This window comes from Phoenix dactylifera, chromosome 6 (assembly GCF_009389715.1).
Source record: "Phoenix dactylifera cultivar Barhee BC4 chromosome 6, palm_55x_up_171113_PBpolish2nd_filt_p, whole genome shotgun sequence".
Lineage (NCBI taxonomy): Eukaryota > Viridiplantae > Streptophyta > Magnoliopsida > Arecales > Arecaceae > Phoenix > Phoenix dactylifera.
The window spans coordinates 14,191,557-14,254,566 of NC_052397.1; the positions used below are offsets into that span (position 1 = coordinate 14,191,557).

At 38.6% G+C, this 63,010-nt stretch overlaps 6 protein-coding genes and 1 long non-coding RNA gene across 12 annotated transcripts; 5 read left to right on the forward strand and 2 right to left on the reverse strand.

Annotated features, from left to right (window-relative positions):
* Window positions 1-4,159: 4,159 nt before the first annotated feature.
* LOC103705241 (protein FAR1-RELATED SEQUENCE 5-like) lies at window positions 4,160-9,014 on the reverse strand. Of its 4 annotated transcripts, XR_005512224.1 has the most exons (7): window positions 8,756-9,014; window positions 5,624-7,813; window positions 5,384-5,526; window positions 5,210-5,281; window positions 5,036-5,125; window positions 4,544-4,953; window positions 4,160-4,442 (listed from the first exon to the last, which is right to left on the reverse strand). XR_005512224.1 is itself a non-coding variant. In XM_008788888.3 (6 exons), the coding sequence occupies exons 2-6, from the start codon at window positions 7,809-7,811 to the stop codon at window positions 4,828-4,830; spliced, it is 2,619 nt and encodes an 872-aa protein (XP_008787110.2). In that variant the 5' UTR covers window positions 7,812-7,813; window positions 8,756-9,014; the 3' UTR covers window positions 4,160-4,827. The 4 variants fall into 4 exon arrangements, 3 of the variants coding, with proteins under 3 accessions (XP_008787110.2, XP_038983436.1, XP_026659730.2); XM_008788888.3 differs by having other exon boundaries at window positions 4,160-4,953; XM_039127508.1 differs by having other exon boundaries at window positions 4,160-4,953; window positions 8,837-9,008.
* Window positions 9,015-10,905: 1,891 nt separating this feature from the next.
* LOC103705240 (protein UXT homolog) lies at window positions 10,906-19,592 on the forward strand. Of its 2 annotated transcripts, none has more exons than XM_039127509.1 (7): window positions 10,906-11,047; window positions 11,304-11,462; window positions 11,550-11,579; window positions 11,706-11,807; window positions 15,986-16,093; window positions 17,269-17,323; window positions 19,163-19,592. In XM_039127509.1, the coding sequence occupies exons 2-7, from the start codon at window positions 11,365-11,367 to the stop codon at window positions 19,301-19,303; spliced, it is 534 nt and encodes a 177-aa protein (XP_038983437.1). In that variant the 5' UTR covers window positions 10,906-11,047; window positions 11,304-11,364; the 3' UTR covers window positions 19,304-19,592. The 2 variants fall into 2 exon arrangements, with proteins under 2 accessions (XP_038983437.1, XP_008787108.2); XM_008788886.4 differs by having other exon boundaries at window positions 19,174-19,592.
* A 1,475-nt stretch (window positions 19,593-21,067) lies between these two features.
* Window positions 21,068-31,549, forward strand: LOC103705239 (transmembrane protein 230-like). Of its 2 annotated transcripts, none has more exons than XM_008788881.4 (3): window positions 21,068-21,263; window positions 27,965-28,315; window positions 31,257-31,549. In XM_008788881.4, exons 2-3 carry the CDS (start codon window positions 28,030-28,032, stop codon window positions 31,334-31,336), a joined length of 366 nt encoding a protein of 121 aa, XP_008787103.1. In that variant the 5' UTR covers window positions 21,068-21,263; window positions 27,965-28,029; the 3' UTR covers window positions 31,337-31,549. The 2 variants fall into 2 exon arrangements, with proteins under 2 accessions (XP_008787103.1, XP_008787102.1); XM_008788880.4 differs by having other exon boundaries at window positions 21,070-21,263; window positions 27,979-28,315.
* Window positions 31,550-31,810: 261 nt separating this feature from the next.
* On the forward strand, window positions 31,811-34,415 carry LOC103705238. The gene has a single exon (XM_008788879.4). It carries the CDS (start codon window positions 32,875-32,877, stop codon window positions 33,913-33,915), a length of 1,041 nt encoding a protein of 346 aa, XP_008787101.2. The 5' UTR covers window positions 31,811-32,874; the 3' UTR covers window positions 33,916-34,415.
* Window positions 34,416-37,815: 3,400 nt separating this feature from the next.
* Window positions 37,816-43,535, forward strand: LOC120111087. Its single transcript, XR_005512225.1, has 2 exons — window positions 37,816-40,239; window positions 42,893-43,535. It is a non-coding gene; the product is annotated as an uncharacterized LOC120111087 (long non-coding RNA).
* A 1,886-nt stretch (window positions 43,536-45,421) lies between these two features.
* On the forward strand, window positions 45,422-46,739 carry LOC103705324. The gene has a single exon (XM_008788989.4). It carries the CDS (start codon window positions 45,581-45,583, stop codon window positions 46,538-46,540), a length of 960 nt encoding a protein of 319 aa, XP_008787211.3. The 5' UTR covers window positions 45,422-45,580; the 3' UTR covers window positions 46,541-46,739.
* Window positions 46,740-47,116: 377 nt separating this feature from the next.
* On the reverse strand, window positions 47,117-58,620 carry LOC103705236 (probable protein S-acyltransferase 22). The gene is made up of 9 exons (XM_008788878.4): window positions 58,230-58,620; window positions 58,017-58,130; window positions 56,074-56,460; window positions 54,539-54,607; window positions 54,380-54,451; window positions 54,000-54,128; window positions 53,667-53,747; window positions 49,979-50,170; window positions 47,117-48,146 (listed from the first exon to the last, which is right to left on the reverse strand). The coding sequence occupies exons 1-9, from the start codon at window positions 58,269-58,271 to the stop codon at window positions 47,355-47,357; spliced, it is 1,878 nt and encodes a 625-aa protein (XP_008787100.3). The 5' UTR covers window positions 58,272-58,620; the 3' UTR covers window positions 47,117-47,354.
* Window positions 58,621-63,010: the final 4,390 nt, after the last annotated feature.

A 63,010-nucleotide genomic window follows, 5' to 3' on the forward strand; every position in this document is an offset into this window, starting at 1 on the left:
TATAACTTATTCCCATGAAAACTTATGTTTTATTCGATTGGTAGTGTAAGTTTTTCTTATTGAGCTATGTACATACCTAGCTATTTACTTTTTTTCTCTTTCCAGACGAATAGGATCACTAGAAATGAAGGATGGTCTGTGTTTGAAATTCGCACTAGCAAGCTTAGCAATTTGTAGCAGAATTTTAGTTCTTTAATTAACTTTGAATTTGTAATTGATGACTTTCTGAATTTTGAGATTATTAGCTTTTGGTATTTATATTTGGATTTAAACATTTTGAACCAGTAGTACTAAGTTTATTACTGAATTGAAAATAGAATTGGATCCTCTTATTATATTTTAGCCATGATGGACTTTTGGGCTAATTACGATTGTTGGTTTCATATGATCGTGAGTTGTACCCTCGGTAGCATGGTCGTGTTATATTCCATATTTAGATCATGACAATTAGAGTTGATTTGACCTATAACCTATGTGGACTTGAAGACACTACAACATGGCTCGTTGAGGTTAACCATAGGCCGATCATGGTATTTTTTATTAGATTTGAATGGATTTCGATCTTTAGGCTGACTAGGACGTCAAAGGTTAAACAGAAGGAATACGTGAAGACCCGAGTAAATATATAAAGATTTTGAATATTCATATAAAATTAAAAAATATTTTTAACTATTTTTTTTGGATGAGCGCCTTAGAATAAAAGGAGCGGCCCAGTCTCTAAGGCAAAGAAGGGCATCAACAAAACCGAGAGCAAGTTCTACATGCAAGAATATTGGATCATCATACAAAGGAACCTCATTTCACATTTTTGGTTCACATTTCGGTCTCCAGGCCAACTTCACTTGCGAGGGGAAAATACTGTCATGTGGTTACCTCACTTCCTCACCTCGAGTAGAACAATCAACTTTGCTTTCACATTTGATATTGTAAATAATTTCTCTATAAATAAAACCTAGGTGGGTTTTCATACCCTCCCTTTACATCAAAAAAAAAAATATATTGGATCATCATACTGGCAATTAAAACGTACACGGTACACCACAAATATATTATTTATTGATTTAAAGATAATGAATATAAATATGTACTTTTTAATCCTCCCATGAGCCCATATCATTTAGTCCGAGGATAGCCAGAGGCCGCTTCTCTCCAAAAAGTCACACCAGTAGAAACCCTAGCGGCTAACAGATTTTAATCACTTTCAACCTGTTTTTTGTAAATAATACGAAATATGCCATCAATGGCAACCCGCATTCTTTTATTAAAAAATCTTGCACCACAACCCCAAGAAGAGGTACGTCGAACAGTGCCTTACCTTCTTCCTCCCGCATCCTTGCATTTTTTTTTTAAAATATGGTAAATGCGGCATTTTATATAGCTCTAACTTAAGTACATCTTGCCAAATTATGAGAAAGTAAAGTATACAAAGAAGAGGGAAGGTCTCCTATACGGTCCCCTTAGGCTCCGGCCCAAAGAAGGCCCACCGCAAAGAAAGTCTCAAAAACAAAACAGAAAAAAAAACAAGACACTTTTAGCGAGTTCATCTTAGGCCAGTCCACTATAGAAAAGACTTTAAAGACAAAAAAGAAAGAAAAAAAAAAGATCCTTCTTAGTGAATTCGCCTTAGGCCCTCAAATGTATTGAGCCGCTCCTGCCTCGTTGGCACTGTTCTCTGCAACCTCGCCCTCACCGACATCGACCTCCAGGTCTAGGTCGCCGGTGTCGAGGTGGGGTGGTCAGAGGAGGGGCAAGACGACGACGGGCAGTTCTACTGCGCCCATGAGATCAAGAGGGCTAGGGCTCAGAGCTTGATCTCTCAGTCATTTAGCTCCAAAAAGCTATACACCCACTCTGTAAGCGCGCCCAACCCAAAATGGAATCGGGACCATGATTTGGCAGATTGATGAAGCGGTTGGATTGGTTGCACCATTTACTGCCGTGATTTTTTTGTCTTCTTTCTTCTTTTTTTTCCAAAAAATGAAGCAGCATACATCGTGGTGGTACGTATCAGTTGGTACCCTTATACTGTTTCAATGTACACTTGTTCTTTAATCCAAATGAAATTTTTTTCCATTCATGTTTCCAAATTGAACAGATGCAATCACTTTCTTATATTTGCACTTCCAGTTTTGTTGTAATGTAACCATTTCCTGTCATTGCTTGGTCATGTGAAAGAAGCCATTACCTTCGTGGGACAGCTGATTCATTTTCTAAAATATATAGATTATTTTTAATATAGAATTTTAGCAAAATTTTCAACAAGGATTTCTTTTCCTCATATTTCTTCTTTCTTGCTTGTTTTTTTTTTTATAATTTCATGAGAAAAAAAACAGGAGGAGTTTTCAGGAGAGATTATCATGGCAGATAGACATTGAGATCACAGAAAATTCTCTATTTTTTGGTTCTCGGAAGAAAAGATATTCCTTACCTTTTACAATTTGAGCTGATATTTTTAGGCTAAAATTCTATCGGATTTATAGATTGGGCCACCCATTTGAGCATAGCTCTGTATCAACCAAATGCCATTCAGCTCAAATCGACTTCCATTTTTTTTCCTCTGTAGCCGAATAGGTAAGATCTGAGTTGAGTTTGGATAGGCTCTTAAGAAAATATAAGCTAGATGGACGAAGAGACCCAATTCTTACATAATACAGTCCAGTTCTTTAGAAATATCCAAACTAGGTCTTTGATCTTTTCGATTCTAGCAAGTGTTTTAGTTCCAAAATGAAAGATAAGAGCATGCTTAGGCACTTAGACAATCTTACCTAAGTGATATCTCTTGCAGGAGATATACACAGCACACCGCAAAAGAAACTTGATATGTAACCGCATGCCCGCCGTTATACATCGAGTTGGAATATCATATACCGCAGGAAACATCCCTCTAGCATAACGGACACCGAAGAGGACAACCTGCTCTTTGGTTTTTCCTTTCCATCTTCTTGAATTTCTTTCTTCGATTTCTATATCCAAGCATGCCTATAATGACATCGATAGAAAAAACTTTTCAAGAAAAACATCACTCAGTTTGCATCAGCAGTGAAACACGAAGAAAGCACCTATTCTTGCTAAGGGTTAGTCTTCTATTTGCTAAGGGTTAGCATTCTTTTCTAATGAGTCAAAAAAAAAAAAACAACAAAACACAAACATGAAAATTAAAAGTAAAAGAAAGAAAGCTATTCTTATAATAAATGAGAGATAAATGGAAATAAAATATCTTGAGGGTTACTTGATTTCCACATTCATCAAATGATTTTTTTTTTTTTTTAATGTCTTCAAGGGTTAGGTAGAAATGCCAACTGCTAAGTTGGCAAAGTCACCTGTCTTGATTTAAAACATTTGAATCTGATCCCACCCTCTTTTCAACTAGGCTTCGCTTTTTTTTTCCAGAACTAGGCTTCCACCCCCTCCATAAATAATCATAAATTTTTAGAATTTAGAGAAGATAAGATTTCTTGACAGAGGCAACAAAAAAATCTACGTTAGAATTTGCGTGATCTAGCAACAACTCAGATTTTATAAAATCTGAATTGTAGGACTCAAATCATAAGATATTGCAAATTAAGGTTGGACCACTGGGAAAGATGAACATTATTAAATTTTAAGACTAGCTTACAATCATATCTTATAGAGAAAAATCTACATATACTGGATTCAGACATATCTTAACCTCAACTCTTTTGTTCTATGCATCATGATGATCGAATCTAGCAATATAGTTTTAGTTCACAATTAAATCTTCAGTCCTACCAAGTTGCAGTGATCTTCCAAAGCCTCCTTAAACTCGGTGATTACAATAATGTAGCCATCAGCAACATCATACATGCTAATATACATGAATATGTTCTTATTTTGACTCAGATTTTTCGCACACAATGCAGGAGGTACATGTACCAGTTATGTTAGGGCATCCAGATCAAGCTGAGAATCCTAGACCTCATGAAATCATATAGGTGGTGACCAGCCCAAATCCGTACCCCAATATTTTAGGTTCCTTCTCGCTCTCTAACCTGCCTTTCTAGGTTCAACTTAAAGCTCCAAGGTTTGCAAAAAAATACCTGAAACTTGACCGTGGGCAATTCTGGCTTTCAGGGAAATTCCTTCTCTGTTTGTATTGATGCACTGTACCTAACCAATCATAGAAACAAATTTGAAGCAGTTGAAAGAAGAAGAGGAAAGGGCTATGTACCGCAGTAACAGGAATATAGTGTCCGAATCACACTCTAAGTCAGTCCCAGTGCTATCTTCAATAAACTAGCGTTATTCTCATTTCTATTCTCTCTACCCAGCACTTATATAAACAGAGAAATGACCCCCACAGTCCTTGAGTCATCTCCAGCCAGCTCTGCCAAGAAAAAGACACCAAAAAACCATGGTCTCTCCTTCTTCCCTGCCGATATTTACAAGAATTGGTATTAAATTGGATCTTTCGAGGCCTGTAACTGCGAAGGAATCCATGTTATGTAAGGAGTGGTACAAGCCACCAAAATAAGAAGCGGTACAAAAATACAGAATCCATGTTATGTAAGAAATGCCAAGGTACCTTGAGAAATCCTTAGAATTTCTCCAAACCTGAAGCATAAAATACAGTTATTCGGCTATCAGAAATAAATCAAAGAAAACTGGAGAAGGTGAACGGAACAAATGCGGACTTCTCTATCACCAAATATGCAGGAGGAAAAGTACTATCCAGACAACACCATTCTTGCTGGAGTGTGCTACATAGAGGTAGTAAAAAATTACATGTCAAAACTACACATGATAAGCACCTACTCATAATTCCACATGATTAGAAACTACTAAAAATCAACTACATGTATTCAGTTTTTATGCCTCTCCAGATGATGTCCTTCTCTGGTGTTCAGAACCCAACTCCTCCCGTGATGCAGCAGACTTTACAGCAGGTGGCTGGCTTATTGCAGACCTATGCCTCCGTGCATGGCTTGACGACTCCTATGAATTAATTTGTTTAAAGTGACAAGTATTCTTTTTGACAAAATCAAGGGGAAAAAGGCATAATGACAGGGCCTCCTACCTGGTTCAGATTATTTGCAAAATTAACACCATGTACCATACTTGTAAATGGAATATTTGACCCATCCATGCCCCAGGTAATTTTAGAACTCTGATAAAGTGCACAAATAATCAGTTTTGGATGCATGCGTAGCTTTCATATTTATTTCAATGGCATTCTAAGTAAAATTATTACCTGTGAGGGCATTGGTAATGTATAACTATGCATGTAAAAAGTACTTGTGGACCCTAAACTTGAAGGCTGCACCTATACATATGACCATTTTTTGTAGAAAACAAGCAAAATTCATTTTCAGGCATCAGAAAAAAAAATTTAAAAACTGGAATTCCTCATTACTAAGAAGCTTACTTGATAAAAGTTTGAAGGTGCAAATGGGTTCGCAAATGGAAAATGGCTTGGCGGGGCAGGGAATAAGCAGCGAAGACGTTGGCTACCATCTTTGGTAGTATTTTCCAAATGTGAGGAGGATCCAGCTGCTTCTTTAACTTTTCCTACATAAAAAATATAATTTTGTCAACATCTCAGATTAATCATAATTATTAGCTTTTACTACATGAAAAAAAATGATACACCAAAAATGATACTTACTCTTCCCTCTTCTTGATGAACATTTCTTCTGCTTTTCAAAATGCTCTTTAAGCTTCTCTGTGGATTCTCCTTCAGGTCTCAAATAAGGAGGGTCTAACACAGGGTATTCATCATCATCATCATCATCATCAACCATTTCAGCCTCCTTATCATAATCATTTGCTTGATCATCTTTGACTGCTGAATGGCCATCCAAGCTTAACTTAGCAAAGAATTTATCAAGTTCTGCATCTGCAAGATCAAAAGTATCCCACAGAATTTTCCTAGCTCCCTCATGTCCTTGGCTTTTCATGACAAGGTTATAAGCATATCGCATTGCTTGATTATGATATATTAACTCAACCTCAGTGCACTTCTTTTTTGATGACCCCTCTTCATTGAAACTATACACTCTTTTTCTTGCATCTTTTGTCCACCGTTTCAAAATATACTTTTCGGGGATTCTTTGCACATTCTTAACGCTAAATGCTTTTAGTGCATGTGAGCAAAGCAGACCCATTGTCTCAAATTTTCTACAACTGCAACTGACCTCCGATGTAGATGTGTCAAACATGACTGTCCAAACTTTTGAACCCCTTCCTTGCATCATCAACTCAAATTTGTATAAAGTACCACCAAGTGAAATTTCTTGGGATGATGATGTCGCACCACAGCCATCAAGATACTCTTTCTCAAATAATTTGTAAATCTTGTGTGTAAACGTTTTGGAAGCATGCTTCAAAATTTCACTGTGCTTAATAATACGGGTAGGAGCACTTTGATTACAACGGAAGTCCTCCTCAGATTCGTTTCTTCTCCAACCATTAACCAATTTCTCAAATGCAACTACAAACTTTGTAAGAGAAGTTGACTTGTCGGCTATTCCATTCAAAAAGTTGTTTGTTGACTCACTCCTTTGAGATGATTTAATCCCACCATCGAAAGTGTCCTTGTTAAGAGCTGTACACCACTTCTCACGGATCTTGTACAGATTATTAAGCCATTCATGGTCTTGAACATTGTACTTAGAAATCATCTTGCCCCATGTTTCTTCAAACTCTTCTTCAGAATCACACCCTTGTAAACATTTGTTAAACAATTTATGAAAATTCTGATCAAAATTGAGATTACCCAAATGAGAGGGAGCATTCTTGTAAATGTGCCACAAGCAGAGGCGGTGTCGTGTATTGGGAAATACCTCTGTAATTGCATTTGTCATAGCTTGATTTTGATCAGTAAAAATTGTTTTGGGAGGTCGATCACCCATTGATTTCAAGAAAGACTTAAAAAGCCATATAAAGGATGCAGTCGTCTCATCTAATAAGAATGCACATCCGAATATCACATTCTGCCAATGATGATTAACTCCAACAAATGGCACACAGATACGATTATATCTATTTGTGCGATAAGTAGTGTTAAACACAACAACATCACCAAAACAGTCATAATCAACTCTTGATCTACCATCCCTCCAAAAAAAATTGCAAGCCCGACCCTCTTGATCAAGTTGCATATCCCAATAAAACATGCCTTCCTGATTAGCTCTACGCTTGAAATGGCTTACCAAGCTTTGAAGATCTCCTGCTAAATTTTCAGCACCATCACTTTCTTCAACCATATAGGAATAGGTATTGATTGTTCGAATTCCAGCATTCATCATTGAATCTAGTACACTAGCTTTTGCACCTGTAGGTGACCGCATGGATCTCAACAGATGCCTTTCTTCAGGCTTGGCCAAGTCATGATTATGCTCATCGACCAACTTCGTCACCTTCCATTGCCCATCCTCATCAACCATAAAGCGGATCATTGCTTTGCAACCAGTTCTTGTATCTAGCTTGCTATAACTTGACTCGTTAGGATACTCATCGTTCTTAAACCCTTCTTTTGAGCAATAATAGTCCTTCGAGCGAATATTTTTGGTCCCCAACCAGTAATACTGCTTTCCTCTTCGCACACTAAAACCCATGCGATGCCCATAGTCACAACACAAGCTATAAGCCTCCTCCTCACTATGTACAACCTGCCCCAATAATACTTTAGACACCTCCCCACATTTAAGAACATCAGATGACTCCCCATGTTTGTCTACTTCTTTTCCATCAGAGTTAGCACATACAGCTTCCCCTTCTCCATCATTGTCCATACAAATAGCTAACCTATGACTGCCCCAACAACTTCTGCCACCATATTCAGAGCTGTCCATAACTGCAATTAGAAAGGTAAGAAGCATGAACAAGGCAGTATAAAACAAGTTTTCTTGAGTCGCCAAAATAGAATCATGAACCTCAGCTGTGGAATAAATTTCATTCTACTTGTTTTGGCCAGCAATATTTAAGGCCCAGGTATCTCTTTTGAATCTCTCTTGTGGCTAAAACAGACAGAAAGTTATTTCATTTGGTATATTAAAGTCATATCTGGACTTCGCACGCATTACTCTTTGGATATCAAGTGCCAGCCTACAGAGAGTAAGGGATTGGAAAAAATGATGGACATGTTGCTGGGGGAGGCAATGGAACAGGCAAGGATGCCATAAATCATTTTTTAATTGGGTTTCATTGCGAAAAAATGGAGGAAACTACAATTTCCTGATCTTCGGATATTTGCTCATCAACTGTGATTTAAGGAGAGATTTCGCTGAATAAGATGGAACAGGCACTCAGGAACATATCACATCCAGATATGGCTTAATGCAGACTAGCACATCACCTTGGGATTGAACCAGTGATTGGCAGATGTGCTTGTTTCTTATTTGTTTCATTTCCTTCTCTGTTTTCCTTTTCTTTTCTCATCTCTCTTCTAATTTTTTGTTTTTCTTTCTTCTTCTGCTTCTTCTCTTGTAATTTTCCCTTCCTCAATAAATTTAGTAGGTAATACACTCCAAAAGACTAGTTAGATTCGCAATTAAAGCCTATTGCTCCAACTAAACCACTTATCAAGGGCTGGGAGAATCAATTACTAAGGATATCAATGGGTGGCTCTTGTTAGTTTTATTCTACAGCCTACAGGGAAACTTAACACGCAATCCCCTTGTTTGACTACCACTGAATGCTTACTCCTTGCATTGGCTGGATGTACTCAAAGTTTTTGTCACGTTTTGCTCAAGGCAAGAAAAGAATTAGAAGATTCGAGGAGACTAATGGAGCGTACCTACAGGAGAGATAGGGGAACAAGAGATGAGAAGAAAGCGTCAGGGAGCGAGAGAAGATCTCCCCGGAGGCGTGCCCTAACCGGATCAATTCGTCGAACGCTTAGAGGGATTCTTCCGAGCGTCCTCGTCCGCGGTCGTCTCCGCCTCCTGGCCGGTAGCAGCTGGCGGCGTCGAGATTGGGCGAGATCCGGCCGAGATATCCCCGGAGGGGGCGGTGGGGGGCTTGGGGGAGGGGGTTTGCGGGGGGTGAAGGGGGGAGAGAGAGTATTTGATGGACCAGGTCCAGTGGACCAGTCCTAAGTCCGGGGCACGTGTACGGTGGATAACATGATGAATTCTCACCCCAGTTTTGAGCTGGTCCACTGGACCTCGACTGGTCCATCTAATAATTTCGAGATCGAGAGAGAGAGAGAGAGAGAAGAATAAAAAGAAGCAGCACCGGCGGTTCAGGAGGTTAACCTGCAGACCCGAACTCAACAGTCACTGCGGCGACTTTTGCGATCGGCCTGGGTTAAAGAAGCATTATATTTAAGAAGAGAGTGCCAAGTTACATCGGAATCAGAATTTTTTTCTGAAACTTGCAAACAAAACAAAGAAAACTTGATTCCCAACTATGAACCAAAGACCACCCACTGCTTTATCACATATGGAATATGACGACGGAGGGGAGGACATTCCAAACCAAGCATATCTTCCGAGAAGCCAATCGGGTTGCAGATTGGATGACTGTTTATGTGGCCAATCACTCCGGAAGCATCCTGTGAGCTGGGAATGGTGAGGTATCCTGAGCACTTTGGAGCATTTTGTTTTCTGATTTTATTGGATGCATTCATCTGCTCTAGCAAAAAAAAAAATTGTAGTCAAGTATGGATCCATCCGCTCTAGAAAAAAAAAAAAATAAAATAAAGAGAAAAAGAAGAAGAAGAAGAAGAAATTTGTCCTGTCCCCAACTTAGTGGCTTATTGCTCTTTATGCTTCATTTGGAGCTTGTAGATGAGAATGTTGATGGAAATTTTCTCAAAATATTTAAACAAAAATTTTGCTCATTCTGCTTTAGTGTTCATGTATTTTTTTAACACTCAATTCCATGTAGATAGCTTAAAAGGTATTGGATTTGATGTTCAGACATATAAATTCTATTGTATCTTTTTTATGTGGATGATGTTATGATTTGTAATTTTAGCTATGCCCCTAGGAGTGCATGAGAACCAAACTAAACCGACATCGTTGGGGATATAAAAAGGATTGAGTTGGTCCCATTCCAACCTCACATTTGAGTTGAATAAGCTGAACCAACCCAATCTAATCCATATAATATTGTATATCATATACATATAGTAAATTTTTAGTAATATATATCATATACATATATAATATATAGTAAATTTTTATTTAATTCAAATATTTGTTTATACTTGTATAAATATTAGGATAATAATTACTCTCTTTTCTCCTTTCTTTACTATATAATCTTGTAAGTTCTCTCTTGATTATATTAGGATAATAATTACTCTCTCTTGCAGATAACTTGATGGATATAGAAATTGTTGTCATTTATAAGTTTGTAATATATTTTTTGATAAATCAGTGCATTATTTGCTTTTTGTAAAATTAGATAATCCGAGAACCAATCCAAATGAATCCAATATTGATCGAGTTGGGTTGGATTGGGATGGTCCAAACATTGACGGGTTTAGTTCTGCTTTCAAAATTTGATAAGTAATTGGGATGGCCGGGTTCTCTTTTTTTTCCGCTAAAATTGAAATATCATACACAACGTGTACGGATACAACTAAGAAAATCAAAAAGCAAAACATCCTGGAGTGCACTAGGTAATTCTACCAAATCCGTAGTCTCATTGGTCTCTCTGAATATATGCTTGGCCTGGATCACCAACGTATCACGGCTCATGACTCTAATATCTCTCAGCAGCGGGTGGTAATCGCCGACCCCCCCTGAAGCCTGCAGGATCTATTCAATAACCGTCGCACCCTCTAGAACGATCTTTCTCTTTCCTGCAAGGCACGTCGTACATAGCACAAGCCAGGTTTAGACCCTGATGTGCGCGGCTCTATATATTCTTGACTTGGGTTCGAAATCGGCCCGGGCCGGCCTGGAGCTCATTGGTTTGGGCCAGCTTTGGGTTGGCTCTGGAGCACTTAAATCTTCACCCACCCACTTACCCCTCGACCGCCCCTAGGCCCGCTGCCATCCGTCTCCTCTTCTCTTCGTCCTCCCGGTGCTGCAGCGGACGGTGGAACCGGCGACGACGGTGAAAGGCGCCGGATCCGGTATCTCTCACTCCCATCCGATCTCCTCTTGCTTCTCCCTCCTCCACTTCCTCGGCGGTCGCCAACCTCCTTGCTTCCTCGCGCCGCCGCCGGCACCCGCCCACGCCCAGGCCTCCGCCTTTTCGATTCCCTTGGCTTCGAGGGACGGCGGCTCTCAGAGGCCAGAGTGGCTTCTAGCGCTTGGGCCATCGCTGATGTGAAGACTTTCTCATGTCAAATACTGACGAATCTTTATCTTTGTTATATCTATGGGCAGGTTAGCTGGCACAGGGGTTGTTTGCAGAGACTCCAAACGAAGGGTTAGCAGACGAGAAGCCATGGATGACGCTCGCCTTCGGCAGGAGAAGGTCCAGAAATTTGAGGAGTTCGTCGACCGCCGCTTGAAGCCCGACCTCGTCAAAGCCATTGCCCAGCGGTACCTACTGCTCCTCGTCCAATCCTCCTCGTTGCCTCCATTGCTGCAATCTAGGAAGAGCTCTAACCTTTCTCTTCTTGATTTCAGGGACAAGGTCTTCCAGCAGCAGAAGGTGTTGTATCCTTTTCCACTCTTTATTCACTCCTCTTTTGGTGGATGGCTGCTGTATTGATGTGTTTATATATGCCGAGCTATTTGTGTTTGTTTGTTTGCTTGACCTAATGTAATGGCATGAGATAATAGCCAAGATCTCAGGAGGAACATTGAGAATTTGGAGAAGAATGGGGTGACGTCCCTCCGGACCATGGTGAATCTTGGGTCTGAAGTCTACATGCAGGCGGATGTGTAAATTTCTGATCTTGACTTCGTCCTTAATGAAAATTTTGCTCTTTTTATTGCTCTCTTCAGTTGTTGTGGAGTTGTCAACGGTTGCTCGGCATCGTAAGTTAGTTGTTTGTCTGTCATTGAGTATGACAGATGCATTTTTCCACTGTTGCATTGGAATTCACACACACTCGTTTGCATTTGTCGTCATTAATGTATTGATTGGCACTAACATTCTGACTTATTACCTTTCCAACAAAGAACTTGTCTTAGTTAATTTGGTGTGGTGAATTTGAAATTTTGCTTGGCTAGGTAGACTTAAGCAAGAAGAGTAGAAGGTAATTGCCATTTCTTTGATGACAACATATGAGTAGTTGAGAAAAGAAGGTTTTAGTTATGGCATTCTTAAAATTAGAAGTTGGTATTATGATGTTCAGGAAACCGAAGAGTGTGAACATTGGTTATCGAAGAATCTTGATAGCTGAACTAAAGCCCAAGGAATAAATAATCCAATTAAAACCTTCAAAGGGATTTTTGCAGTGTTTCAGAACAATGAATTTATGGGGAGAATAAAATGAATTGTGGAATGTAAGCCTTTGTATTGTGCTACTGGATGAATTGGAAATGTAAAATAATGTGTACTTGGAAGGGTTAATTGTTTCTGAGCATTACCTTGGCATGTAGGTGATTTGAGTGCAAAATACATGAATCTTGTATTTAAACTATTATGTTTCAAGTTTGAAGGAGGATAGAGATGCAGACATTTGGGTTTTGAATTCTTTTGGTAAGTCGCTGGTGTTCTTTTAGGGTGTGTCTGGTATTGCTTAAAGAAAGTGCTTTTATGACTTTTAAAGCAAAAAAGCACTTCATGAAAGTGTCTAGTAATACCATCTAAATAATGCTTCTACAAGAAGAAATCAAAAAAGCACTCTTAAGAGAAGCTGCAAAACCTAACTTGTGGCTTTTCTTTCTCCTTTTTTAAAGTAGAAACAACACCAAACATACGCTTAGCTTCTCCATTTAGTTGCCTCATGTTTTGCACAGGCATGTTTGCTGTTGCGTATTCATCATCAAGTGACTGACTTGTCAAAACCATTAAAGAAAAAAACATGAAAGGAGGTGTCAAGGCTTATTGTTCATCTTTTGTGGATGTGGTTTGATGCAAGAGCATCGGACCAGCACATTTTTGAGTAGCCTATTTATTAGTCCAATCAAAAGTCCAGTCAAAATAGCATTTATTAGTTATTAATTGTCGGTGGTTATTGTACCATAATTATGTGTTGTTAATGTTCAACGTGTCCTTTAGTGTTTCTAGGTTTCCCTAAATATAGATAATGTGTGATGTCTTTTAGAGAAAGGTTTCAAATACTGCTGGAAAAGGGCAGTACAATTGGTACTATATTGTTTCGGCACAAAACCAGTATGAGGTCCGTATTGGTATTTGAAACCTTGTTTTAGAGTTCAGCAGATGTAATCAAAGCTTCAGCTCAATCTCTCATCTTTCTTTTATCTCCTCCTCTTCAAGCAGAACTGTGATTTTTGAATCGTGCTTCACACCAATGATGATCATGATGAACTTCTTCAACATCATGAGAAATTACTTCATCTATTTGAACAATACTTGCCTAGAATAGAAGAAAAAATAGACAAAGGATTTAAACAAACAAGCGATTCAGTTTGAAAAACAAGCAAGAAACTTTCAATATTGTTTTAAGAAACTTCAAGCTATGCTATTACCACTCATGATAGCTAATGCTTCCTCAAATGATCAATCATCATCGTTGTGTTTCGTACTATGCAAAGTTAAAATCAGAAAGAGGCCAAAGAACTGATCCATGGGAATGATGGAGTTAAAGCTTCATCTCAAAGGCCTACTTATGTGATAACATCTCTTACTCCTCCTAGGTTCTTGCATCACATTCTCCATATCTTGAAACACGCACAATTGCATGATCTATGTATGCCTATGAATTCACTAATCACGATGTTCCATCACATAGAGGCATTCAAGTCCAAGAAAATATATAGAAGATTGATCACGAGGATTTATGTTTTGACCCCTTAAAATTTTTTACTGAAAGGGAGAGTCGTATTTGAAAAATAGTCTTGCTTGATTTTCACATTTTCAAAGATTATGAAGATCCCCACATGCAAGAGTTTGTTGAACAAAATCATGTGGGGCTACATCAACAATTGTGAACGAAGATGTTTAACAAGGGGAAGAGTTTGTTGAACTATATCCCTCCCTTTCCATTTGCTTCTCCTCTCTCTTGATCTCTTTCCCCTCTTTTGCTTAGTTCTGTGTTTTAAAAGGCACCCCTAGATGCAAGGCACAGGTGAAGTAGGACCCCAGTGTGTTGCTTCTATTGAGGCGAGGCCCCTTTAACCTGGTGCTAGAAAGGTGCTAAAGGCATGCACTTTTATCAAGGTGCAAGTAATCAGGCACATGCTAAGTGCATCTAAGCAAATCTTGAAAGTTTTAGCTATCCAAATTAACATCCAGCTGTTGATTCCATTTGTTGATATGTTAAAAAGGAAGGAAAGGGGAAAAAAGAGAAAACCTGGCGAGAAAGAAAGGAATGGAGAGGTGAGTGTGCATCTGTTTCTCCTTCTCCTCTTTCTCCTCCTCCTCCTTCTCTTTGTTCTTCTTATTCTTCTTCAAGGGCGCCCCTGCCCATGCTTCTTCTTCTTCTTCTTCTTAACATTTTTTTTGTTAGATTGACAGATCTTATAATAGGAATTATTTAAATTTATGTACAATGTTTTTTTATTTTTATGTGTGTTTATAATTTGATAATTCTTTGTTAAATATGTTTAAAAACATGTATTCATTATAATTATCTGTATATTGATATTTTGATGCCTCACTTCGTCAAGGCGTGTCTTGCATTGCCCCTAGGCTCGAAGAGACCTTGGCGCCTTAGTGCGCATCTTATCTAGATACGGCTTAATTATTTCTTGTTTCTGGTGCCAATGGTCAACCAGCTTCTTATCTTGTTTGGACGAAGAAATGAAATCATATCTAGATATGTACACTCCAGTCAAGCAAATGGTTCAAACTTCAAAGAAAGATGTAAACGTCACAGGAAGAAAATAACTCCAATTTCGAAGTTTATGGTAATTTCAGGTTCTTACAAAGTAATTTGCATTTTCTGGGAATGTTGTTAAGGTTGAAGGTAAAGTTTCTGTTATTACTTGGGCTAGGGCAGTGGGAAAAAGCTAATTTTAGAGTTCTGTTCTTATTATTCATTACTTAGAGTGAAGTGAAGATATTATTGATAGGAGAGGTGTTAATTTCTAATGTTTATGGGGTCTCTAATGAATTTGTTTTTTTTTTTTTCGTGGAGGCGGCGGGGGCGGGGGGGGGGGGGGGGTGTGTGGGTGTGTGTGGAGAGGTTGGAAGGTATATCCTCTAAGTAAGAACATGAAAACTGTAGATACCTTTGCCTCATCTTTTCTTTGCATGATCTTCAATCTGTTGTAGTATAATATATCAAACTTTATTAATAAAAAAGAGACTGGTTAACAATCAACTGTAGCTAAATCATAGAGCTTATTAGATTCTCTTTAATATCTTTAGAATACTATTAAATATTAATATTGGGTTAAATCTCATAGTACTTTTACTGATGAACGTATAGGCTTTATCTTTGGATAGTCAAATATAATGGATCCTACCTACATGATGTCTTCTAGATTTCGTTAGGAGACATGTTTTTGTTCTGTTTAATTTGCATAGTGCATTAGAAGGAATCGATGAAGGAAAGTGGGAATCAATATGCCCATGATCTTGGGTAGAGCTATTGCTTCTTTGCTTGGGCCTTACAGTAGAAATCAAAAAAGGTGGTTAGAATACCTTTGCTTTGAGCTAGATATTATGCTATTTGATTCAGTACTGCTAAGCTCGTATGTTCACATTTATTGATTATTTATTGTGACTATTTTCACATTGAGATTTAATTCACCTTAATATTTAACTTTTCAGTGCTTTGGTATGAATTGTTAAAAAGCCTGCAGACTTCATACCATCAAATCAGTTCAATCTCCTTGTATCAGACTTAGCAGTCTTTATCTTAAACATAGTCAATTTCTTATTCGTATGTTTTTTCTATATTTCGTTAGATATTTGTAGTCAGTTAAAGTTTCATATTCATTATTTTGTTTTAGGCGGTATTTTTTCTTTATGTGCATGCCTGCAGGCCTGATACACGCCACATATGTGTTGATATTGGATTGGGTTTTCATGTGGAATTCACTTGGTCGGAAGCATTGGACTTCATTTCAGTGAGGGAAGCAAGGCTAGCAAGGTACTAGCCATCCTTCTTTACTATACACTGCTCATGTTCCCCCTGTATGCACACGCAGGCACATATTTATACCTTAGTAGCAGAAAGCTTCTTTCTGGATTGACCCACCCACTTCGAAGTCTCTCAGGAAACTTGCTCTTTCTAAGTGTTTCCTTTTCAATTTGTATTTTTGAGAGATCTGCTTCCAAACCTTCTCATGCTCCCACTAGGAATATACTAACATTGCACCAGCAGTTAACTAGGAATCGAACAGAGACATAGCTTATCAGTTTAACTAATTTTTTGCGACTTTGCAAGATTTGCATGACATTTGCATGTGTGCATGCATGCCAAACTGAAACATGAGGGAGATTGCTTGCAGGCTCCGGTGATTAAAATGTGGATTTTCTGATGAAATAATGCATGAGAAAAGTTCTTTTCAACAGTCAATTATTTATCTTTAATTTGTTAGTTAACCTATTGTTTTTATTTTCTTTCATCTTCTTAGTTTGGTTATCACCTTCTTTCTGTATCAGTTTCTGCCCTGGCAAAAAAGGGAAGTTAATGATGGGATTGGGATCTGGGAATTTAGTCTTTGTAAGAACACAGATTATTGCAAGTTGTATTTCTGTAAAAATGGTCCCATGGATGGGTAAGGTTTATTGGTTAGGATAATATACCAGATAGATATCTTTCTCCATATAATGCTATTCATGTTGGAATTACACAATGCCACTGTGATGAAAGCCCACAGGTAATTGGCTTGTAAGATATGCTGGTGGAATGGTACTACTTGTTCTACAATTTCTTTTTGGTGGGTAAACTGTCAATTAGTGGTGATTAGATACTGTAGGGGTTTAACTTAAATCTGGGCTCTATCCTCATTTACCTGATTTTATAAGTTGACTACAATGTCCTTTCTTCAGTTGGTGATTGTGAGGAATCATGGAGAAGGTGATTAGTGTGTTGATTGTGGTAGCATTCCATTTCTTATCTTCCTAGAAATGCTAATGAGTTGGAAACCAACCGATCCAAATAGAGTAGCATATTTGTATGCATGAGACCTTTTACCTTCTATTTCTTTCATTCCAATGCTTCAGGCATTTTCTTTTGCTTGTATTTTTCTTGTTTATGTTGTTCTGATTTTTTCATCTTATATTTTTGTATAATGTTCATCCTTTTTTAATTTTTGACAGGCAAATAGATGAGTACACTCACCTTATTGCAAACATCAAAGCTCAAATAAAATTGGTGTGTGTTATTATCTCTCTCTCTCTCTCTCTCTCTCTTATGCTTGTGCGCGGACACACGAACACACACACATGCACAAAAATATAGCATATGGGCCGAGTAATTTTGAGCCATAGGATCTGCAAAGTCTTGCTTGAACTTGGTAACATGCTAAGAGTAAATCTTTTCAGCTGCATTGTCATTTTTTTTGAGAGAACAATAGGCACCGAAGTGCATCAAGAATTTTATTGCAGATTATTAAGAACAGATACGAAGAGAACAACTATGGAAAAAAAAGAAGAAAAATGAAGAGGGAAAAAATAAAGCAAAAGGAGAAGGTCCAAAGGCTGAAGGCCTTCTCATTTTACCATCAGTTTCTGAATAAGTAATTCACATCCTCTACGTCTATCTAAGAAAGCAGCAGTCTCCAAGAACTCGGCAACCCTTTAGCTCATCGGATGACATCCATTATCTCCCAGAGTCTCCTTTATGAACACCCTTCTACTCTTCTCTGACCATATCTGCCGACTGATAGCTGCGACTGTCATGACTCATTCTTTTTTCCATCCCTTACTCTTGTCCTTCATCATGGATAGGTTAGATCTACCTTGAGCCAGTCTACTACGGTACTTCAGCAATCTCCATAAATGTATACAGACTTTCTCTGCAAATTTGCAGTTTAAAAATAGATTATCGAACGATTCCCACATTCAAATTGTATTACTAGTAGTGATGCATTAACTGATCTCTCTAACACAAAAGAAGAAAAGTTCAAACAAACTAAAGGTTTTATGTGTTGAAGGCTGGATCAAATTGCGTTTCCTCTATAAATTATAGTGACAACTGATAAGGTGGAAGACATAGGAAACTTTAATATTTCTAGGTATGTTAGTAATATTTGAAAATAAAGATAATTTGTAGAGCTGGATAAAATAAGTCAAAATTCAGAAATAAATGAATAAGATTTCAAAAAGAGAGTGAAAATTTGAATATACACTTCTACACTTATTGGAAATCTTATTTTATTATATTTTGATATGTTAACCAAAAATAATAACAATAATAAATATCCTTGTGAGCTATGCTCAGATTTCTGTTAGGTCAATAACGCAAATGAATTTACAAACATGACATATAGCTAAGTTTAAAGTTCCTAGCTGGTAAACGAGACGTGGTATTTAAGTTACCAATTTTCAAAAGGTCACCTAAGAGCCTATCTTTTCTTCATGAAGGGACTTACCATCTATCATCATCACAACTCATGTGTGCTCAAGTTGCATAGGCAAGCTGATCGGACCTATGTAGGCATCTGGCAGCTCGATATGTGGCTGAGGGCCAATGCAGTGCAGTCCACCTTGTGGGCTGTGGCATCTGCATAGGTGAGCTCATAAGCAGCCGCATGAACCAGATTTTGGAACACTGGGAAACTTCTAGACCAATTTAATGAAACCAAGGGAGCGGTAACTTTGTGATGATTTTATATATCTGCTTCACAGAAACATGGACGAGTTTCTAGATATGAGATAAGATGAAACAATGTCATTTGACAGCCAAATTTGGTCAGTCATCGTTTGTTAGGTTGTTGTTGACACTGTGTAGGACCATTGCTTGCATCTAGAAGGCATGCTTAAATTGTAACCTCTTTCATCAATTCGTTAAGGGATTATACAATCCTAGTCACCACCCTAAAAAAAAAAAAACCGAATATGATAGAACATTTTTAAGATGCCATCATCATCATATTGATCAATTGATCAAAATGCATCTTGAATATTATTACATCATTTCATCTTATGTTGACATTTGGTGGGTTCTATCTGTATTATCCAATTTTTAATTAGCTTTTACATGCTAACATAGTGTGCTTTCAGGTTAGCGAAGGCATTCGAGAGTTGCTTCAAATACCAGCGGAATGATGTGCATCATCTTCAGTTTGATGGGTCTGTAGCTTTGCTGATGCTGCATACAGCAAGATGGACGAATCATTTATGCAGAAGATAATCACAGCTTAGAGTTGCTACACTTTAACCAACACCATCATGCAGTTCACTAATTTTTGTACCTCTAGATATTCTAATTAAATTACAGCAGATGTACAAGTTTGATGGAAGTGTATCAACATGCGATCCTGCTGGCAATGCAGAATTTTAGCAGGGCCATTTTATAGTCAAACAAAAACAAACATGTATTATATTTAATTAGCTTCTAACTAGTGGGACATATTTACTGCATTGGATGATATTTCAGAAGTAATGTTTTAAGATCTTATGTGATGGCTTTATGTTTACCAGAATTCAGTGCCTGATATTTTAATCTGTATGTGCACTAAATTGTCTCTGGCTGATTTGAGAGCTGCAGCTGGATTTCCAGCAAATAGAGTTTGACCTATAGTATAAAGAAATTAAGAGTGGATCATCTAGAGTAAGAGAGCTCCTAATCCCAGTCCTGCTGTTGACACTGGAAGATTTTCATAGGCAAATGCTGCAACTGGGCTACAACCAACTGGCCTACACCTGGAAATTTCATGTAGACCAAAGTTAACTAACGAGATTACACTGTTCGAAATTGGTTTTCTATAAACATTTTTCCTATCATATAATTTGAGACTATATTTGATTTTAGATTTTTGTTCGTAGTTTCACATCACATCCACTTTAAACATCTTTTTATAATATCTATTTTTTGTTCCACTGGTGTTATCGTTTTGCTCATGTAACTTTGTCTTATTATTGCCCTATTGGTATGCAATAATCAAACCACTCTAAATAACCAATGTCCAGCTAAAAAGCAAGGCCTCCTTAAGTTATTTCTTTAGATGTTCTATATGCTTGATTTTCTAATTTCATAAAAATAATGGAACTATTACTTGTATTGAAATGTAAGGAAACATATTTTTAACTTTGAAGTTTGAGGACAAAATCTCCTAGTAGAATGGGTGGTGGCTCTCTATCTCGGTTTTGAGGTTTACTGAGAGGATAAATTTGAGAAAGTCCATGTGACATTAGGCATGAGGGTAGCAAAAATGTACCACAACCTGAGGCTACCATGAACAAGGCAAGGTTTTCTTCTCCACTTTGATATTAATTTCTACTGATGTTCGACAATCACCAACATATCATCATATATAAAATCTCACTCCTCATCATCATATCTTATGTCAGCTTTGACTATTTTATATATTGTTTGCCACTTTTAAATCTTTCTTTTCAATATTTAATATTTCATTTAATCATTAAATCTTAAAACTATATAAAGCAGCCATGTTTCCTGACTTTTCCATTTTCATAATAACTTTAATTAGATCTATCAATTTGAGATCTAAATCATGCTAAAATTCTATAAAAAAATTAATAGTTGTTATCCTCTGACAAGTCCAAGAACATTAAATCTTCTTAAATTAAGATTCTTATGGTTTTATGCATAATAAATTTATCCTGCAAAAGCTTATAATAATTTATTAGTCATAACAAAACTTAATGTATCTCTATTAACAATGTAATATATTTAATAAATCTTAAATAATTTTATGAGAAAGATAGTTTATACTTGTTCTGTGCTGAAATCTTTTTATAATCCATTGTATATCTAAAATCTTTAGTAATACATAGCCAAGTATATTCGAACGTGCATTGTAACTAGTATTATAATAAACACACTAAATGATAAAGACAATTAAGATCTTAGAAACCCATATTTTCCAAAGAAAATAAATAAAAAAACCTTAAATAAACGCGTCAAAGTTGTAGTAACCCTGGCCCAGCCGATATTTTGATGGTTGTGTCGGTTTGCGTTTCGTCCCTTTCTTTCGACCTTTCTGCTCGCCTTGCTCTTTCTTGTCCATCGACCGCAATCGGGCAATTAGCCGGGATCGAGGCTTCGTCGCGGTTCGAAGATCGGTTTCTGAATCCCGCTTCTTCTTAGCAGTGACTTCCTTTGGATCCAGAGCTCCAGTTACTGAAGGGTATCAACCTCTTTGTCCCCTCCGTTTCCCTTTTGTTCTCCGCCCTGTTGTTATCGAATTGGATTAGAGTTTTGTTAATTTATATTTGAGTGCTATTCTTTCTCCCAAAGTTCATAATTTTCAGAAAAAAAGAGACGTCTTTTTGTTTATATGAGGGCAGGAAAATATTGGTTGGCTGCATATCTAACGTAAATTTCAACATTCGATTGTTTATTCTCTTCTGGTTATTCCCTGTCCTTTAATGGAATTTGGTAGGATTAGAATGAACTTCCTAAATTCATCATTTTTTTGGGGGGGCAAAGAGACCACCTTTTGGATATAATTTGTAATTTTTTTTTACCTTCATCACAGCTATGTAGGATATCGGTTCTTCTGAATCCTTCGTTGGCTAATGACGTCCAGCTCTTTTGTGGAACGAAATTTGTTATGTATTTTCAATTGATTCGATGCCCTAAATGTTCTGCATATAGCTGGATTTCATTTGATTCTGTTCTTTGTAGACGGTATATATGGTGGGATTTCATGATCAGTTGCTTTATTTGATTCTCTTATCATGGATTTCTAGTTCGCCGTAGTTGCCGCCCTTGATGCGACAATGTCTGGCTTGCCCCTGTGTCCTCCCTCCGCTGGATTGGGGGATGGTTGGGGCGGGGATCCAGAGTTGCTGATGGACGTGCTACCTCATTGATCCTGCCAGTAGTCATATGCTCGTCTCAAAAATTAAGCCACCTTTTGCCAGCAATTCTGTCGAACTGAACACATGCGACACCCTTGAGTGCCTGCAAGCAACCCGACCTCTCGGGTCTACTGCAACACTCATGCGCACTTCCGTGCCATAGGATAGACTCTTCCCAAGAGTGCTCCACAACTTTGCACAGGAAGATGACCTATGATCGTATTATTTCATACATAAGCTCACTGCTCAAGAAAGTCAATCTTTTTTTCCAAATTCTTTTGGATGTATAAAATAATGTTGGGAATAAAGACAAAGATAGGATTCCAAATAAGATTGAAGGATAAGAGATATCTCAGAGTGAATAGAGTAAATTGAACCCTGTTAGATTAAGTACAGAGATGCTTCCGGGGTATTATGTGATCAAATGCATGCCTAGGTAACATACAAGGAAATCTTATAGAATGGCAATAATTCTTGCTATGCTGTATGGCTTAAAATGTTGGGCAATAGAAATGATGCAGGACAACTGCAGGAAGGAGAGGGAAGGGGGAAGAAGAGGAGGGGAAGAAGAAGAGGGGAAAAAGAGAAGGGGAAGAAGAAGACAAGGAGGCTAATTTTCATTCATCATTCATTAAACCCTAAACATGAGGATGGACCCATATATATAGGGTCACAAAATAACAAATAACCCCTACAAATAAAATAATTCCAAAAAGCTCCTAAAATGACAATATGCAAATAAACCCAAATGACAATATGCAAATAAACCCAATCAACATAAAATAAATCAATCTAAAATAAAATCAGGCTGGCTGAATCGGCTGGGACCCGCTGAGCTGGCTGGATCCTGTGGCGACCGGCTGACCTGGCACTGGTGTCCGCACCAACTCTCCTCGGGTGGGAAGAAGTCGACCTCGACGAAAGCGGTTCGGTAAAGCCCCGGTAGTACTCCAACAAGTTCGGATCAATCGGCGGTATCTCCTCGCGCTGGATCCAAGTGTAGCCGGACCTTGGTCGTCCTCGCCAACGAACCAGGAAATGCTGGATGCCTCCATCACTGGTAAAAACTATTTGCTCGGCTAAAATAGAATCAATATACTCTTTTTGTGCTCGATGGAGGGTAAAAGGAAACGAAGATGGCATGAAATCAATAATGGGATAAACAACGGGCGCAGGAAAGTGTGCAGCAAAAGAGTCATCAGGGATTGCAACCAAATCTGTAATAGTAATAGTAAGGCTATGACCAAAATCAAATGGAAAGTCAATGGCATAGGCTTCAGTGCCATCCTTGCGCAACACCCTAAATGGTTCAATACTAAGAGACTGCAATTCCTTAAGATGGATCATTACGTAACCCCAAATTTGAAATTCTTTAGCATGGAAATCAGCTTGCATCTTATACTGAGCAGTACATGCATGAATGCCCTTATGAATTTCCTGATACAACTTATGAATGTGTTGTGTAAATGCATATGCAGGCTCAGAAATCCTAACATCAATTTCGATGGATTGTGCGAGGGCATATCCAACTACACTAATGGTAGACTGGTCAGACTCGTTATCTGACTGTGCAAGCGAGCTAGGTGGAGTGTGGGTGCATCCTAGGGTTTCAGGTTTGTCATCACACTCTTCCTCAATGTCCTGAATGTCATCGAGGTTTGGTTCATAGATTTGCTCCTTTAAGTCATCTATATCACCTCCCTGCTCTTGCTGAGCAATAACGAAAAATTTGTTCGCACATTGGGAGGTAACATGACCAAAACCTTGGCATTTGTAACACCGAATTTTGGATGTGGTTTGGGAGGCTCACCAAGCATTCCCTTGCCATTAGTGTCTCGGCCTGTGACATGGGCAATAGGAGGGGGCCTATGAGTAGTGGACCCTACAGAAGGTTTGGACCCTAAGGAATTAAGGCCGGTGGGAGTGCTCCGTGTGTCAGGGCGCCTTACAAATGTGGACTTAGTGTTCCATCGGTTTAGGAGATCGTCTTGGTAGTTAAGGGGCAGGTATTTTTCTTTAAGTCTCTCTTTCATCTTTACCCAATCAGTTACTTCATGTTGATGTTTCCTAGCTAACAGATGTTCGGTACTTTGCCAGAAAAGTTTAGCTCGACCAATGAGCTTCATTCTGGCGAACCGAGCCTTCTTCTTTTCAGACAAATTATACCACTCAAAGAAGTGGTCCATTTCATGCAACCAGTCTGAAAAGATCTTTGGGTCATTGCGACCATCAAAGGTAGGGGCTTGAACCCGGATGCCTTTCATCACATCTTCAACATGGTCACGAGGTTCACTGGGCTCTACGTTATATCGGCAACCTCTATCAATATTAGGGAAGGGACCAGGTCCTCTAGGGCGAGGGTAGGCATGATGATGACCTGGAACAGACCTATTACTAAAATTGCCCTGCCGAACAGAGCCTTGTTGTTCTAGGACATGTTCTAGGGTTTCGTCTCCTTTAAGACCCGGTAAATGAAAGGTACCAGCTTTCTTGGGTTCAATAACCCTCTGAAGTGAAGCCTCAATTGAATCAAATCGGGCATTAACTTGGGTGGACATTGTGGTTAGGTCATGAATTTGGGCATTGTTGTTTTGGACTTGAGCATTAGTGTCTTGAATAGCTTTTAATAAAGCTTCGATTTTGGAATCCATGCCTAATTGGGACTCAGGATGAGATGCGACACAACCACTACGTAGATGCATAAAATGAATAACAAAATGTATGATCCTACCAACTATAGAGGTTCCTAAGTAGACCTAATGCATGAAAGTAATTTAATATAGCAAGGTATATGCTCAATATAATCGGAAGCTAACTCAAGCAATTGAAATTGGCTTTGAATTACGTAATAAATTCAGATAAGTAGTTGCAGTCAAATAGTACTAGTTTTCAGTGCGTTGCAGGGCTGCACAGAGCCTCAAAGAACTCCCAAAGCTTAGATAGCTCTACAATTAATAACAAAGATAGGCTACTACTAGGATTTTGGTGTTGTTTGGAGTGGATGTGTTGAATTTTCAGGAAGCAATATCAATAGAGCACTTAAGAGTTAATTAATTCTAAATTTAGATAAACAAATAAAATTTGCAGTAAAGAAGAAACCTGACCTGGGTTGGGGCGACGATCAATTCTGGTTGGTGGGCTTGCGCAAGAAAGGGCCTGTTGAAATTGGGCCCAAAAGGCCTGCGGGTTAGGGGCCCGCAGCAGAGAAAGCAGGGTGGGCTTTGAGAGGGGTGTGCGGGTGGTTTGGGCCCGATGAGGAAGGAGGGTGGTAGGGTGCGTGGAGTCGGCCCGTGAAGGAAGAGGAGGGGGGGCGAAATGAGCCTGAGGTGGTGTGAAGAGGGTTTCAACATCCCATGATGAAATAAAAGAGGGAGGGAGTGGGGTGAGTGGGGGGGGGAAGGCGGTGAAGTGGTGGTGGAGGCGGTGGTTTTGCGGTGTGCGATCAGAGGGGGGCAGCGGTGAAGCAAGGAGGGGAAGGAGGCAGCGGTGGTGGCAATCGAGCGGTTGCGGGAGCGGCGGGGACGGCGACGGCAAGGCGGCGCGGCTCGGTGGCGAGGGAGAAGATGGGGCTCAGGCGATGGCGGATCTTGGCGGCGGCAGGAGGCGGCACGGGCGGAGGCGGTGAAGGCGGAGCGGCACGGGCGGAGGCGGCGCGGCACGAGCGGAGGCGGCACGGGCGGAGGAGCTCGGGTGGGATGCTCGGCGACGGTGTGCGTCGGCGGGGAGGCGGCGCTGCGGTGGAGTTCTCGGGGAAGAAAGGTGAATAGTTTTTTTTTTTTTGTTCTCTCTTTTCTTTTTTTTTTCTCTTTCTCTCTCTCTCTTTTTTTTTTTTTTTTTTATAACAGAGATCCGGTAGTGTTCGGGTTAACGGGCACAACTCGCTCCGCTAACCCGTTTCACGCCCGATACCATTTTTTTTTATGAAACCCAAAAGGATTCGGGTTAACGGGCAGGATCCGACCCGATAACCTGTTACATACCCATTAGCGTGTTCCTTCTTCGTGGGTTGTTGCAGGTGGTTACGCCAGTGTCCGTGGCGATCGGCGCGTGGGGTACGACAGCGGTTGAAGACGGTGGGGGCTCGGGAAGGAGGGGCGGCGCTCTTCTCCGTGGAGCGGAGGTGGGCTTCGTCGTGGAGGATGGTCTCGAAGTAGGGGACACGGCGGCCGGCGTCGTGCTGGATGGGCCGCACGCGGGGGCTCTGCAGCTTCTTCCGCCTGTGGTGGCGACCGGACTTCGCGGCGACGGCTGCAAGGAAGGGGCCGCGGCGGTAGATAAGGGCGGTGGCGTTCTTCGTCCGGATCCGGCCACGGTCAGCGGCAACACAGGACGGCAGATCGGCGTCGGAGTGCTCGGGAGCGGCGCACGGCAGCAGTGGTGGAGCATGCGGGCGCGGTTCTTCGCCGGCCGTCTCAGGCCTCCACGTTCAGCTTCCGTTTTTTTTTTTTGTTTGGGGAGGAAGAGGAAACGGATCACTCGGAAGGGGCTCTGTTTGGAGGCTCCGGCGTGGAAGAACAGGAGACAAACCCAGCATAAACCGGATCGAGGCTTTGGCAACAGAGGCAAAGCCTGCCAAAGCTCTGATACCAAAGCTGATGCAGGACAACTGCAGGAAGGAGAGGGAAGGGGGAAGAAGAGGAGGGGAAGAAGAAGAGGGGAAAAAGAGAAGGGGAAGAAGAAGACAAGGAGGCTAATTTTCATTCATCATTCATTAAACCCTAAACATGAGGATGGACCCATATATATAGGGTCACAAAATAACAAATAACCCCTACAAATAAAATAATTCCAAAAAGCTCCTAAAATGACAATATGCAAATAAACCCAAATGACAATATGCAAATAAACCCAATCAACATAAAATAAATCAATCTAAAATAAAATCAGGCTGGCTGAATCGGCTGGGACCCGCTGAGCTGGCTGGATCCTGTGGCGACCGGCTGACCTGGCACTGGTGTCCGCACCAAGAAAGGGTTCAAAAAGGCTAGGCAACTGAGTGGAAATACGAGGTTAGATTTGTGATCAAACTATGAAGGCTCAATTGAGAAATTAGTATACTGGAGGAGCTGAGGTGTTGCAAAAATTAAAGGCAAGGTGATGGATAATTGATTGAAATGATATATGCTTGTAGAATGCCGATTTGAAGGGGCCCTAGTAAGGAGAGGTATTTTAATTTATGTTCAAGGTGTAGAAAAAGGAAGGCAAGATCTAAGGTAGCATGAGAGCTTGTGAGAAAAGATATAGATAAGCTAGAAATAACTTCATATGCTGTCTTAGATAGGAATCTTAATGATGAGGATCTATAAGTGGTTTCAAATAGTTGAGAGAATGTTGGATGGTTATGGTAATGGTTACAACTTACAACTGTGTGAGCACCAACATCTTGGGTCAACCTTGGAAAATCTCCCTAGCTATAGTCTGCAGAGGAGAGAGCTGCCAACCAGCGGGCAAAAGTTGCATCAGCAACTAAGTCAACTTTCTCATCAATAAATGTATAAATAAAACCTCAAGTAAGATAACAGGATAGTGATATGTAATTTTACTAGCTGTCCTTAAGGAAAATAATGTCTCTATTTGGAGTCAATATTACGAGAAGAAAGTGGAATAATATTTATTGTATTTTCTATTCATGATTATTCTTATGAGTTTCTTCCATGGGATTCGTCTTTAGTTTGAAAAAAAAGAATCAACGATTCCACGATTTATATCTTCTTATGGATTTTTAAGTTCTAAAATGCAAATCATTAGGTGAAGATAAACTCTTGAATTCATTTAAAACGGCTGACAATGCTGTTTTTTTAAATTATTTATTGCCAAAAGTTTTTAGGTCAAGATACATTTTCACTTTCTAATACTGTAAGTGGCTTTTTAACTGTGATATTTAGTGAGAGAAGCAGTTCTAGATGAATTTTGGGCATGCCTGATGGGTGACTCTTCCATTATCTTCCTATATGTTTTTTTGATAATTATTGTCTTCCTTAATATTCACCAGCATTTTGTTTTTCTCCTCTGAATTTTCTCATAGATTTCACTGGACAGTTTGATTTTGATAGAACGGTGGCTGGATCTTTGGGCTGAAGTGTTTGTTGGATGGCCAATATGGCAACCCGACGCCATGTTCATTACCAACCTCTTGCTGCAGATGAGAGAGACGGTGATGGTAGTAGTGAAGAAAATGATGTAGATCTTCGATTTGTTTACGCTCCGACGTCCTACAAGAAGATTCCATGGAAGTCAATTGCCCTTGCACTCTTTCTCCTTGCCTTGGGATTAGTGCTTCTTTTTCTCTCCTTCTTTGTATTCACAGGACACATGGCAGGTGATCAGTCCCAGGCATATGGATTTTTATTCCTAGGCATTCTTTCCTTCCTTCCTGGTACGCAAGCAGAGCTTTCTATCACACTTTATTGTACTTGAATCCGTTATGCTCTACAATTATTAAAAAAACACAAAGTAACTTTAGAGAATGCAGATATTTTATCCCACATATCTCTAAAACAACTAGTGTTGCTTTTGTGCTCCAATTTAAAATCTAGAACTTGTGTTATGAATGTCCCAATGTCGGTAGTCTTATGAACCAAATTGGTGCTCCTAACAGAATCTTGATGCAAAGTAACTGTATGAAAAAAATTACCTTGAGTATGAATAGATACTTTTTCCATTTCTACTAGTTTAGTGAATCGCCAAATTCCAGCACTTCATGGTGAATGAGAGAATCCTCCAATATTAGCAAAGTCCAGATGTTTCATAATCAGGCCTTTTTTTTGCTTCCAAAAACTTTCACGCATGTTGCTTCTGTCTCCTAGGCTCATAACGTCACTTTTTCTTTTGTTGCTGCAACTTTGAAAGCATGCCTCTGAGCCTTTGGCATACTTAAATGCAAAAGTCCCTTTGTGGAATACAACTAACACATCATATTAAAAGAGAAGTTTGTTATTCCTAATATTTTCTATTCCTTGTGTATATATTCAGAGTTGTAGAGTGAGGGGAGAGGATGTGATTTTGTTTGCTTTGTTCTTGGACCTTTATTTGATCTCTATGATAATAGTGGAATTTCTCCCTCCTACCAAGACAAGAGTCATTATGAGATAGAGGGCTGATAGGGGCTTCTCTGTTACGTGTATTTCTTCCAGTGATCTCTACTGTAGGTGGAGAAGTTGATATGGAGCATGAAGTTACCTTGGAAATTTCATATCTTGCCTCATCAGGAACTTTAGGAGATTTCTTTACCTCTGACAGCCGCAGGACTGGGCGGTATATGGTAGCTGGGTGTTGAGATTTATATGTGAAAGAGACGGGATAGTTTTCTCGTTCCTAGGAGGTTCATGATACGATGAGCTTGCAATTGCTCTGAAGAAAATATCAGAGCTGGAGCCAATAGAATGATAAAATGGCATTGTTTCTTCCATCTCCTTGGTGATCAAACAAGTGATAATTTGAGCGAAAAAGAATTTAAGTTCAGGTTATATGAGAGGTGTATGGGCCATGTAGTCCTATGGTTGTCTCCGATGTTGATGTTGATCGGGGATGGGGCGCCATGTGCTTTCTTAAATAGGTGGCCATCCGTGCTGATTTTTAAATGCTATGTATTGTTTTCTTGATGTTCTGCATACCACTTTGTTGTTGTTGTCAAGGGAGGTGCTTGTCATTCTGCAAGCTGAAACTAGTCTCAAGAATCTACACTTGCTAATAATTTTAAGCTTTCTTCCTACATAATAAGTCATGTCTGTTGGGGGATAGCTAGGTCAAAGAAGTTCAAGGCAAGTTGTGTTGAGCCAACCGTCTTATACTGCCATTTGAGAAATCTCTGCTGTTTTCTTTTGGCTTTGATTAGAAGAGATGATATTTATCTAAAAAAGGGAATAGGAAGACAATGAATACCTATGTCTCATTCTTACATATGCCTGTCGAAAATTGTGTTCCAAATGTTTAAACGCATTGATCTTTATCCCTATTCTAAATTACTCTGTTTTGCTCCGATGCATATTCTCTCTCCTGAAGGAGAATAAAATTGAAGTTTAAGTTCGCTATTCTCAAAATGTTAGCTGAGAGTGCAGTTTTTTAGAGTCTTGCCCATTATCCACTTTTCTTCACCTTTATCACATTTATGTGAAGATTAGAAAGGTCAATGACTATGAGGCTTTTACATCCAAGATAAAAGTAATGAATAGAATCTGGACCACCGAACAAGAAACTGGTTCCCATTTTTCATGTAATGTGATTCTTTCCTCGAGAGAAGAAAAATCTCTGATACAAATAAACAGTGTGGAGAAATGCATATATCAGATGAGTTTTGTTCTTTTTGTTTTTTTTTTTAAGAATTGTTCTTGAATCACAATAAGAGTTAGATAATACAGAAAAAGGAGTAGGTGGTTGCATGTATCTGCACTCAGAAATTTTGCTAAACATCTGCACCTTACTGTGAAGTGGGTGTGTAATGCATGATTGATTATGCGTGCATGTTTGAACTGAATTCTTTCCCTATAAATTATGCACATCCTATATTGGCTTGATGTGAACCACCTATTCGAATGAAGATTTAAGGAAATAAAAAGCAAGGTTTGCAAATTCAGTATCAGACCCTGTAATGAGTGTCAATATGGCACATATCTTAGTACCGACACTGGTAGTGGGGAAGTACCAAGTCTCTGTATTATGGTATGGTATGCCTTGTATCGGGTGGTACAATCCGATACAGCAAACCATGATACCTGTGGTAGCTTTACATAGAGACCAGCAAAGTTGTTCAACAAGCATACACGTATAAAACAATTTTGATATGTTTCAGTTCTCTTTCCAAGATTTGATGACTACTTAAATCTTTCGCACTCACAACTTACATGAACTGTGGTAACTGAACTCTCAAGGGGCTTAATGTGGAAAAGGCCTTCCTTGTCACTATGGCTGTAGTTGGCAAAGCATTGCCTGAAATATCTCACAATATGTAGTTAATAGCATAAAAAAGTTCATGATGAATATTTGTGACCATTAGCTAATGTCTTAGCTTCAGCAAGTGACATGAGCAAGAACTTAGTCCAATTGTTATCCAGTCAACTAGCAGATCTCCTATGACTATATTAAGGTGATACTGCTTTAAGATTCTTAAATGTTCTCTTGACGGAAATTTCTGGGTAGGTTTTTCCCTTTTCCCTTTGGATATATAATTTCCATTTAAATACCCAGTTTCTTGGTTTGCACATATTACATCTTATTTGTTTGAATTCTTTTAGTTATTCGATTGTTTATAAATGTTGAGTATTATCTTTTCACACCGAGTCAAGTCTTTATGTTTTGCGACATTGCTTATTTGATTGCAGGATTTTATGAGACACGGGTTGCATATTATTCATGGAGGGGTGCCCAGGGGTATACATTTGCTTCTATTCCTGACTATTAGTTTTCAGAAGCAAAGGGGATGGACTTATGTATTAACTGTTGTTGAAGTGAGTTGGGACTGAATTGTCTGGCAACAACCTCTCCTGTTTTCCTTCTTACCACATGCTTGTAATCTTTGGATCCAAATGAATAATTTTGTTTTCAGCTGTCAATCTCTTCTTGAAATATTCTTCTTGGATAAGCTATGGTGATAATGATGACCTATGTTTGGATATTGAACAATCATTCTAAACACAAAATAGGTGAAAGCTCTGATACAGCAGCAGAACACTGGCTTCTTTCATATCTATGACCATATTTTCCTTTATCCACCACCAACAGAAGGGAACCTATGGATCCTAAGATTCTGCTTGTGTTGTATTTGGATTCACACTGCTGAACTTGGTTGTATGAGGATTTTGTTTTGTATGTAGTATAAACTCATGAATGCAAAGAAGGCAATGATTGTTGCAGGTACGTAAATGATGATTATACCCGATGGGAGTTGTTCTTCATATCTACATTAATGCGAACGCTCGGGCGTCACTTGAACCCTAGGCTTTTGATGGGCTGGGCCAAGGTTTTAGGACTGGTGGGCTGGGCCGAGCTTGGAAGATATGCTCGTTTAATAAATAGGATCGACTCGAGCATGGTGTAATGCTATCTTTTGTACATTAATGTTTCTGTACAAGCTTTTTATTTATTTATTTTTTGCTGAAACAGATGATTCATACAGTTTTTATATAAATACATCCAATAAAATTAAAAAATAATAAATTTTGGAGCGTTCGAGATAACTCTCATTTTCCGACCTATATGGTGCCTTCACAGTCACTAGCCATATATAAAGCCATTTAATTTGCGACTTTATTTGTCTCTCTAAAAATATGCATGGGTTTGAAAACTATTATTATTAGAGCCAAAATATCTTCTTTCTCTCTGTCGATGCATGATTTGACTTCAAAAAAATCATTATTTATGAAAAAAAAAACTTGTCATCAAAAAAAAAATTCCATTCCCATTCCATGGGCTTGCCAACTTTTCCAACGCTCTTGGCCGACCGAACCAATGCATCTTTCCCCTCTCTCTCTCTCTCTCGGCGACTAGAGAATTCCAAGCCCCATCGTCTGCGCCACTCCCCACTCTCTATTTCCCCTTTATCCCTACTTTATGTCCGTCTCACGCTATCCTCCGCAATTTCCTCCTCTTTTCCCTCCCTCTTCCCGTCCACCAATCCTAGTGAACTCCTCCCAGGATTTCGCCTCCAAACGAGCTCCCTCTCCGAATTCCTCACCGCCCGAGCCTCTCCCCGGGATCCCCTTCTCTTCATCGTACCTCAGCCCAATCTCTCTCTAGATCCACCCCTCTCTCTCTCTCACACACACACAGACACTTTACGAGCTGCATTCTATTGCCGGATTAGTATTCTCACGTAGCTAATTCGCTGTCTAATTCATATAAATGCGAAAAAATTCGCAAATCTGGACGTTGACATCGCGGTTAGATCTTTGAAAACATCCGTATAACCAGTCACTGGCAAGAAGATCGGATTTGGTTATCATGGGTCGTTTGATCGGCAAGCAGGACTCCCCCCGGTCGCCGCCGCAGATTGCCCGGCCATGGCCCGAGTTCCTGGAGGTCGGCGTCGTCCCGCAGATGAACGCTCTGGAGATCCTGAGGGAGACGGCGAGGATCCTCCGCACCGATCCTTCCACTTTCATGACAATTCTTGGCCTCCTCATCTGCCCTGTTTCCGCCGCTTTGCTCTCCAACAACCTCGTTGATGCCGCCGTCGTCGGCGCCGTCTCGCACCGCCTCATCCTATTAGCTGTCACCAGCGGCCTCCCTCTCACCCATTTCCTCAAACAGATGTGCCACCATTTGGCTGGTACGGTTGTTTCCTCTGCCTTCTGTTTCCCTCTCTTACTCACGTTCCTTCTCCTTGCCCGCGCTTCCATTGTCTACTCTGTCGCCTGCTCGTATGCCAGCAAGAAGGTCGTGGCTTTGGAGTTCTTCGGGACCGTGCACCGGATTTGGAGGCGCCTTGTATCGACCTATATCTGGATCTGTGTCTCAATTTCTGGCTGCTTGGCTCTGTTTCTCGCCCTCCTAGTCATGGTCTGCAATGCATTTGCTGCTCTTGGTTACCCTCCGGAGATCGTCGTCTACCCGGCTTTGTTCACAGTGTTGGTCTTCTCGATGGTGTATGCCCACACGATCATTGTCTGCAATCTCGCCACCGTGATCTCCATCCTGGAGGATGTCTGGGGGCCGCAGGCTCTGGTTCGGTCGGTGCACTTGATCAAGGGTCAGACGCAGGCAGGGCTGCTGATATTTCTTGGGTCGACAATTGGGATGGCTTTTGTGGAAGGGCTATTTGAGCACAGAGTGAAGACATTGAGCTATGGAGATGGGTCGTCGCGGCTGTGGGAGGGGCCTCTGCTGGTCCTCATGTATTCCTTTGTGGTGCTTGTCGATTCTATGATGAGTGCAGTCTTCTACTTCACTTGTAGATCTTCTACCATGGAAGTGTTGGATGGTGATGACCATTCCCTGGAACAACTAGAAAAGATTTCTATTGAGCTAGTGGATGTTAAATAATGCTATATTTGGGGAAAATGATCCTTTTCAGCATCATTTTCGCTGGGGTAATAAACAGCAAGAAAAGCCAGGACTGCAGAGGGTATAACTGCAGCGGTTGGTCTCGCAAAATTTCAAAGAGGAAGCATTTCACCCTTAATTCATGGTGGATGGACAGCTTTGATGCGAACTTTTTGGTGGAAGTGGGAGAATTAAGAAGCTCGATACAACCTGAAGAATGCAACCCTTTGTGTACGGGGTATCATATAAATGAAAGTTTCAGTATAGAGTCTAATTTGACATTTTTTGTTATCCTCGGACTTCTTTTTTTCATTACTGATATAAACATGCCTTGCATTTTTAAGAAGGTCTTTGATCTTTTGTATTCCACACTTCTTGCAAGGTCGGAGTCAGATAATAATTTGAGTTTTTTTTTATTGTTAAACCACCAGAATGATTATTAATTGAGACATCCTGTTGAAAACTGATTCCTTGAGTTCATGTCAAATTTCACCTTTTGATATGCACATTTCCAATAGGGAAATTTTTGAAGGTCTAGGAATGGCATTTGTGATATAAAATTACTCTCAAATGATTGTCTTGCACATGCCAAAAGTAGTGCAGCTATCAGCAGCCAACCAGGACATTTTGATGTCATGCTTGTATTGAGGTACATGCATCCCTGCCCAGAGTTTTTTGGAAGCCAAAAGTTTGAGCGTCAAGAACAACTGGTATGCACCATCTCTTATACGATACAGTTCAATGCTATTTTACAAATTTATTTTGCTACATCAACTAATATGCATGGCGTGCTATCAATAAAGGATCCCACATTTTACTAATTAGGAAATCTTGCCAATTTTAAGTTTACATTTTCTTGAAAGCATCAATTTTCTAATTCTTTTCACCATGAACCAAAGCGTGCAGTTATTTTTTCTTGATGATAAGCTTCTGATAAAGTCATTCATTTTTTCTTTTATTCCTTATGATTGCATTATGAAAAGAATCTTAACTACAAATGGCTATTCTCATTGATGATAAGTATGCCGTCCTGCATGTTTCCTTGATCATCCTTGCCTTGATGCCTTGCTACCTCTAAATATCTTGAAGATATTATTTATTTATTTTTTCACCTCAGATGTGCATAAGCTCAAAGATTTATCTTCCCTAACATACACTATGGAAATTATGGTAAATGTTACTAACAGGGATTTAAGCGCTAGTTCTGGTGGATCTACCAACCATAGTCAGCATGCAAGTCATGCTGGATGCCAAAATTTTAAAAAAAAAATTCAAAAACTTGCTTCACCTCTTTTTATATAGAAATTTTATCTTTTTAAGGTGCCATGCGAATCTTTAGTATTTCCTTTGATGATAGCAAGATAATTTGATCAGATTAAAGTAACAAAAGTCTGGTTTAAAATTTGAACCAAAATATTGGTGATGATCGTGTTTTTTTTTTTTTAACATGCTAATGGTTTGATACTTTATACTATAGCAACCATTAGAAGATTTTTTCCATTCTACTTATAGAAGTGATGAAGTCTCTGAAGATTGCTAAATTAACCAGTGATCTATAAAGATAGCCAACTCTTGCCCTTCACAATGTGCTAGAAACTAATGATTGGAAAACTAGGAGAAGTTATTTGATCAGTTTATTTGTGTAGGAGATCAATTTTTTGAATGACTTTTTAAAAACTGTTGTCACAAAATGAGATTGCAAATGATGGACATTTAGTAAAAGAAAGAAAGTCTAGGTTAGTGGTTGATGGGCAAAATCACCATTAATTGAGAATTAAGTGATGGAGAAGTAACTAGGACGCTTGGTGATACTCAATAAAGACCTAAGTGGGCCTTGCTTGAGAGTTCATATTAGATTTATGTTGAAACGTCTGGAGGAGCGAAGATATTGCCGCTAGGAATTCTGCAGAAGAGTTTGGAATATTTTTGTGGCAAAGGTTGAAGTCAATGAGTGTTGAATTAGAATCAATAATTTTCTTCAAAAGAACTAGAATCAATAATGCTGATGAGGCTTCATGGCTATGTGTATAATTTATATTTTCTTCTTCTTTTTTATAATTTTACACTCGTTTTTAGAAACAACAGTTTCATTCTGTATTTTGGCAAGGGGAACCGATTACTGTAACTTACATATTTTCTTATATATTTAAGTATATGTATAGATGACTCCTCTCATGATCATCATCATTGTCTCCCCCAAAAAGAAGGGAAATAAAAGGAAAGAGAAAAGAAAAGAAAACTAGAAGAAACATCTACCAAGAGGGGCCTGTCTTTAATCTTTATGCTTAAGGATCAAAGTCCATTAGAATATGATAAGACCTTGAAAATTCTTTGTTTAGACTTTTCATTCATTACTTTGTGTAACTCAATGGTGCTTTTTGTAGGACATATAACACACTGATACTTTGCAACTGGCCAAACTTTGTGGTCTTTCTCTGTGTTGCGTAAAATGAATATGCATCTAATTGAGAGATTGTAAGGAATTGACCTATGAAGCTAGCTCTAAAATTCTAGCTATGAACCATGTCTGAGCCAAACAAAACCGGAATAGCTTAATTAGTTTTAACCAATAATAAGACCCTTTTTTGATGATAAAATTGCATGTTATATGAATCCACTATTTTTGTTGGTGTTTCTCCAAATTAACTCTTACTAGAAGTGCAATCGAAAACTTGTATGAAGTAAACAAAATTTGGAATCTATTACGTCAACATTCATCATGCTTAATTAACAACAAGGTTCTAGATACATGGGATAGTGCAGATAGCAGCAGCATGAGTGATGTGATAAAGGTGTTAACTGTTCAGTTTTTTAAGTAAAAAAGTTCGTTGACTTTCTATTTAGTGTTAAGTTTTTTTTAAAAAAAAATGAGAGTTAGTATCAAATCCAAGTTGATTGATATGGGTTTTGCCTTTCTTAATAGTTCTGCACCCTTGCATATTAGCAAATAGTAAGTCTTTGTTGAGTAATTTCAAAGTTATACAATATGAGAAGTTTACAACATGTATAGCTGTGTTTTCTTTTAGTATGCATTTAGGTTTTAACATTATTCTGAATATTACTAAATATCAATAATGAAAACATTTGCAGCAAGATTGTGTGCCATCATAATCCTTGAACCAAGGTTCAAAATACTTTATATTGACATTGTATCAACTAAGGGTGGGTATGGTACGTTTTGGTACAGTGCACCATGCTGACAAAGGGTATTAAGTGATATGCTTTGAGATAACCATTGTGCCTTGGTATGGTCTATTTTGGCCTTTAAATTTATTTTTTTTATTTTTTTATTTTATTATTGTCAAGGTTCGTAAAACTGGTATCGAAAATCGTATCGGTACGTTACCGGTGGTACAGTACGATCGGATATGGTATGGTACGCACCTCGTACTAAGATGGGCTTCTAATACTTTTTTTCCACTCCTAGCTGTGATACCATCTGAAACCAAGTGGTAGGGGGCACTTTCACTAAGTTCAATTGGCATCGATTGGTTCGGCTGTATATTGAATTGAACCTCGGTACCTATTAGTATCTTATCAGTATGGTAGGTACAATCAGTATGGATGATATGGGTCGGTACTAGGGGTGCAATTGAGCCGAGTCAAGTAGCTAGAGGCTCGAGCTCGACTTGATTTAAAATATTTGGGCTCGAAACTTGACTCGAGATTGATCTAGCCTTAACATCCAAGCTTGAACTCAATTTGATAAAAAAAAAAGCAATACTCGAGATTGACTCAACTTGACTCGAATATCAACTGAGCTATACTCGAGCTTGAGTTTGAGCTAGAATTTGAGCTTGAATTCAAGTCTTGGTCTTAACTAAAAAATATGGTTAAAACAAAATATAACATAATATTATATTTTAAAATATTAAAATTAATAATAGATTATAGATAAAATATAATATTATTAAAAATATTTTTTTTGACTAGGCTCGCGAGCCTTTGAACCTAGTATTGTGCTACTTGGGCTCGACTCAAAAACTATTCGAGCTACTCCGGCTCGACTCAAGCTCAATAACAGTCGAGTCGTGTTGAGCTTGGATCCAAGTCGAGCTTAAGCAACTCGCAAACTGCTCAGCTCATTTGCATTCATAGTTGGTATAAAAGATGTTGATTGTTGTAGTATTTGTAAGAAATATGATAGGAGTATCAAAAAAAAAAAACTAAAGTTTCTGTGATCCATTGCTGTCTGATGAGAGATGTTTCTCTTCTAAGTAGGAATTGCACATTTCAGACTCCAAAGTGTCAAAGAACTTCAAGTTGACACAGCCGGATGCTGTGTGAGATTGACTTACCCAACAAAAGTACACTCTTGGTCTAGGAACATGGGTGTTGGCAACGGTAACTTGACAAGGGAATTTATGCAACTAATGTTTGGTCATAGAGCTATTTGATCCATGACAATGGAATAGGAAATATATGGAGAAAATTGAGTTATGTTTCTCGGATCTTAGCAACATGGCTTTTCATTTTCCCTCTCTTTCTAGTTTTTAAGAAATCGGTTTCGAACCCTTAAGTAGAGTTTCTAAATATATTTCATTCTATTTCTGTTTTTAATAACTCAGTGATGGAGGGCCGTCCAACAAGACATCTAGGCACATTTCTGCTAGGCACAAATATAAAAATTAGAAAATTTTATTTTATTTAAAAATTAAAAAATTTTATTTTTATGTGGACTCTAGGACTAGAATGTTGTTGACTCTAGAATTAGATTTTTATGAGCACTCCAATATTTTATTTTTATGCGTAATTTTATTAGAGTTTTGAATTTTGTTTATATTAAGACATTGCTATATTAATTGAGAATACATTTAGCATTATTGAGATTTGAGAATATATAATATTGAGTTGCCCTCTCCCTCTAACTTCTCCTCCTCTTCTCTTCCCTCCTCTTCTTCTTCTTCCTCTTCCTCTCTCCTCTCCATTTTGTCCTGTGTCACTCAACTAAGGAAGGAAAAATCATATAAGCATATTCCATTCTACTCATTTTTTGGTAACCCATCTAAGCAAGAAAAGAAAAATATATAAGCACGTTTCACTTTATTACACTTAAATAACCCTTATAAGCAAGAACTAAATTTGATAATCAAAGCATTCAATAAACATTATTAAATAATATTTTTTAATTCTATAAAATATTAACAATTATTGACTTGTTAAACAAAAAAATAGTAAATTTCGCATTATGCAGTTGTTTCATGATTGATTCAAAAGCTAATTAAAAGGTCAAGTGGTGGCTAACAAGGTATATTAATTAGTTGACGCAATCAAGAAGTTCTTTGTTTATGTAACAAAGCTTAGTAAATGCTGTCTGGAAAATAAATTTGCATCCAGGTATTTTGCAGATGAGCATGCATTTAATTCCACATACTTAGTGGCGAGTTCTGTGGCTGATATGTTAGCATTCTTTGGTAATATTTCCCTTTCTGCCTTCATAGAAATGCCTCATTCCCGACCATTAAGTAATTTGATACAGTTTTTCTCTACTAATTTATTCTTATTTTCCAGTTACAAAACTACAAGGGTAATTCAACATAAAACTATTTGTTATCACTAATAGTATGTTGTCCACTATGGTGGAGGGTAATTACTCTAGGAATAATCAGTTTTGGGGGGAAAGGGAAGAGTGTTTCTGATAACAATGCTTTGATCTAAAGCAGAACAGAAATGGTTTCTCTATTACTTTATATAGTATTTTGAAGCCGAAATACTGGCACAATATGTCCATGAAAACTTCCTTAAAGGCTAGCAAATCACAAGAATCTGAAATTTGCAGATTTAAATTTACATGTATACTAGTAAGAAGTTATTGATATGGATATAAACAACAAGCTGAAGAAATCTAGGTTTACAAATAAAAAGAGGAAAAATAAAGAAAAGAAGAAAGAGTTAATTTTGATTTCTGATGCAAGAATGGTCCTTTGAATCCACAGCTTCCTGCTTCCAAGGCTAACACATGACCTGCACATAAGAATCAGACAAAATCACTATGAAAGAAATTTAATGGCAATCTATGAGACAAAATAAATGTTAAATATATTTTTTTCTGAATTTTCTGTATATTTTGGGATTTCTTTCCCATTTTATTTCATATTCTATCTTGTTTTGTACCCAAGGCATATAAGAGATCATATGGGAGAGGTGGATGCTTCAATACTCAAAAGCTGTCTCCCCTTGGTTCCATGTTGGCCAGCGGACAAAGGAGAGGCTGCCTTATAGTTTAGTTTCTCTTTTGGCTCAGACCGTGATCACACTTGTGGGTTCACTACTCTGCACTCATAACGCCTAATGAATGTTAGGTTGTGCCATATAGAAGCACAGGTTAGCCATTGTCCGACTACATTCAAGCTTTACCCTTTTTATTTTATCATATTTCCAATATTTACTAAGTGCCAGTGGGAGTGGATAAGCTGTACTTATCCAGAAAGTTGGTCTTCTTGGGGTCAGCCGAACTAGCTACTGGGCTAGTCTTTACATATTTGTGTTTAAAAGTTAAAGAGTAGTTTAGTTCATAAATATAGAGATACAGCTACAAGCTTAGACAAAACTTAAAGGATACAAAGTGGAATGCAACAGTGGTTTTACAATCATTTAGGGCCTATTTCAATTGACACGTTAATGCAAAAATATACATCGATGATCCAAATAAATATATTCAATAAATTAGGTTAATACAAAAAGCAATTGCACCAAGTGATACATAATTGTTATAAAGTTGGAAATAAATAACAAACTAAAATAGTTACCAATACATGTAAATTTTACTAATGTGTTTAGGCAGTAATCAGAACGAAAATAGGAGTTGTAACTTGCTTGCTTATTTGATACCCCTAGCTGCCCTGCCCGATATCAAATCAGCCCAAAAGGATAGTCCTAGACCAACCTGCCTAGGCCCATGTGAGCCACTGTAGCATCCTCTATGCAATCAACCAGCATAAGGGGGGTATCTACCTGTTTGGGCTCTGAGCTAGCCAGCTAGGATAGGTCCAAGCACCTAGCCCAGGTATCTGCATTCAAAAAAAATTAATATACACCTTCATCAAGAATTATTGAAATTTCCATCCTTGTTAAGGTTGTAAAGGAATCTAGCATGCACATAACCTGCTAGGTAGCCACATTTGTCTTAGCTGGAAAGAAGGGGGCAAAAGAGAGAATGAAGAGGAATATGAGAATAAAAACGGAAAAAGAGAGAGAAAAGGTGGAGGGAAAAAAGAGAATGAATTAGGGGAATTAGAAGAGGAAAAAGAACAAATGAGAGGAAAAGAAAAGATAAAAGAGCAGTACGGGCATATTAATCGAACAGGTAGAAAATGGAGAAAGGGAGGTAAATATGAAATATAAGAAGGGAAAAAGTAAGGGAAAATGAGAAGGAAAGAAAGGAATAAATAACTTATTGGCAAATGGCAATGATTTGGTGATGATCAACTGGTAATGATTATATACTCTCTCTCTCCTCTCTTGGCTTCATAATTATGTTTCATTAATATGTTATAATTTACAATTTAACATGTCAAACTTATAATATAATCATTTAAGTTGTATAATATAGGATATAGCTGAAAACCTATATGCTACATGTTAGATATATTCATGTGTAGTATTTTATAATTTTTTAATTTAGTTAGGTGACTCCTTATTTACCGCAGTTTCTCATTGGGGACTACATGTGTAGGCTTAAACTTATGAGTTATTTCATCAAATGCATTTGACTATACTCATCTAGGTATGATTCGCAAGTTTAAAATCTTTAGCCAACTGTTCTCAAATTTGGGCAGGAGAGGGTCTTGCATCAAGACCTAGAGGGAAAGTTGGGAAGTACAGAATTTATTGTGATTGTTTATGGAGCCACCCCCTAGGCCTGCCTTAGAAAAGCCTTCCCAGAGAAGCAGCAAGATTTTATTCAGGGATTTTATTTATGTGTCTATGCGCATAAACATGTTTACCTTATCTATTAACTTTTGATATATGTTCGTATATGCATTCATAATTTGATGGACCTAACTACATTCAAGATTACTACATAATTTGATATTGAAATAGTCTGAATGGTTTTTGCCAAGTCAGCAAAATTACCTCGTGGCCTGGCAGGACCATAGCCACTTTGGTGATACTGGTCCTTGTCAAAGGTGCTGTATTAAGGTTACTATTTTAAGGAATTGACCCATTTAAGTTCTTACATATACCGGGTCTCAGTGAGCTCCAATAGCATGGAAAATTGCAAAATTTGATTCTTGTTGTACCTATAATCATTCAGCCAACTATTTCAATAAATTATAGATTAAGTTGAATTAATCCAATTATCTGATGAGAGTAGATGCAGATGCAGCGAGTATACTTGGAGCATATCATGTTTCAGGTAGCTTTGCATGTAATCAATATGCATAACTATCCTTAAGCATGTCAGATGTTTTCATTTATCCTCTGTAGATTTTGCATCCACTCGAGAAGGTATTGAAAATACCGCCAATCAGGGTGCCAAATCAAATGAATGGCACCCATGCTGTGCAAATGCAAAATTGTATTATGCCTTATTATCCTTTTTCTAATGGGTTTTTGTCCGATTGTATTCTCCAATATATTCTCTAGAAAGTTCACTACTTGATCCATTTTTCCTTTACTCTCCCCCTACTCATCTTGTCAATTTAAAATAGAAGAACAACGACGACGATGAAAACAACAACACTAAAATAATCTGTACCCTTCAATGCACATATCAGGCCCTGTCATTGAGATCATATCTGGCCAACAATGTACATGTCTGAAAAATTATGTATGGCTTTCTCCCAATTTATTTTTGTCTACTGCACCTTAGCGATGCTGTGTGTTGATCGTTTTATTTCTGTTTATGCTATGGTCAGCTTATACTGTGGTCCCATCCTTCATGTCTAATATGTCAATTATATGTTTTTCTTTTTTCAGAAAATTGATGGCATCCAAGTCTTATTGGTTCTTCATTCCTTCGTGGTGGCTGCAGTTGCATCAGGACCTGTGAAGTTGAGATGACATAATTGAAAGTGACCAGTTGTAGGGAGAGGGCATGTTATTCCAAAGTCTGCTATGGACCCAAAAGACATGATTTATTCTGCTGGAAGGATCGGAAAGGGTTGCATCACAGCTGTAGAACAGTAGAAGTACTGTTGAAATGCAGCTATGGTAGCCTGCCAGATGGGCTGGTTGGTACAGGGTCTCGTTTTAGCAAGTTTAAATCATTTGGTAATCTATAATCTTGGTGCAAATTAGAAACAAGTTTAGTACTTCATGGACAGTGACATGGTATTTTGGGTCTGACAGCATATATCTACTGGGATATTCACAACTGTACATGTACATCTATGATGCCCTGTTCAGCTAGTGGATGCAAACTTCATGCTTTCTTAGCTTGTGGCAATCGTGGATCCACTCCCTTCCGAGGTTGATGGATTTGCTGAGCTATCAATGCTGTACAATCAGAGGGCTGTTTTTGTTTCTGTTTTTCTTTCTTCCTTCTTCTTCTTGTGTGTGTATGGGTCTTTTTTTTCTCTCTGTTGTATATGCTTTCATTCTCCTTATTAACTCTGAATATTTATGTTTGTTACAATCAGTCAAATGATATGATATGAATTTTTCGGATTGTTGGATTTTTTTTTTTTTTTTTTGAAACTGAAGTTCTATGGCAAAATCGGTTCACTAAATCAATTGAACTCAAACCTCCGTTCTGTTCTTATGAACAAATTTGGCTGACAGATGGTCCAAATAAGGTAGTACTGTCAAGCAGGACATCCATGAGCATGCCAAGAAGAGGTTGTATAAATCTCCTGATGGTCTATCCTCTAGTTGAGTCTAGCAACTGAATTATGCTGAAGCAGGATCACCACCTTTATCTTTTTTTTTCTCCTAAATAGTACACTTGAAGTAGTTTGATGCATAAAATCTACATTATTGCATCATGCTAGATGATTTCAAATATATTGCAAGCAACATGAATTATACTTGAAAAGGTGGCAACCTTGCATGCCTAGTCTTATCATTGTCGTCGAAAGTCATATTAGCCACTGCAGAAGGATCAGCTTTCTTAGAATCAAAGGTTGTCCGCCGTATTCTTTTCATGGTTCGCATTATTGCATGTAGGACCTCTGGTTACCCTGTCAACTTCTCCATCCTAAAAGTCTTAGTGTTAAAGATTATGGGGCTATATCTTTGGATGGGTAGAGGGATCATGTGATAGCAAGGATAGCATCCACACTTTTATAGGGGGATAGGAGGGACAAATTGTTAAATAAACAGTAGGATGATGGTCTGCTTTCCAGAAGTATACAGGCACCTGATTGCTACCAAACTAATTGACTGATTACCTTCCCCCCACCAATCATCGAACAGTACGAGTGTCTGTTTCTATCACTGCTGTGGTTAATCTTCGGCTGCTCAGTCTGCCAGCTAAGACTATTTCAACAATCACGACCTAACCACAAATTTCTCTCATTTGTAGAAAGGCTTCATCATATCTTGCAAGACCTAGTGAAATTAATAAATGATGATTAAGATATAAACAGTCTTTCTAGATATATTATAGGTAACACTTCTTCAATCGTGTAAAGCTGTTGTACTCAACTACATGATGTAGATGGTTCACGTATACCACATTATCATGATATATATCTCAGTTGCGTGCATGCATGCTTTCACACATACACACACACACATAGAGAGAGAAAGAGTGTGTGATTATAAAAATAAAGCTGATTAACACTGCATAATAAGACATTAGCACACTGCTAGGTGTTGGAGATAATTGTGGAGATCATCGTGGAGATAACCACGAAGGAACAAAATATGGAAATACAAATCATGACACATTATCTCCAACACTAGGGACAACTCTACAAGTCCTCCCCAGAAAATTGGACCACTATTTTTTTTTTCTTTGCTTGGTTTATACTTTATAATAATAATAATAGGAGAGGCCATGTGAGTAATCCTGCGGAAAGGAGTCCATGTGAGAGTGGTAGGATACAAAGGGGAGAAAAGTTTGTGACTTTTAGGACCGTCCTTTAAGAAAGAAAGCACCAACTCGGACAATGCTAAACTTTCCTTTTAATATGTTTGATCCCTACCTAATTTATTTAACTTTGAGGGCTTGCAATAATTCGTGGAATCATGAGGGCTTCCACCTCTAAAATTAAGCCGCCTCCTACCATGAAGGTCTTTCCATCCTATGCTTCCAATGCAAAATGGGGCATACTTTGCTAGGTTAGTCCGGGATTAGGGCACCAACTGCTTGACTAATATCCCACCTTGTTTAGGGCTTCTTAACATGTTATATTTCTTATTCTAAACTTATATTGGACTTGTTTTGATGCGTTTAAGAGTCTTGCATCATAGTAAGTATTGGAGATATATTGTTAAGAGTCTTGTCCTAAGAAAAAAATAAATTGGAGCTTCAAAACAAAGCAAAGGAAAGATACTTCAAAGAAGAGTCCAAACACTTGATGGTAGAAAACATGCCTTGATGGCTCCAACTAGGGAGTTGTTAGTTTAGTGGTTGGCCAGTACCACATCCTAACCAACCTGGACCAAGAGGCCCCATTCTCCAAATGCAAAAAAATTGAGAAGTGGGAGGAAAGATCGATGCATTCTACCATTCAAATACCACTCCTTCTCCAAGCACTCATCTCTATGCCACACCATGGGCAAGGTGATTAACATCACAAGGAGATCTATTCATGCATTCTTCCAGAGCTACCACTCCTTTGCCTCAACTGCTGCCCTCCTGGTCTTCCCCGTCGCGGCGGCCACCCTCCTCTCCCAGTCGCTTACTCTCTCCTCTTCCCCCATCCTCCGAACAATCTCTTCCCGCCTCCGGTTGCTCTTCGATGCCGCCGGTTTCCCCGCCTCCTCCCAATTCTTCTCCCTCCTCAATTTCAAGCTCTCCCAGGTCATTTTAACATTCATCTCCACTCTTCCTTTCACCCTCATCTTCCTAATCCTCGCCAAAGCATCTGTTGTCCAAATCCTCCATGAATTCCCTCGTCGCAGGCTCGCACCGCCGCCACTCTCCTCTCTTCTCCATATTTATCCCTCCCTCTTGCTGACTTACCTCTTCAATTCCTTGGTCATCCTCTCCGCTAATGCCGCCATCTTCTCGATCCTTTTGGTAGCCTTCAACGTTGCGGACATCCTCCACCTTTCCTCAAACAACTCCATCCTAGTCTTCTCTGCCGCAAGTGTCATTCTATATTCCATTGTCATTGCCAACACCATGGTGGCATGCAACCTAGCAATTGTCATCTCCGCCATGGAAGACAGCGGCGGCTATCTCTCCATCCTCAAGGCCCTTGTGCTCATCAGAGGTAGGACGGCAACCGGCATAACACTAGCTCTGCCTGCGAGTCTGGGCATGGCTGCGGTAGAAGCGTTGTTTCAGTACAGGGTGATGAGACCATACCATCTGTTGCGCAAATTTAGTCCATCAGTCATCTGTGAAGCCTTCTTGATCGCCTACATATATTCGCTCCTCATTGTCCTCGACACGATCATCACCTGCATGTTTCTGAAGATCTGCAAGGCAGAAAGTGGATCCTATTGGAATGGATACGATTATAGAACAGATAGCGAACCAGAAGCCAAGGGTGCTCTCCAAGCTTAATGCTTAGCAGATCCTGCTCTCTCTCTCTCTCTCTCTCTCTCTCTTTATTTATGTCCCTGCAAGAACATAAGTTTCAGCTATGTAAGAGTATTTTTACTGCTTCAAATGCATGAGTTCCACAGATGTGGCATCAATGCAACAATGTTAGCTTGCCAGAGATTAAAAAAAAAAATGTACAGGAAACTTTATAATGAAAAAAGGCTCTTTGTAAAATAAGAGAAATGGAACAGACACCCACAAAAAGCCCCCACCAGTCCAATTCTTTGTTTGTTCCTGCCGACCGGATTGTGTGCTAGCTGTATTAGATGCAACAAGAACCACAACAGAAACTCCAAAGTGTCTTACATAACAAGAACACCTGGATAATCTTCAAAGGAAAAATATTTGTGAACCTATTTGGCTTTAGCGCTTGAAATACCCCACCACACATCTTAGAAGATTACGACAAGGTTCTGCCTTTGTGAGACCTGAAATAATATCAGATATTATATGATAAGTGGGTGGTCTTACATATGTGAACTCGGTTTATCTTGGAATGCCAGCTAGCACAGCATGAAACAATGGAGTTGACTCGGGTATGTTGATGGAAAACCATCTGGTCAGCCTTGGCAACACAAATATATGAACCAAATGACAGTAATACAGTTTAAACAATATAACAAATTCCTTTCTCTAGATATTTTTTGGGAAACATGATCAAGTTTCATGCACGACTGTTTTTCGACTAAAATGGTCAGAGACTAGTGACCATATTCAACCTTTACTACTTGACGAGGTGGATCAAAAACATGGGAAGTTCAGACATCAGTTTTGATTAAAGCTGTCTAACGTAAGATTGCAAGCTTCCAGAAGATGTCTTGAAATCAGCTGCCATCTCGCCATGGCCTGAGTTCAGGACAAGGTTAGCCCAGTTAGATGATCTGTGAACAATTCTTGATGGAATCCGGTCACTGTCTTCGCCCCCTGATGCTTCATATCCATCACTGGTTGATCTTGAGAGCTGAATCCCCTTCTGTGCAGCAGTGCCTGGGACAGGAACAGATGTGAGCCCCTGTACTTCTTCGGCTCCAGATGAGGAAATGCGAAATGGATGCAGATCAGGTGAGCCTAAACTGCTGTCAGGTGAAGAAGCAATGATTTTTGCAGAAGCCACAAGTCGGTTAGGCCGAAAAGCACTCCTTGCTTCAAGCTGCAGAGGTGCTAAACTGGAGGATGTATCTGGAGCCAGGTCAGTGCCATTACTGTCAGTGGTACTGGCTGATATTTTTGCTAGGGGCTCCAGGGGAAGGTCCACTGGGAACCTGCCTCTTTTGTTAGGTCGCCTTCTATTATCAGGCCTCGGAGCTATCCTGCCACTACCACTTCCAAAGCTATTGTCCATCTCTTGTTCCAGTGGCATATCTCGCCGCACAATTGGCTGCAGGACCTTGGACCTTTTCCTCGCTTCTGCAGCTGCTTTTGAAACTTCATCTGCATTAAGACGTGCCAGGGTCCAAGGACTAATTTTAACGGTTCCTGCGTTTTTTTTTCTTGTTGATTCCTCCAGCATCATCTTCTTGCCTGTGGGATTCACGGATGTGCCAATTTCTGGAGGAACAACATCAAACTGGCAACAAATTGAATTCCTCTGTCAATTTCCCAATGTTAAAACAAGATACAAACAATAGGAAAAGAAAACCAGCACATCTTCTGTCACAATGTTAAATAAATTGGTGATGGAATATCCAACAATTCGTGCTTGGATAGTGACTTAAGGCCCCAAGCATGTAGCTGTTACACAGACGTATGTAATAACAAGCATCCAGGACGAAGCCAATGTATTTTTGAGGTTGCTGCTGCCATACCACGCCCCCCCCCCCCCCCCCCCCCCAACAACAACAAAAAAAAAAAAAAAAAAAAGCCTGGGGTGTAGTAGGGATTTAATGAGATTGTTGAGTTAGAAACCACTCATTTTTAAGCAGGTGACAAGGAGACTGCTATTGTTTGGAGTGAATCTCAGAAAAGTAAAAGATATGAAATTGGAGGTTCCTCATTGAAATTGAAAAGTTTTAGAATAACAGGTTAATTGTATTTCAGCAGACCACTTTTTGAAGGTAAATGGTCTCAAGATATCAATGTCATGATCTTTGCTATGTCTGAGAGTTCATCATGTTCTAGTTCAGAAATGGATATGGCATATCTCATAATTGCAGGAAATTTTTTTCTGCAAGACTTGGTGTGGCGGTCAAGTTCTAGCTTGTAACTTAGGTCTGCTGAGTTCTGACTGTCAAATGAGATAATACCTCATTCCATAATGCGGATGAGAAGGGTCAGACAGCAAGCACAGATGAGGCCTGGCACATATGATCACCGCAAGGGCTATTAAATCCCTAAACTGGATAACTATATGCAAACTTAAGCATAAGTAGCATTGCCAGTGCGATACAAATGATAATTGAAACCAATGGCTGCTGGAGTCTCCCTGAGACTAGAAATTATGGTCTTCGGTCTAAACAACTAGCACGAGAAGTCAAGAAAGGCATGTATGAATTTCAATTTATTTAGGTCTATTCCAGATTGAGTCAGTTTTATCCCGTCGCAAACACAAAGTTCTGATCAAAGGCATATAATTTTAAGCCGTGGCATATGCAATAAGACCCATGATTAATGATTATAGGTGATATTATTATAACTTCATAAAATCTGTGTATTTATGCTATTAGCTTCATAATTTGTTTTATATTGTATTTGAATCATGTCCTTGCACATCTATTGTCATTATTTATCAAGTTCATTAATGTATATAATATGCCCAATAAAACAAAATTATGCTGCAGGATTACTTACATATTATCTAGATTTATGCATGATGTTGTAACATATTTTTAACTTCTAGAAATTATTTTTTCTGGATTCAGCCTATGTTGCTTGAATAAGTCCTATATGAAAGAAACAAAACGGCATAAAAGTTTTGGCCCACTACAAGGACAGCAATATGCTTCTTTTCTTGAGGGTTACAGACAGTATGGGCTTCTTAAGCCAAAATTGTAAACCAATTTCGAAATTGGAGGCCTTACTAAGTTTGTTGAGTGAGGCAGATTTCGTGATGCGTGCTACTTCCAAAATCTTGGGCTGGGGGAATAGGGACATAATAACAAGGTAGAAATTAAATCTTTATGGGACCAACAATGGAGGAAAAAGAGAGGCTAAACCTATGATCATTGAACTCAAAAGACCCAGGAGAGTAAGGAAAGACAGGTGCATTGAAGAGAGTGGATTAATTTTCCAGATAGGAAATGAACCTTTTTTCGTCATATGATTGATAGTTGAGTACAGGTCTGTTAATTGTGTTCTATCGTCAAAATGATGCTCTTAGATATAAACTTTTAAGTGCACTTTATCATTTTCTTTATCAAACTCTAAAGTCATGAAAAACTTTAGAGAAAGAAAACGTCATACCTGATCCTCAAGGAATAATCGTGGTGGAGTACACCATGCACCGCGATGAAATGCACTAAAGGAACTAGCACTGCTCAGTCCAGTAAGAGAGCTCACTGAAGACATTTGTGGACTTTGCTGACCACCAACTCCTTGCTGTTCTTGCTGTTCCTGCTCCCGTAAAGCTATGATGTAGTCATATGTGCTGATTCCCTGCATCCACATTCATGACAAAATTAACCACAGTTCATTCATCAAACTTTAGATGAAACAGGAACAAATGGCAGGCTTCAAAAGACAAGTCAGAAACACTGAAAGGCATTCTCATTTTGAAATGAATGTCCCAGCTTATGCAGTCAGTCTCTATTTTAGTTTTCATGACCATGTTAAACTATAAGTTGGAACAAAAGTAAGATTTTGATAATAAACACAAAAAAAAGACTGGATTCTCTCAACCTCATGTTAATCAGCAACATGATTTTGAAAAACAAACTTGATTCTCTAAACCTGTAAAACTTGCTTCAAGCGAGAGATATTACTGTTATACTACATACAGTAAAATGTTTTCCAGAAGAGTTATGGAAACAACATCAAGTGTGTTAGGGTAGAGTTATAGCAACATTCAGCTAAATCACCGAGACTAAAAATTTGTTTGAACAAATGCCTTCCTCCCTGGTTTGTCTATTCAAAGAATTAACTAAATGGATCATACACGACCAACTTATATTTACAAAAACAAGCACTAATTGCTCTAAATACACACAGTAAGAAAGATATCTGATGCTATTTTTAAATTATTTAAATAAGGGTCAGAACATGCAGCTGAACCCTTGTCAATCCTTGTCACAATTTAAGAACTCAGTTAAGGTAATGTCATTTACTTAGCGTCATGCCCTGTTCTTGACACAGCCCCAACTCAGTCGGGATGGCCAGGTCAACCGAGTCGGGTGAGCTAGGGACAAGCTGGGAGGAACCCAACCTAGCTGGCCAGAAATCTCACATGAGAGAGGGCAGTCAGCTACCAAACTGGGAAGGCTAGCACGAGGAGATTGCAGGTCAGTCGGCCTTCTCCATATTTCTTCCCCTCCCGAGACCATGGCCACCATCTCTCTCTCTCTCTCTCTCTCTCTCTCTCTCTCTCTCTCTCTCGTGTCGCGCTTCGGGTTGTGCTACCGAAGATCAGGTTCCTTGTTGTCATGGTGGATCGTTGCTGAAAACGAGGTAAGAAGCCCCCGATCTTCTCCCTCATCCTCCCCTCTTCCTAATTAATGCACCAAATGGCTGGAATCCAACAAGGGATCATTGGAAATACACCACAAAAAATCACCCTTGTTCCGACCCTGTTTTTCCCCTCTTTCAGAATATCTCCACCGCTGGTGTTCATTGCCAAGGCCCTCGGGTCTCCCTTGTGTTGGCCCCTGGCTAATGTTGGTATCCCAACCACCAGCGAGCAAGCTAGAACCCAAAAGACTGAGCCAAGAAACCACACTTGTTCGGCCTTGCTTTCTTGCTGATTTCATGCCCCTTTGCGCCGGTCGCCATCGCCAGCCATGCCCCATTGCCTGCTATTGGGCCAATGGCTGCGCCACCATACCTTGTGGTCGCTTTAGTCAGTGCCCTCATTGGCCCCAATCACTGGTAGGCCCCCTAGGCCGTTGACACCTCGGCTTTAGGAAAGGGGCATGGACACATGCTCCTCTAATGCGCAAAAAAAGGAAAAAAGGAAAAATAGATCCCATCCCTTGATTTCTTCTCTCTACCCTCTCCTCTTCATGACCCATGGGCCCCACCAGTGGGAACCCTTGCAGCATAGGTTGACCATAGTAAGGGGTCCTGGCCCCTAGATGCCGGGCAGCATGTTGACTCCCACCCCAGCCCTTGCCTAGTGCCTATAGAATATGGTCAACACCCACCCCTATTGAGTCATCTAAATCCTAGCCGATATTAATCAGTTGAGGAGTACACCCTGTTCGGACTGAAGTAGGCCGTTAGACACTACCGCCTAGCTAGTCCTTCCTTTCTCCACCTCGATACGGGTATAAATCCTGATCTAGTCTGTTTCAGTCCCCTAAGATTTCTTATTGCATATTTAGATTTTAAAATAGTTGAATATGAATTAATTGGATTCTTAAATAGCTTTGAATAGGTACAGCTGATTTGCCTAACTGAACTTTGTGGTTTTAAGACGATCAAAGGTAAGTGACTCCAACACTCCTTATGAAATTTTGAATCACTGACCAAAGTCGAATTATATGAATTATAAAATTATAAATTATATTTGATATGATTGACCCAGTATTTTATTAAAAATTTAGGATCAAGTATATGAATTATGAACAATTCAGATTTTATGTCAAATAGCATGGTTCGATGAATATGTTAATATTAATGACTTGTTTATGAAATATAAACTCTATATTTATAAAATTTGTATTTTTGTCATGAAAAGAATGATTTCATGATTGCTTTTAGTGTTAGAGACTATTTATGGACTACGAATTCTATAAAGCTATTTAGTATCTTATTCATGTACGATTTAAGAAAAATATATTCTAAGGAAATATGACTTAAAGAAAATATGATATAAGAAATGACTACAGGCTTTCAGATAGCTATGTATGACCCTCCCAACAAGAATAATAGCTAGCAAATTGTGATATCCAGTAAATTACAGCACTATCACGGGTATAAGATGACCATAGCATTTAGTCTGAAAGTATTATTTTATATCATAGAAAACTGGTTAAATAATTTATAACTTTATCTATGATATATATCTTGGAACTCTATTTATGAATCTGCATGATTTATGCATACACAAATGGATTTTTGTCATAGTTTGTTATATTATTATGTATATGAAAAGCTTTGACTTATAGTAAAAGTTATTCTCCAAATGGTGCATTAAAATTATGTAAAAGTTATGCTTGATTCGGTAAGGTAGTGCAAGATTTCTTATTGATCTGCGAAGCTCACTCCTCTGTTCTTTTCAGACAAATAAGGTTGTTTGGAGCAGAGAGGGATAATCCAGGCTTAGAGGTCAAGATAATAAGCTAGGAAGAATAGTGATAGAAATCAAATTTGTTGGCCAACAACAAATCTGGTTAACAATCTTGGTGATTTATGGGTTTATGTAGTTTTTGAGTATTTAAACCTTCGATTTAGAAGCTCTGTACCAGCACTTTCTTTATTTAATAAAGCGATAAATATTTGGACCCTTTATATTATGTACTTTATAGTATGAATTTTGTACAGATCTTCTATTGTAGACTTCACATTATTGTGGGTGATATCCCACGGTAGCACAGTACTGTCATGTTCTGGTTTTCGGCATGACACTTAGAATGAATGATAAGGACTTTTATCATGTTACAACATAAAAATTGCGTACATACATAATCCTTAAAAGAACAAACTTTCTTACAGTCTCAGGTCATGCAGAATTATAAATTATTAGAACTGTATGAGTTTGAGAGGATAACTGAATGGATTAAATATGCCTACTTCACAACTTATATTATTTTAATATAATATGCTAGAAAGCAAGAAATAAAAGATGTGTAAAGGTTATGCATATGTTGATGCACATTCATCATGCAGATGATAAGAAAACTGCCAAACATAATGTTTAAATATATATTGCTAATATTCATACAGTACCATGATAATGATGATTGATGTCAGAATGATAAATCACTATCATATTTACCTTTTTTATTAAAAGAATGTGGAAGAAAAAAAGTTGAGCAAGCGGTAGAGTAGCAATCATTGCTAGGAAAGTGCAAGAAGCCTGCAAAAGTGTAGTCACAATATAAACAAATATTAAGGTCAATATTAGAAAACAATCCAACTTAGAGATCAGGCTCATGCTTTTAGAAATCAACATTTCCTATTTAATAGGATATTAAATAATTTTCTGATACCATGTTTACTGAATTATTTTCCTAACTGAAATAACATAAGTGAGCTAAGAGAAACAGCTTTCAGGATAAGACAACATGTAATAAGTGGAAATCAAAAAGGAAGAAAATTACAAACTCACCACCACAACAACAAAAGGCACCAAAGAGAAGCTGCTTCCTAACTTTGAGATGATCTCAACAGAGAATCGCTTCCGCTCGAGGAAACAGAGTATCAGCACAAGGATTCCTATCGACCACTGTAGAATAAGCTGGCCCAAGGTGCACAAACCACGGAGACCTGTCAATAATCAACCAGGATGAAAAGGACCTGGAACAGAATACTTGCTACTTCTTGACTACCAGGTCCATGGTGCAGAGAACAAGGTTGGTTGCTACTGGAGTAGCGATTGGCAAAGATACAGAAGGTCAACCAATGGATACAGTACATAATATGTTGCCATGATGTGGGTCCTTATACCTAGAACAGTGTAAACAGTAGAAAAGAAACAATTCTACTTACCAAGAGAAGTGCAGAAACCATGAGGACGAAGAACCTTCTATAGTTTCTTCTTCCTATGCAGTTGTTGAGCCACTGAAGAACCAAGACAGCATACGTTAGATAGTCATATAATAAGTTTAGAGAAGACAAGGAAGAATTTGCAGGTAGCCAAGGTCTTACCCTGCAGTGATGATCAAAGCCATCCACACATTTGTCACAAACTCTACAGTGCTTACTGTACTTTAACACCTAGACAATGTGCAGACAAGATTATTAGGCACGACAATGATGACCAATATGACATAGTTTGGTACAGCCAACATAACAAGTTGCACAAATGGAAGGTAAATAAGGACTGCTAATGTGAAAGATGTGTGGAGGTTGGATAATATGCCTACATATTGATATGCATAAACAAGTATTAAAATGCTAAGCAAATGTCTCCATATTGGCATGCATAAGCATGTACTAAAATGCTAAGCTACTCATCAATAACTTAGTTCTTCCATGTATTTACTTCTGAAATCCTGACATTACCATAGAACATGAAGCAAAAGCTACCATGTCAATTGGAAGATATATGCTAAACATGGTCACAAGACTGAGAAATTAATTAAAAGAAATGTCACTACCAAATGCTAGTAAGACTTTTACACGACAAATATTCATTGTGATTTAACCACTACAGGAATGTGATCGATGGAAGGTAAACTAAAAAGGAAAAAATAGAAACAGAAACTGAAATGACTGAAAAATCTTTATTATTTTGCCTGCACTTCACAAAGTGTCCTAGAAACAAAAGAAGCTTGTTCAGAGGGAGGATCACAAATGTCAGAATTCAGGTTTCACTGCAAGATCCTGAAGCAAGTGCGACAGCCCAAGTAGAAGATTCTGGAAAAGAACTTCTCATCATCCACTGCTAACATAACAGGTACATTCATGGAGAGAAAACAGCACTGACTGACCAAGAATACATCATTTAAGTAGCAGTGTCCCTTCTTGAAAAAAATGCCAATATAGATTTATGTGCAAAACTAAATTGAGGCATGCTCCATCAACTTACAGGCAGCATTTCATTCAGGATTGAAGCAGGGATAAGGCTTATTCAGCTTTTAACAAACAGGAACATGCAAACAATAGTTATGCCAATCAAATCCTCATGCCAGCCATAGGTATGCCAACAGGAAGCTGTCATAAGTAATTCACCTGGAAAGCCATCATTTATGCCTGCCCCCTAATTTTCTATGAATAAAAACACCATCAGGCAAAAGTTACTTTAAAAATTGTAGCCAAAAAAGGGAATAACTTGGAGCATAATTATTTCAATTCTGCTTATCTTAAAACCAATTGCAGCCACAATTTTCAGATGCAACAATGTGGTTACATATAAGTTGTATATTTAATAAAGAACATACAATGATGATAACCAGCAAGCCATGTCCATTCATTTTTGTTAAAGAACAAAAAAATCATTAAATGCTTTTCAATATTTCAACTGGAAAACTCGATAAGAAACAATAATACTCTAAATAATTTGCAATGATAAAACATTGTATACAAGTCAAATAGCACATTCATGTTTTGCTTCTGCAAACACTACCAGTAGTTTAAAGACAAGCACAGGTGAGACATGATGTGATTCAATGGATAACAAAAAAAGTTTTATACACTACAGTACCAATGAATATGATCATCGCCTGATGCAGATTGCATACCTCAACTTTACATAAACTGCAGTAGAACATGCCGTCCTCACTCATTTGCTGTTCAGATGACTGTTCACGTGAATGGGACTGATTACATAACAAAGGGCACCATCTCAAGAATACTGCCAAGAATGTATTGCAACAAGATAAGCTTTCTCTCGGAAGTCTGTCACTTGACTTTCCATCAATGGCCTCTTTGTTGATAGTTTCATCTAGACATTTGTCACCAGTTGTTGCGGCATGTGCTTCATTTTTCAAGCTGTCTCCTCTGAATTCCTTGGGTTGAGTCTGTTTTGCATTGCCCTCTAGTTGAAGACATTTCTTAGACCTGAAAAGTCCTGGATCTGCAGGATTTGTTGCAGCACACCAAACATATAAAAAGAAGACGCATGTAACCTGACAAGAAACACTTGAATTATCAGTACTTTTGAGTTTTGCAAGCAGCATTTAAGTCCTTGCATATGTTACAGATTAATTCTACAAAGATACCTACCTCTTAAATTGTAAGATCTTGACAACCACACTGTTTCAGTCTGTGTCCAATAACAATTAACTAAATTATTTTATCAGCATACAGGCAACTCAACTTGTTATGCTTATATCGTGAGGTGACCAGCACAAAATTGTCAACAGAAAATTCATAGACCCTATTACACATTATATGTGAGAGTTATGGCCTGTTATAGATATATAATTAGGTTATTTCTGTCGTTATTGCATCATTTTGAGCAAGTTTCAAGGTCTCATAGCTTGGTATTCTTCCTTGTGGGCCTTTTGTAACACTGGAAACTTGCTATGCAAAATATGCTTAACTTATGCTTATCTCCAACATAGGTTTAAGTAGCATGATGTAATCCTTATACCTGTTTAAAATCACAACATTTGATCACATTACTGGAATGTTTTTATCAAAGTTAAAATATGGATGTTATCAGGTATCCAAGTGCAACATGCTGATTTTAGGGTGCTTCTTATGCTAAGATATATAGGACATTGGGCTTAAATAATAACCAAACAACTCATTTAGGTGCATATAGGGAATTTCAATTTTAGTACTTGTAAACAACTATATAACTTATCATTTTTTTTGCAGATCCAAGATGGTAAACATTATACCTGAAGAACATCACAGAGAGAGGGAGATGGTTCGCAAGCCTAATGGATATTATTTTATATAAAATTCCAAACTGCTTGATATCAAAGTTAATTATAAATAATTAAGTTTGTAATGGATGTTTTCTGCTATCAAGTCCAAGACAACATACCCTAATTTCTCTAGCATAGCTTAGCTTATTGAAGATGATCTTGCCACTCCTACCAAAGGGGAAAAAAAACAGATGTTCAAGCCACCAGTATCTACAAAAGGGATATTTGGATTTTTACAAGAAAATTTCACCATATCTGACGCTAATTCATGGGGGGGCAGAAGGGGCAACCTATGATTTCCAACATTATGCCACGAAAAAAAATCATACACCAAAACAATGATCTCGCTAAATTATACTACATGAATCTTACAACATTCAGTCATCAAAAGGCACCAGAATTAAACATACCGGTCCACATTCACAATCACTAGAAATATGAAAAATCAAAGAATAAAACCATACTACGGAAAAACCAATCTGCCTCACCAAAATGTGCGTAACAATCTTTATTTATTAGTCAAAATGCACAACAAAAGCGTACAAATAAACAAATGCATGCCATTTGTTCATGAAAAATTTAAGAAATAAATTCAACAAAACAAAGATAGAAAATAGGGACAGCCCACATCAAGGAAAGGCCAACAAAATCAGATCCAACTCCAACAACAGAAAATTTAAATATCCAACAAAGCAACCACAGCAGATAGATCTCAACTCAAATAACCAAAAAATAGAAGGAAAGAAAACAAAGATCAACATCACCACAAAAACAGAAGATTCCACAGCGGTAGTGAAATGGCTTACCAGGGGAGTGTAGATCCCTATCACCACATATTCAAAGAGCTTCTTTCCAACAAAGGGAGCAAAGAACACATAGAAAGCAAACCCCAGTGCCAGAAAAACAGCTATAGCCACCACCTACACAATGCAAGACAAAATCAGAACCCATTACAAGAAACAGAGAAGAAAAAACAGAGGAAGAAGAAGCAGAAATGTTTTTTTAAAAAAAAATCATACCTGAAGGGGATGATATGGAAGCTGCCACCCATTCTTCCTCATTTTGAACCTCTGATTGAAGCCAAAAATGCGAATGCTGAGATGGAAAGATGAAGAAAAAAGGGATTTTTTTTTAAATCTTTTGTTTTGTCTGTTCCCTCAGGAAGACATGGGTTTGATCAACCTGCAAACCCCTCAAGGTTGCAATGTATATTCTCGGCAGCCACAGCAGTGGGAGGAGAAGGAAGTAGCAATCAATCACTGATGTGGGGTTGGAAGGGATGAAGGGTTTGGAGATTGGAGAACAAGAGGAGAAGGTGAAGAGAGGGGATCCCTCTTTCAAGACCCATAAATCCAGTGAGGCTTTGGTTTATGGGAAAAAGTGGTGAGCTGATGGGTATTCCTTGTCTTGTGAACCCTCCTTTTTTTCTTTTTTGCCCCCCCAAGGAGACCAAGGATCTGGCTGGTGTGATTGTGACTGAGGTAAATAAATAGAATCAATGGATGGGTAGATGGATTTTGCTTTCTTTGCCCATCCATGACTAGATTATCACCAAAATACCCCTTTCTTTGTTACTAGCCTCATCCCATGCTGCCATGGGGGCCCTTGATCTAGGGCAAGACATGGGATTTGAGTGAGGTGATAGGCTAAAAACCACATGGGAGATGGGCTTGGTGCCTTGTGGTTTAGCCTCTTTTTTCTTCTTCTTCTTTTTTTTTTTTTTTTTCCTTTCCTCTTTTTTTTTTTTTATTTTTTATTTTTTTATTTTTAATATTAATATCTTACACACAATAGATGTGGATACAGTCCATAAAATTTTTAAAAAATAAAGAGTTGCAAAAAAAATGGATCCAAATAAAATCTCTAAAATGATGAACCGAATGAGAGCCCTCCACCTGTCATTAGGCTTTGGTAAAAAATAATATAAAAAAATTGTGTGGATATATGGATGGCATGTCAAAAGGAGAGCTTCTAAAAAGATTTAGGAGAGATATGGGCTCTTAGATTCAGAGTGGCACCTCATTCTGCCCCATATGGTAGATGGAAGATGATGATCTTTTAGGGAGGATGAGCCAAGCCCATCACCACAATTGACCCTCTCAGAAAAGGCTCAACCTTGCAGGAGAAACTGATGTGGATCATTGGATCCAGGCTTGAGCCACATAAAGTAGGGTCCATCTGCTTTTCAGTTCAGTCAAAATGTTCCCAAGGGACCCCACATGTCATCCCATCATATGCAGACAAGACCAAAAGCCTGCCACTTGTGGATGATGATTGCTACTTGACATTGCCCTTTTGCATTTGTCTTGAAGCTCATTGGCCTCTGTTGTTCAATATTTAGCTACTATTCCATCATTTGAGAGGAAATGAGCTGCAGGGAATCCTCATTCCTCTACTCAAAGAGCCTATTTAGAAACTAACGCTGTGCATGTTTGAGCAATGGGATTGGTCAGAGTTTGAGAACCTCTTCTATCTGTCTTTGTGCTGTGAGGTGAATCTTGGTGTGCCCCAATCCAGGTCCCAAAATCACCAGAGATACCTTTCAGATGATGTGTTGGGCAAAAGAGGGTGAAATCAGCTTTGGGTCCAGGGTTCTGTGAGCCAGGAAGGCTGCTTCTTGCCCTTGGGGGTTGTGCTCTTTTTGGCCTTTTCTTGTCAGTGGATGGAACCTTGCATAAAATGAGATGGCATTAGGTTCTGCTCCTACTAAAGAAATTAATGTCATCAGATTCCCCATCCCAACCACCAATTCTCTCTCTTGCTTTCCGTTTCTCTATCCATAACTATTGAATCCTCAATCATGCCACGCAAGGCAACCTCACCAAGAGAAAAATGCAGCAAATGACTCACATTTGATGGATTGTAGCTTGGTTCCTGGGACTCAAGTAGACCAAGGAAGCTTAAATTGCTGCTACTTGTTTCAGATATATAGCAGCGTTTTTTGATATACCTCGCCAAAGATACTTGCCCAGATGGGGCTGACCAAACCTTTGAAATATGTCATTTAGATTTAATTAGCTCCCCCTTATTAACATATGCCATTGAATGTAGACCAAAAATGGGCTACTTTAGATGGTCATTGGACATAGATTTTGTTCTACGCAATTGAGGTAATGCAACAAGCAATAGATGTATGACATCTGACTACTCTTCTTCCTAGTTTTCACTGGAGATATAACAAGAAGAAAAAGGTATCATGCAACCATATGCCTTCCCTTCTCAGATTGGGCAGCATCAATCATGTTGCATGGCCCCTTTGGTACAGTGTTTGCGAGCCATCTTAGCACTAGATTTAAAGATGACAATTTGCACATAAAGGGTGATCGATTGTTCCATGTATTGCCTTCTCGGCATCCATCTTATCTGCTTGGTGATGAGAAATGTGTTTAAGGGAGCACAAGGAGTAGATTGGTGATCTGGACACTGGATCTAGCTCTAAGCTTCTTGTTGCCTAGATCTCATCACGATATATCCTTGAGCAAGATCGCAAATAAACTACTAATCAAACAGTCTAATTGACTTCTTCAAAACTAGCAATCCACTAAAGAAAATACTTCACACATGCCTTTTTGAAAACTACCATCATCGCCACGATCATTCAAACAGATTCTGTTGATATACTTTCATCAACTACAATATGTATGTTAAAGAACAAGCCAAGCGAGTTTGTCAATAGAGTGGATGGCAGGATGCGGAAAAAGTACTGATTCTTTAGCCATAGAGTATCAAGAGCAATCAATCAAGTCAATTATATATAGATATATGATGGATCCTATAGATTATCGTATGATACCTTGTAGATGATGCAGTTACTTATTTTACCGCATCGATATGAGTCAAATTTGTTATAATAGATGGCTAGTAGCACCTTGAGATGGTCCCCAAGACTGATTTCCTTTCCTAGCCGCAAATGAAAGACCAATGTGACTAACTATTTCTTTTACTAAGCTAGAAAAATTGATCACATGCTTGTCTTACACATAGAAATACAAGACGTACAGAAGTACCTTAGAGCTGTGAGTGGCAATTGGTCAGCTCAGATCGGATACAGGTCAAATCAGGATATAGATAAATTATCAATCCAAAACCGATCTATTTACGAAACAAGTATCCATCTCATCCAGCATTACTCATTTACTAAACAGGTTGAATCAGGTTAAATGGATCGAATAGATTAACTTCTTAACCTATTAAATAGCTCAAATAAGTTAAATATGTTAAGTTAACAAGACAGAATAAACAGATTTTAAACACGTTAACTTGATCAAAAAAGATTAAATGGATCATACATCTAAATTTAAAATTGATCCTTTTAATAAACTAGATACATTTACGTCAAACCCGGAGGCGGATCCTCTGCGATCAAGCTGACTATCGAGTTAGTTTACAGAATTTCAAGCTCCACTTTATTAAATTTTTATCAAATCACGTGAAAGGATGACTAACTTGCCATACCATTTACTACCCCAAAGAGAGAGAAAAAGCCAGAGTGACCGCTCCCATCTTCTCATTGTCTTCTTTAACCGGTCTTCACATGCGGACCGCCACCTTATTTCCATAACCGACGAAAAAATAAACAAAGGTCTCTCGTCAATCGCACGCCTTTCGGCGCAAGCAACGGCAGGATGATGGCGGTGTGGGATATATTGTTTTCATGTGACTGCTTCGAGAAAACATGAGCCATGTGATGCAACCTAACCGAAACCCAGGGGAATCTTCTCTTGGCTTGCATTTGGGCCACGTTTTTTATCCAATGCCAGCGGAAATTTCTTGTGAACATTATAAAAATTTCTTGACGTATTGTGTATCAATCCAGAGCATCGCCTAAACCAAAAAGAAGGTTCACAGAGAGGTATTTACTTACTGCATCATGATGCATCGACTCTTCACCACAGCTCTATTCACCATAATAGAATCCCAAAACGTTTCAAGTCTGAAATGTTTCCATGCCTCTAACAAACCATAACGGGGTTCTGGTATTATAACAAACCCCAAACGGATACCGTTACAGTTTGTTAGGAAAAACAGCTCTGCTCTAACACTCTTGTGAGAGGCTCTATATAAACTAGAGGAGATGATCAGATCTGTGTAATAAAGTTTCACCATTCATCTTCACATCTTCTTCCTTCTCCCTCCTTCCTTAGAACTTCAACAGCAATGCCATTGTGGATCAAAATCACTTCGTGAATCGCATCCTCGTCTTGCATGAGGCAGCAAGGAATGGTGGTATTCCAGGTTGGTACTATTTTGTGACTTACAGGTAGTTTGCTGTCACATACCTTGTGGAAGTTAGCTTAGGGGAATATTGAAGTATTGCACAAAGAATTAGATACAGAAACAACGAAGCAAACAAAGGGAAAGAAAAACGTAAAGATTTACGTAGCTTGATCTACGGCCTACGTCCACGGGTGGAGATAATCTAGAAAGGTTGGCTAATGGTAGAAAAAGTACAAAGAGGGGAGAAGAAGGTCCTAGTATAGAAGCTCTCAAATCTCATACGTGCTCAAAAATCCAAAAAATATAAGCGTAGTCCTTAGGTGGAGCCTATCTGTCTGCAGACACTTTAAAATCTGGGTCAAGGGCTTCCCCAAATTAGAGGTAGCAATCGGATCAGGTCGAACAAAATATGGATTGGATTGGATACACGGTAGATTAAAAATAAGTCAATTTGAATCCAATCTATTTATTAATAAATAAGTTAAAAATTTACATCCAAACTTAGCCAGCTTATGAAATAAATAATCTAATTTGATCTACAATAAATTGAAATAAGTTAAATTAAGGCACAACGTGCGTAGTA

Excerpts from the sequence above, each read along its gene's own strand:
- LOC103705241 (XM_008788888.3), bottom strand. The coding sequence starts at position 7,811 with ATGGACAGCTCTGAATATGGTGGCAGAAGTTGTTGGGGCAGTCATAGG. Across the intron at positions 5,282-5,383 it reads CACCTTCAAACTTTTATCAA|GTGCAGCCTTCAAGTTTAGG; the intron begins GTAAGCTTCTTA and ends TCATATGTATAG. Across the intron at positions 5,126-5,209 it reads CATTACCAATGCCCTCACAG|AGTTCTAAAATTACCTGGGG; the intron begins GTAATAATTTTA and ends GCACTTTATCAG.
- LOC103705238 (XM_008788879.4), top strand. The coding sequence starts at position 32,875 with ATGGGTCGTTTGATCGGCAAGCAGGACTCCCCCCGGTCGCCGCCGCAG.
- LOC103705240 (XM_039127509.1), top strand. The coding sequence starts at position 11,365 with ATGGATGACGCTCGCCTTCGGCAGGAGAAGGTCCAGAAATTTGAGGAG. Across the intron at positions 11,580-11,705 it reads TTCCAGCAGCAGAAGGTGTT|CCAAGATCTCAGGAGGAACA; the intron begins GTATCCTTTTCC and ends ATGAGATAATAG. Across the intron at positions 11,808-15,985 it reads GTCTACATGCAGGCGGATGT|GCCTGATACACGCCACATAT; the intron begins GTAAATTTCTGA and ends GCATGCCTGCAG.
- LOC103705239 (XM_008788881.4), top strand. The coding sequence starts at position 28,030 with ATGGCCAATATGGCAACCCGACGCCATGTTCATTACCAACCTCTTGCT. Across the intron at positions 28,316-31,256 it reads CATTCTTTCCTTCCTTCCTG|GATTTTATGAGACACGGGTT; the intron begins GTACGCAAGCAG and ends ATTTGATTGCAG.
- LOC103705236 (XM_008788878.4), bottom strand. The coding sequence starts at position 58,271 with ATGAGGAAGAATGGGTGGCAGCTTCCATATCATCCCCTTCAG. Across the intron at positions 54,452-54,538 it reads GCTTTGATCATCACTGCAGG|TGGCTCAACAACTGCATAGG; the intron begins GTAAGACCTTGG and ends TTGGTTCTTCAG. Across the intron at positions 53,748-53,999 it reads TGCCTTTTGTTGTTGTGGTG|GCTTCTTGCACTTTCCTAGC; the intron begins GTGAGTTTGTAA and ends ACACTTTTGCAG.
- LOC103705324 (XM_008788989.4), top strand. The coding sequence starts at position 45,581 with ATGGGCAAGGTGATTAACATCACAAGGAGATCTATTCATGCATTCTTC.